Below are 72089 nucleotides of genomic sequence, written 5' to 3' on the forward strand. Positions count from 1 at the left end.
TCTCACTCTACCCAAACCCCACCTACTACACATGGTGCGCACCCAGGAGCAAATGGACCTCCAAGCCAGCCGTACGACCTCCTTCTTCCTCGCAGCAAGTAAGTTTTGGTTCGTTCCAGGAGACCTCCGCCAAAAGAGAGGTACCGTGTGACGAATGGGGTTTCGAGTGGGTTGACTTCGACGGCTTCCGGTGTGACGAATGGGGTTTCCTGTATGCAGAGCGTGTTGTTGAGCTCAAAGTACTTGAAAGTGGCGCAGGAGCTGCTCGATAAGGTTGTGAACGTCAGGAATGGGATGAAGACTGAGCTGCTAATAAAAGGGTAATGGGCAGTAGAGTAAAGCGTCAGCTAAGTTCTCGATGACAGAAACCAGAGACGGTTCAACAGGCGGTGAAATGAGTGGAAAACGTGCGGCTGAGTTGAGCACTGCTGAGAAGCAGGAGATTCAGATAAAAAAGGGGAAGCAGCAACCCGCTTTTTCTCCCCGGCTGATCATTCTCCCTAACCGCATCGGCAACATCAACACGAGCAGTGAGCTTCTTGACTCAAAGCTTAGCAACAGCGGCAGCACCGGCGGCTTCGAGGTCGAGTCCCGGAAGCTCCCTTCCTCCAAGTACAAAGGCTTGGTCCCACAGCCAAACGAACCCCAGGGCCCATAACGTTGTTGCACAATGCTTCCGTCGCCACAACGCCAACATCAACTTCGAGCCCTCATCCGCCGAACCCATCTCCCGGCTCTTCCCTGCCGCTGCCAACAACCTTGAGCTCGAAGATCTTCAGTGACCGTTGTCAAACGATTAACCGGTCGAGAAGCTCGACGCTTTACACTCTGCCTCAAACTCCAATTGCTTCTGCACTTCCGCCATAGCTCCTACCTTTGAATGTGATCAACAACACCAAAGTTTGTCAACTCACACCCAAAGACCTCCTCCGTCTTCTTGCCTCTGCTGCTGCCTTTGAATCACAAAGAACTTCAATCACCGCTGTCAAATGACTAACCAGTTGCGAATCTCAATGCGTTGCACTACCACCAAGCTTGACTCCAGCTCTACGTCCATCTTCATCCTTCCCTGCAAATTCCCCAACCCATCATCAAAATTTATACAAAAAAAACTATATTAAAAAATGGGATAGTGGAGCAAAGTGGTGGATCAGCACAACTGAAAGCAAAGAAAAAAAAATAATGAATGATGGTGCATCTGGCACCATGTGCAAGAAAAAAGAAGAAATATATATATATATATATATATATATATATTGAATGAAAGAAGCCTCGTTTATTGATTTCTCTAAAAATTTACATAAATGTACATTTTACATGAGACAAAAAAAAAAAAAAAAGAGCAAACAGGAGGGAGAGCCTTCACAAAGGTTGATCAGATGGCGCCTCAGTACTAGGCGGAGCTCCAGAAGGGGGAGGCACCAGAAATTGATTATTTGCAACCTCAACACTTGGTAGAGCTCTGGAAGACGAAGGCAGTAGATGCCCTTGGAGTAAAGCCACAAACGTCCGATGGTCACTCTGAATCTGACTTTCAGATTCCTGCAGCTGGTCGAGCTTTTTTTTCATGCTCGTTGAGTAACTATTGGCAAGCATGTGCAACTCCCTGTTTTCATGCTTAAGCCTTCTAATCTATTACTTAAGACTCACCACCTCAGCCATCAGTGACTCGACTTGACAAGTTCGAGTAAAAATGCGTTGGCCCATATTTGATACAAAGCCCATACACTGAACGCTGAAAGCCAGAGAGTCTTCAACAGCCAGCTCATCAGACCGCTTGGAAAGGATCCTATTGTCCTTAGGGGTGAGAAGATTTCTAACTACCACCGTAGTGGTTATGTAATTCTTGATCAAAGAGTCCCCAACTATAAGAGGACCGGTGGTGGATAAGAAAGACGGGCGCCATATGTTGTCCGGAGAAGACATATCAACATCTTCCCCAACATTCAAATCAAGACGACGGTCAGATGGGCAAGCCATTTGAAGGAATGATGAAGGAAGAAGAGGTCGTGTAAATCGAGTTCTTAGAAATACAAAAAGAGGGAAATTCCTAAAGACGGCAACTCTCTAAGTGTTTTTTTTTTAACACGATTCATGCCTTTATAAAAAAGAAGAGGCAATAGGGCATGTTCAGAAATCGAAGAGCCAATAGGGCCTGTTCAGAAATCGAAGAGGCAATATGGCCATTCAGAAATCAAAGAAGCACCACTCCCCAAATTTCAAAAGCCGGGCCGCTTGTTCAGAAATCGAAGAGGTAACAAGGCTACTTGTTCAGAGATCGAAAAGGCACCGCTCTCTAAATTTCAAAAGATCAACTTTTCAGGATTTGTCAGCACCTTCACATGCAACCTCAACTTTGCAAAAAGCATAGGCAAAGATTTCTGACAAAGTCAAAAACGCGTTAATCTTACTATTTCAACTACCCAATGGTTACCAACAAGAGTAAAGGAATAGTGCCATTACTGGCTGTTGAGAAATTCCTATATATGTCGACCTTCGTCATCCATAACAAGGCTGACCTAGCAAAATGCCCAACCATTCCTCACCTTCGAGAGTACACTTCTAGCAGAGCCTTTTGAAATACTCAGTTTTCTTCCTTTCCAGGAATACCTATGCAAACAAATGACACCAAAAGCAAAAGTATCTCATATCATCAGGGTAGAAAGCAAGAGTATCTCATATCATGCAATTTCCCTGTCCTTTTTTGTCCTTGTTCTTACTTGCAAAGACAAGGATAAAGAAAGCAATATGTCGGAACCTCCACTCAAACTCCCTCGAAACCTCCACTCAAACTCCCAGTCAGGAACCGACTGCTTGGAACCCTTCCCTGATTGTTTACCTAGCACTGCTCTCGAAGTACCCATTGTTTCAACATCTTATGCTTCTAGAGAAGATACCACATCTGCTCGAAGAACTGATAAGGCAAGGGAAAATGATACATTGAAACATGTGGAGACAAGCACAACAAAGCATGAGCCGATTCATCCGCTACTCTTCAAAATCAAAAGTATCTCATATCATCAGGGTTACAATGACTCTGGGTTTGGTGGACTCGTTTTGACCCTCAAACTCTTGGGTCGACTCGCTAGGCGTTGTGAGCTGCACGTGCCGATTCACCACCCTTGAATCAAATCCTTAAAGCTCAAGTCACCAACTAGAAGAAGAACCCACCACTCTTGAAGATCATACCATTGACCAAACTGCTCAGGTGTGAATTAGAAAGATTGAACAAAGAAACATGCCATCACCTTCAACTCATGCCTATTTTCCATATGTTCGAATCAACCTTCAAGATCAAGTCTCAACGGCCCTTGAAGAAACTTCCAGCCCAATTCAAGATCAAGCATCGACGACCCTTGAAGAAATCACAAGTACGATACAAAATCAAGTGTCCATCACCTTTGAATCAAATCCAGCTCCACATAAAAAAGGAATAAGTTCAAACAATTTGACGAAACCAGAAAGTCTTCCAACCCAGTTCAAGAATAAGCCTGTGGAAAGTCAACAATTGGAGGAAACCAGAAAGTCTTCCAACCCAGTTCAAGAAAGACCTCCAACCCAGTTCAAAAAAGTCATCCAACCCAGTTCAAGAAAAGCCTGTGGAAAGTCAACAATTGGAAGAAACCAGAAAGTCTTCCAACCTAGTTCAAGAATAAGTTTGTCGAAAGTTAACAATTGGAGGAATCCAGAAAATCCTCCAACCCAGTTCAAGATCAAAGCAGTGGAAAGTCAACAAGCGCAACAAAATACGTGCCGATTCATCCACTACCAAAGCCAAAGATCATCTACCACGTGAAGCTCCTTGTGGTCCAATTTCAACCTTCAAGATCAAGCCTCAACGACCCTTGAAGAAATTTCAAACAAAGTTTAAGAACAAGCCTCAATGGCCTTTGAAGAAACTTCCAGCCCAATTCAAGATCAAGCCTCAACGGCCCTTGAAGAAATCTCCAGCCCAATTCAAGATCAAGCCTCAACGCCTTGAAGAAATCTCCAGCCCAATTCAAGATCAAGTCTCGATGGCCCTTGGATCGACATCTACATTAAGAGACTTCAAAACGCATCTCTTACACGTGACAAGCACATGTATACGACGCGCCTTGAAGTGGGGGCATTTGTAGACATCGAAATTTCGGTGAAATAAATGTTGACCAATAGTTACAATTTCAACGCTCACGTGCCATATAAATTTTACACGTAATGTGTGACTAAACGAAAAATCAAAATAAATCGAAAAAGTCATCAAACAGAACACGTGTCAACACCTAGCAGAAATGATTTATTTCATCTGATTATTTAAATCCAAAAATCAAATTTTGGAATTCTATAAATAAGAAGCCAAGGCATTCATTTTGGGAAACCAATTCATAACCAATTCACCTGACACCAAAACCTTGAAGCTTTGAAACTCCAAAGCTCCCAAGCAAATCCTCGAAAGATCAAGAAAAGCTTTTTTCATTCTTCGTCAACTCAACCTTCAAGATCAAGCCTCAACGGCCCTTTGAAGGAACTTTCACCAATTCAGGATCAAGCCCCGATGGCCCTTAAAGAAAGTGTTCATCGTTCATCATCCGTTCATCCTAAGATCAAGCCCCAACGGCCCTTTGGATCAACAACATCAACAAATCCACACATCCAACCATTCTTCAAGATCAAGCCCAAAAGCCCTTGAAGATCTATCCAACTGTTCATCCAATATCAAGCCCCAAAGGCCTTTAAAGATTCGTTCATCAATAGTTCTTCAAGATCAAGCCCAAAAGCCCTTGAAGATCCGTTCATCCATTAACTTTCAAGATCAAGCCCAAAAGGCCTTTTGAAGAAACTTCCAACCGTTCATCCAAGATCAAGCCTCGACGGCCCTTGGATCAGCATTATAATCCACAAATCAACACCTTACGGAGATCGAATCAGATGATCAAATTTGAGAGAGATTGTAACCCCTAAATCATTAATACAAAATATTATTTTGTACACGTGTTCTTGTCTCGTTTGTTTCAGGAATTTCCGTGTTTACACTCTCGTTCTCAGTTGGACTCAGATGTGAGTCGATTCTAGCCATCTTTTCCGGCTAGTAGGGGTCAAGAATGATGTTTTCGATGTTTTCTTCGGGTTTCCATCCTGATTCATCTTCAAGGGCATTGTCGACCTTGACGCCATCTTTTTGACCTGCCTACTGTAAATGCTATTTGGCGGAGGTGGAGTCATCTTTCTACATTTCAGCTACTACTGTTGGGGTGAAAGAATTCTTATTCAAATTCTTGAGAACTTGTATAGTGCATCGCTTGGACATGGCTTGGTCGCCTTTGAATTCTCCGACTGCTTCTCCTGAGATGCGAAATTGGATTTTCTGGTACTCGATCGAGGTCACATCTCCAATCTTCACTAGCCATGGTCGGCCTAATATCCCATTATGGGGAGATGGGTTGCTGACGATCATGAAGGTCTGCGATGAGAATCGGTGGGCTGGTTACGTCGAGTGTGATAGTGTCAATGATAGTTGAGGTGAGTTCGTTGAATCCGGTTAAGACCTCTGCTTTACGTTGGATAGTGTTTTCCAGGCCCATCTTCTGGATAACTGATAGTTGTAGGAGGTTGACTGAGATGTCGTTGTCGACCATGACTCTGTCAACGATGGCGTGGGCCAGTTGTATAAAAATCACCAGGGCGTCGTCATGGGGAAAGTCTATTCCATCGGCGTCCTGCTCGGTAAAGCCGACGATTGGTCCAGGTACACATCTATGGCTTAAACCTGATTGATCGATCTCGATTGCTGGATCTTCCTCTTCTTGGATTTATTTATGGCCCCTAGATGCTCGGATTCGCCAAAGATTCCATTGATTCGAATTGTTTTGGTTGGGGGCTCGGCAACCACATCTTCTTCTCGCCTTAGCCGGGCAGCTAGTCTGTCGACATACTGGTCGCACTTTCCTTCGTTCATGAGCTGCTCAATGTACCTTTTCCATGTGGTGCAATCATTAGTTGTGTGCCCAGGACCTCTGTGGAATGCGCAATATTTGGTCTGGTCCATCTTGGAGCTGTCGCTCCTTAAAGGTGGCGGCAGCTTGAACCATGGCTAGTCCTTGAGGTCCTGAAGGATTTGGTTGATCGAGGTTGATAACCTAGTGTACGTCTTAGGCGCTATGCCTCCCTTTGATGGGGATCGGTCCCTGCATTTATTTCCTGGCTTGTTTTTGATGTTGAGCGGTTTATCGCTCGCCTTCTTCTGAGTTGATTCCACGGCTCTGTGTGGTTGCTCGGGCAGCTTTTGATAGCGCTTTTCCTCATCCCAGAAAGAGTGATTTTCTGCCAAAGCATTAGAGTTTGCCAGGGACAAGTTCTCGCCCATAAGTAATTCTCTTAAAAAATGGTGATCTGCTAGGAGACCCTTTCTGAAAGCTGAACATGCGATGTTATCATCGCATCCGACGATCTTTTCCTTCTCTGCCTTGAATCTCTTGACGTATGTGCAGAGCGACTCATTTGGGTCCTTCTTCATGTTAAAGAGGTGGTCAGACTTCTTTTTGATCAAGCGGTAGGACGAATATTCCTTAATGAAAACCAAGGAAAGTTCGCTGAAGTTCTGGATTAAACATGACGGCAGGGTGTGGAACCAATCTTGTGCCTCACCTTGGAGCATCATGGCGAAGATCTTGCACATGAGAACGTCATCGTTGGCGTAGAGTATCATGAAACTTCGGTAATGCATCAAGTGCCTATCAAGATCTGCATCTCCCTTGAATAAGGTGAAGTGTGGTGGGCTAAACTTCAATGATGGCTCCATTTGCTCGATCTCATCTGTAAATGGTAACCTGCTCAGGTTGGCCACGTCTCTACGGAGGGAATCGTATGTAGTGTCAATGTGATAGAATATGCGCAGCTGCTCTGCTACGAGTCTTTGTACTTCCTCCTGGATTTGTGCCTGGTAGGGTAGTGGAGCCTCCAGTTTCCCCCAGTGCTGACCTGTTGGTCCATGCTGCTATTTGGCTCGTCCTGCTTGTCTGTGCCACGGTTGTGATACACATGGTTCACCTTGTGCTGCTCGATGTCGCTCTGGGTAGGGGCTGCTAGTGGAGCTTGAACTGGTCTGCTTACGTGCTTTTCTCTGGGCGTTATGCAGCTACCTACTATGTTGCCTCGCAAGAGGATCTCCTTGTAGGCTTAGCCTCGTGTGGACGCTTCGCTTGGAACGTCCTGAGTGCTCATCTGAATGTGGACCCAACCTCGAATGCACACTGACTCGTGAACCAAGTCGGGAATTAACATTTATCTGTGCATCTAGGAGGGAGAATACGTTTCCCTGAAGGCCCAAACGAGAGTGCACACTACCTGAACGCATGGTTCATGGTGGGCTGAACTGCTCTTTGTCGGAACGTCGTTGGAATAAGTCACGTTCTCCCACCCTTGTCCTGCTTCGGGACACCTCATCTAAGATGTGATGCATCTCGATGCACTCGATGAGCTAGTTCACCAAGGTGGTCTGCTACGCGAGGTCGTTCGTCAAATTAGCGACCTGCTGGGGCAGGTAGTGCTCACCATTTGGATTGGAAGAGCTTGGATGATGGGCGTCTCCATGTGTGGTGGAGGTATAGTGGGCTACAGGTATAAAGCTTGAGCCCAAAGCAGGCATTCACCCAGAAAAGCGGGCGGTAAGTAACCCTAAATCAATCATGGGACCTGTGGTCGGAATCTGGATCACTGGAGGTGGCCTGGAATAGATTGGGTCGCTGGCCGAATCGTCGGAGTGGGTCGCGGGGTGCGTTGGACTGACGCTTGCTCGCCTTGGATCTGTATGGTCGTGGACCATCATGGTTGTTAGGCTGCCACATCTTGGCTTGTTGGCTGAATGGCTTGGGCTTGGGCCCGTTGAGCTGCCTGACTGGCAGTAGCTGGCGAATTCCGAGCTCGGCTTCGGGCTTACTGTGTAACAAGGCCTGCTGCTGCATTGGGCTAAGCCTCTTGCCTAGGGCTTGATGTGGCAGCTGCCAAGTTTTGGGCCTCATCCCCATGTTCTTGGAAGTGGACTTGGGCCTCCTGCCTAGGGTTTGGTAGGAGTGATGTTGTGGCTTGGTGGCCTTGTAGTGACTGCTGGGTCACAGTGGTGATAGTGATGGCGCGGCTCCGCTGCAGTGGGCTATGTCCTCGTCTCCACTCTCCGGTCCACATCCTTCCACGTATGGGGTTCCGTTCGTCGTAGTTTCTGAATTTCCTACCATTGTATCCTTTCTCCAGGGATTGATCAAGAAACTTTTCTAGAAAAAAATTAATTGATATGACGTGTGAGAAATTCAATGTAACATAAAATTTAAAAAACTAATGCGAGAGGCTTCTTCAAGTATTTTGAATCAGCTCTCAATGAAAGCACCAATTTGTTGATGCAAATTTCCGCCGTCTTCAGTCTTGACGAAAATGTACCTGCAAAACAATCAACACCTTTGATAAAAGACCTAAGGCTCACGACTGAGAAAGTAAAGTGTTTAAGGCTTTTTTAGGGTTGCAAAAGCTCTCCAAATTTGGTAGAATATGGGGTATTTATAGGGTTAGGGCCAGCCATATAGTGTTTAATGGAGAGATATTCTCTAAATATTCTCAAGATATTAAATAGGAAATAATATCTTGAGATAATGGTGTAATTATCCTAATTTAAATAAATTAGGATTACTTACTTGATTGGAGCTATTCTTCAAGTAGGAATGTATTAAAGATAGGATTTGGGTAATTAATCCCTATCTTTAATTCCTTGCCAATGGCAGGTGAGCTGTGGGCAGTTGTGTTCAGCTGCTGAGTCCTTCAGGGATGTGAGCTGTGCGTGGGACCATCTAAGAAGTCTGCCCATTTATTGAGGGTAATCTTGTCCTTCTGAAATAAAAGTCCACGTGTAACTTTTAGAATATTTGGGATTATTTTAGGCTCCACAAGAATGTTAACAGAAAGTTAGAAAATGTTAATTTTGAACTTGAATCTAAACGGTTTTCACCACGAGAGTTTAAATCATAATTTTTTCACCATAGAGCTATCTTTTGATTAATTTATCACAACAGTAACCCTTAATCCAATTTGGCCATACAATTGCCAATTAGTACTATGGTCTACCGGTATTCCTCTTCACTTATAAGTGAAAACCCTTAGGTTTGATTCTCGCCAAAGGTGAATTTGAACCACATTGTTGCTAACTCATTGTGAAACTTAGTCTATTCTTTATTTCTTTAATGTAAATAATATCGTTTGTTAAATAAATAAATAAAAGTTTGGCCCTACAATAACAAAAGCGTGTATGGTGAACAATATTGGAGTAATTGTTTGGGAACTATCATTATTATTTTGGGAATTGTTTACAGTATATGCACTTGACTATCGTCATGTATGGTCAAATATAACATTTCTATTTTTTGGTTGCATATATGGTTAGATAATAAATATATTAAGTAAATACGTGCCATACTCTTTATATCCATGTAGATTCGATGTTATAATATGGTGGTTCAGTTGGTGACTTCAAAGGTGCAACTTTCACGCTGGAAAAGGAGGGCAAAGCTGCACTATTGTGAAGTTGTTACATGTGAATGTAGTGGAAAATATATATATTTAATAGGGATATCATGATTATTTATTATAATATAAAGAGATGGCAGAATTGATATATAAACAAAATGACATATCGTATGTTGTAAATTATTATATAAAGAGATGACAGCATTGATATGTCCCACGTTTCTATTCGAAGGGAAAAAAAACAAGGACAGAGCAAAACAGGCCAAATATGGCAACAAAAATGATAACAAGCAAAAGCCCAGAGAGAAACGAGACAAACCACAACATATCATCCCAAACTGCCAACTATCTGATCTTCTAATTAATCTAACGATTAAAAACGATTTACGGATGACACTTTACAGTAACATATAACAATAAGGAAAAATTACACATAGATGATACTTTTAATTTTTTATTTTTTATTGAGACATCATTTTTCAAACGTTTTAAGGAGAGACAAAAATTAATAAATAACATCATTGTCATTTTTTCTCTGGAATGTAAATTACAAAAATACCCAAACGCCTTCAATTCTTTGCTGACAAGGGCCTACAATTCTCCGGAGGGTATTGATCGAGTTCACTTGTATCCCACCTTGCCCAACTTGAAGCTGTAATCGAAGTCGAAAAGCAAGCCGCGAGGGATTTGATTCGTGACAAGAAAAAGGAAAGAGCTTGTTAGCATTACAATTCTCTCTTTCTGATTCACTTTCAATTCGCAGACATGATCAGAACCTGGAGGCTGGAGCCGCCTTCCTCTACCTCTTTAATTCTTTCTAGGAACTTTAATGAAAACTTTTGGTATTGTCTATTTTAACAAAAAATTATATTTTTACACTAAAAATTAATTCTGTCATTATTTACTTTACCCTTTATTTTATCCTTATCATTAAAACTCAAAATTTACAAACCATTTTCATTAATTTTTCTTTCTTTTTTCTACTGCTTCCTTGTTCCTCAGTAATCTTTTGTATGCATGTATGTATGAATTTGCCTGTTTGTTTGTCGAATTGTTGAATTTGTTGCCAAATTCAAGAGCCCATTTATTGCTTTCAGTGGCACACAAAAAATAGGTGAAAGAGAATTTATGCCCTTAGGCTTACATTAAAAAATGCAGAGAATTAGAAATGGTGAAGATGCTTTGTTTTGGTTACGACCCAGAACAAAAAGATAGCTCCATTTTTTTGTGCACAAGACGCAAACAAGAAGAGAGTAAAAGAAAAGCCATGGACAGCCTCATTCGAAGAGAATAAGAAGAGCTCCTGCTCTCCACATTATGTAAGCAATCACTCCATCAACTCTAAGGACAGATTTTTTTTTTTTTTTTTTTTTTTCAGGTTGAATTGATTGAATTTTAAAATTTGATGTATAGGTTTTTCACATCTTCATTTTGTAATAGAGAAATCGTTATTTTTTATGCGGAAGGAATGATACATGCTTACACAAGTTGAAGTCAATTCCCTCTTTATAAATCACTTTAAGTGGTTAATGACACACCCCGATCAGGAATGTCCACCTAGACTCAAAATTGAGCTATGCTGGCCAACACCAGGAGGGTGACGAAGCCATAAAGTGTAGTGATGTGGAAATTGTGAATAAATTTAAACCTAAAAGTGCCTAAATATAAAAGTGCACATGTGAGTGGGAATGAACCAATTTCACATGTGATGTAATAAGTAAAGTACAGTAAAAGTAAAAGAGGAATTATACTGTCGATAGTATTCCCACAACAAAATTTAGCCAAAAATCCTCATCGACACGAAAGCTCTGCCACTAATACCTGGAGGGGCAAAAAATAAAGGTAAGTGGGCCTAAAAAAATAAAGCTTTGTAAAAACCTTTTCGAAAACATAATAACCATTCGCCGTAAAACAAGTATAGTTTCCAAAATAGGTATACTACGTATAATATGAAAATACTTACCATAGCCAATAGTATATGAAGAATGCAATACGTCACAAACTTTCGTAAATAACACATGATGTCTGTAATCACATATTCTTGCATAAACAAACATATCATATCGAGTGCTCATTGACATATGCTGACACGAGTTCATGCAGAGATATTCTGATATGAACCTGACTAGGTGTAATAATAACTTACGCCCTAGAACTACAATCACGTGAAGACTAGCGCTATGTGCATCACATACAAGTCCTAATTGCCTATATCAATCTAGGACAAAACTGGCACCTACAATGGATCCAAAGTGAGCGTACGGTGCGATGTGAACATACACGTGAAAGACTAGCCTTGGCCCGGGCGAGTACTAACACCAGTGCAACACACTATGAGCAGATAACGCAAATATGATCATGCAATGGTAAATCGATAATTCGATAATCCAATAACCCTAGTCAATGAAATACTATTCATAACTATAAATACTATTCAAGCATCTATATTAATACACATACATGTGCATCCCATAGGACGTAGTATGATTGCATGAATTTCGTCAATACGGTAATTTTATATACGTTACCCCAATCTAGGTGTAACATAGAAAATTCTTTATCAAATATATAAATGGAAACTAACAAAAAAAAAATATATATATATATATACACACACACACTATATAAAAGAAAAGACCCACTCACAAGTACTTGCGATGTCACATCCATTCAAGCTGGAAAAGCCGGAGTCTCCGATAGTAATCACACCTAAGCATAATATTGAGACCCATTAGTAAAACTCAACTTAAACGACTAAATTTGGGAAAACAGAGTGCGGATTCGTAATCAGAGCGTCGAAATACGCTAAGAGGGGTCCTAGACAATTTTCGTAAAAGGTTAACGAAAAGTCAACGGTCAATCCTAAAAAAGTCAACCAAGATGCCCCAGCGATCAACTACATTAAAACCTTGTAATTTCACTAAATGGATGTCAAAAACGAACTGGGGACGTTGAACTTAGCCCAGAAGGATTTCCGAGAAAATTTTGAAAAAGTCAACTAATGGTCAACAGTTAACTTTAAAGGAATATTCTATTCTCATATAGAATATTCTGTTAAAGTTACCCTCCAAATCTAAAATGGATCTGTGTCGTATCCGGGTTTGGGCCAGGTCGGATCTAGCCCACGAATCTGGTTGGCCTTTTCTCTTTTTTCCTCGGGTCGGGCTGACCCATTGGGCTCGCGGGTTGCACACACCAGACCCAGCTAAAAAGAAGGCCGGTTTCTGGGTTGGTTTGGCAGGGAAATTTCCTGAACTCCGATCTGCATTCAAAACTCAATTATTCTGAGAGATCTTTAGGTCAATTTGAAGCTAAGGGAAATAAGAACAAAGATTTACCAACACGAGACCTAGCCGTGGCTGGAAAAGTCTGAAATCCCACGAATCCATCGCTGGAGAACAAGAGGAAGGGTCCTCTAGGTATTTCTTGGACCAAAACATCACCAACTCGCACAAATGATCCAGAAACAACCCAAAACGATGATAATGACATGATTTGAGGATGCACGGTCCCTACCCTGTCGAAAAAGTCCACAGAGATCCGGAGGTCGTCGGGGGAGAAAGGTACAGTAGCCTCTGCCACTGTCAAGGTTCGTAAACTCGTCGTCGATTCTAGGTATAGAGTGAGGAAGATGGTGGTGTGGTATGACAAGGGTGATGGAGTTCGCCGAAACGATGTAGTGTGTGGGGGCCTCGGGTTGCCGAGAATGAGAGAGAGTCCAAACTTTTAGGGAAAGAGCTGAGAAAGATGAATAAAGAGAGAGAGTTGAGTAGTGAGGTGAAGTGGCAGCAAGAGAGTAGGTGAGTAAAGAGAGAGAGAAACCAAGGTTTTTGGAATGAGGGGAAAGAGTAGGGTGTGGGCCCCACGTGGCTCACAAAACAACACAAAATATCTCTAAACCTGAAATTACCAATTTACCCTCGGTATTCGGCTTTCCGTAATATTTTAACTGTAACTTTGAATTTGATTTTGTTTACGCCTACACATTCGTACCGTCGAGTACTTCGAGAATACAGTGAAATAATAGCTCGTATGCATCACAAAATGACGGTCAACTAAAGTCTACAATCTCGCCCCTAGGGATATTTTCGTCAATTCACTTCTTTTTTTAGAATTTATAAAATCGTAAAATTAAGGACAAATTGTCACAGTTAAAGAGCCTTAGAGTTGTGAGGGTTATGTTCTATTATCAACCTTAAAGCCTTAGGGGTATGATTGGTATTTTAAAATATTGTTTCTATGTTTTTGGGCTGGGCTTTAGTTGTTTTTATGTTTTTGTGTCTGATTGACGTGTTTAAAAATTAGTAGAGTTCCTCTAAATATAGTGAAAGTTTTTGTCTCTATATTTAAAGCTCCCATAACAATAATGTATATATTTGCAAGTTCAAATTTCAACTATCTTTTTTCTTTTTAATATTTAATAATTTAACCCACTAATGCTTTCATTTGTAAAGGAAATTAAAAAAAAATATTCTTGACTAAAAAACATGGTAAATTCTTAAACATTTGTTGTCACTCATATGAAGATTTGTAAAACCGCTTTGCAGCTGGTTTGGTTCTCCGTACCCCTTTCTTCTATCATTCTAATGGTGTTTTGCCTTCTTGCTTTGTTGGAATCAGAAGTTTTCCCTTGTTGGTCCTCGGGTGATGAATATGGTTGTTGGTGTTGGCTACTTATTTCTTTTACTGAGTATTTTACAGGCAAATTTGGTGAGGTACATGATGGTTGTAACAAAGACAACTTGCATCGACAAATGAAGCCTAATTGGACCATCATGTGCTTTGTTTGAGCTTCTTTGTATACTTGGCCTGCTAGTAGCTTTTCTTTAACTTTTATCTCATTTAACATTATCTTCAACTAAGCTTGTGTTTGAAAAAAAAAAAAAAAAAAAAAGTCACTCAGCTCGTGTACAAGTACTTAAGCTGATTCGAGGCAGTGAGAGTATCATCATCAATCAAACATCTTTGCCATGGTCATCCACTTCAAGTCAATAACCATCATCAATATAAAGTTTAAAAAAAAAAACCAAATCAAATTTTACCCGAAACGAAAGATTGAATCTTTCATTGATTTGATATGTATCAAATTCTGAGAACCTTTTTCAACCTACACCAAGTTGCAGTAGTGGGAATGGGTATGGAAAGAGGAAGAAGAGCACAAAGGCGTGCTTGATTTTTTTAATATTTTTCCCAATATATCTGCTACAAAAGAAAGAGAGCAATTGCTCTATTTAAAGGAATTGGACCCCAAGAGTGCTAGCTAGACAATCCACTACTAACTAACTCACTAAGGACAAAATAAGTAAAAACAACCATAACCCTTAACTTCTAAATGACTAAGATAGTCACCAATTAAAATATCGTATCATTATTCCCCCCTCTTATGGCAACCTTGTCCTCAAGGTTCAAACTGAAAATCTGGAAACCTTGACTTGAATTTATCATAATCCTCCCAGGTAGCATCCTTTGCATCTTGATCAACCCACTGCACAAGTAATTGAACACCTGCTGACTGTCCCTTCTTGTATAACCTTCGAGACAACACTGCTAAAGGATTCACATTGGCCAAGCCATCATCAATCATCTCTGGTAGCACAACAACAGGCTGAATTAGACTTCCCATGTGTTTCTTGTGGCAATTCACATGAAAGACCAAGTGTATTTTTGTACCTTCTGGAAGTTTCAACTTGTAAGCCACAAATCAAATCTTCTCCAACAATTCATATGGACCATAGAACCTAGGCTAAAGCTTATGATAAGAGTGAGAATTCAAAGCTTACAACTGATAGGGAACCAATATGAGATACACAAAGTTACCCACAAGGCACTCTCTTTCTGTTCTATGCTTGTTAGCTTGCTGCCTTATTCTATGTTGTGCCATCTCCAAGTTGGTCTTGAGCACTGCAAGAACTCTATCCCTCTCCCTGAGACATTGTTCCACATAATCAAGTTTTGCAGTCCCAACTTAATGAATAACTACCAATGGGGGAGGATAACTATATACCAGCTAGAAATAGGTGAATTTGGAAGATGTTTCGTATGAGGAATTATAATTCCACTCAGTCCATGGTAACCAATCAACTCATTTCTTAGGCTAAGTACTAACAAAACATCCTAAATAAGTTTTGAGGCACCTGTTAACCACCTCAGTTTGTCCATCACTCTGAGGATGGTAACCTGAGCTCATATAAAGCTTTGAACCTTGCAACTTGAAGAATTCCTTCCAGAAATGATTGAGAAAAATTGCATCCCTATCACTCACAATGGTTAAGGGCATTCCATGGAGTTTAAAGACATTCTTAACAAAAACTTGAGCTACTGTTGAAGCTGTGAAAGAGTGAGCTGATGCCATGAAATTAGCATATTTTGTCAACCTGTCTACTACCACAAAGATCACAAATTTGCCCTTACACAGACACAATCCTACAATAAAATTTATACTAACGTCATTCTAAACCTTTTGGCGAATGGGCAAAGGCTGGAGTAAACCCAGGAGACAATGTTTCATATTTATTATGTTGGCACTCTTGGCATTTAGCTACAAAGGTTTTTATATCCCTCTTTAAACATGGCCAATAAAACCCTTTTTTAATCCATTGGTAAGTTTTAAGCATCACATTGCACCCTGCAACAGTTGTAGCATGGTGTTCCTCCATAATTCTAGCCCTTCAAGGAGATGTAGGGCTCAAGACTATTCTAGAATTATATCTGAGAAGGTCGTTTTCCACTTGGTACTGAGAATTCTTCCCTCCATTATTGCTTGAATCAATGGTATTCAATTCGTGTATTTTGGCCTTTATCCAGTCATCTTGTTCAACACTCTTCCTCATATCATCGAGCCACCCAAAATAAACATATGTGATGGTTGAGCAACTCAAATTCTTAGGTGCTTCATCCAAGGACATGTCATTTGAATTAGTTATTTCCTGCAGCCTTGATAGAGCATCAACCACCAAATTCTTAGACGCCTTCCTAAGTTGGATCTCATAGTCATAACCAAGAAGTTTAGAGACCCATTTCTGCTAAAAATTGGTTATTTGCCCTTTGGTTCAAGAAATACTTTAAGCTGTTGTGATCTGTCTTAATGATAAAATGTTTTCCCTATAGGTAAGTTTGCTATTTCTTAATGGCATGCACTATGGCAATGAGTTCTCATTCATAAGCAAATATGGCTTGGTTTTTAAGGCCCAGAGCCTTGCTTGTGAGAGCTATAAGCCTCCCTTTCTAATGCGGGATTGCCCCAATACCCTTGTCATAGGCATCACACTCTAAAACAAATACAACAACAACAACAACAAAGCATTTTCCCACTAAGTGGGGTTGGCTATATGAATCCTAGAACGCCATTGCGCTCGGTCCTGTGTCATGTCCTCTGTTAGATCCAAGTACTCTAAGTCTTTTCTTAGAGTCTCTTCCAAAGTTTTCCTAGGTCTTCCTCTACCCCTTCGGCCCTGAACCTCTGTCCCGTAGTCGCATCTTCTAACCAGAGCATCAATAGGCCTTCTTTGCACATGTCCAAACCACCGTAACCGATTTTCTCTCAGCTTTCCTTCAATTTCAACTACTCCTACTTTACCTCGGATATCCTCATTCCTAATCTTATCCTTTCTCGTGTGCCCACACATCCAACGAAGCATCCTCATCTCCGCTACACTCATTTTATGTATGTGTTGATGCTTCACCGCCCAACATTCTGTGCCATACAGCATCGTCGGCCTTATTGCAGTCCTATAAAATTTTCCCTTGAGCTTCAATGGCATACGGCCATCACACAACACGTCGGATGCACTCTTCCACTTCATTCATCCATCTTGTATTCTATGGTTGAGATCTCCATCTAATTCTCCATTTTTTTTGCAAGATAGATCATAGGTAGCGAAAGCAGTCGCTCTTTGGTATTTTCTGATCTCCGATCCTCACCCCTAACTCATTTTGGCCTTCATTTGCACTGAACTTGCACTTCATATATTATGTCTTTGATCGGCTTAGGCGAAGACCTTTAAATTCCAACACTTCTCTCCAAAGGTTAAGCTTCACAGTTACCCTTTCCTGAATTTCATCTATCAACACTATATCGTCTGCGAAAAGCATACATCAAGGAATATCATCTTGAATATGTCCTGTTAACTCATCCATTACCAACGTAAAAAGGTAAGGACTTAAGGATGAGCCTTGATGTAATCCTACAGTTATGGGAAAGCTTTCAGTCTGTCCTTCATGAGTTCTTACGACTGTCTTTACTCCTTCATACATATCCTTTATAGCTTGGATATATGCTACTCGTACTCCTTTTTTCTCTAAAATCCTCCAAAGAATGTCTCTTGGGACCCTATCATACACTCTAACACAAATAGCAGAGAAAAATTGGTGAGTGCCAACACTTGAGGAGAAGACATTGTGTTCTTGAGAGTTTGAAAAGAGTAGCTTCATGTGTCCAATGAAAAATGTCATTCTTATTGAGTTGGTAAAGAGGCTGGCAAATTTTACCATACCCAGAAATAAACTTATTGTAATAACTAGTAAGTCCCAAGAAGCCTCTCAATTCTTTGACATTTGCAGGAACTGGCCAAACAATAATGGCTTGAATTTTGGAGTGGTCAGCCTCAACACCTTTTCTAGACACAACGTGGCCCAGGTATTCAATTATATGTTGACCAAAGGCACACTTTTACTTTTTAACAAAGAGTAGATGCTCTTGTAAAACGTTGAAGATGATGCTAAGATGATTTAAATGGTCTTGCCAAGACTTACTATAAACCAGTATGTCATCAAAAAATACCAATATGAATTTCCTCAAATATGGTTTGAAGATATCATTCATGAGGTTCTGAAAAGTGGTAGGGTCATTGGTAAGGCCAAAAGACATGACTAGAAACTCATAGTGTCCCTCATGAGTCCGAAAGGCTGTTTTATCAATATCAGAAGGATGCATGAGGATTTGATGATAGCCGGATCTCAAATCAAGCTTCGAAAAATAGTGTGCTCCACAAAGTTCATCTAATAAGTCATCAATGAGTGGGATGGGGTATTTGTCTCTGACAGTGATGGAGTTTAACTCTCTGTAATCCATGCAAAGTCTTCATGTTCCCTCTTTTTTCTTAACCAAAAGCACAAGACAAGAAAATGAACTATGGCTTGGTCAAATAAAACCTGCATCCAAAAGCTTCTACATAACTTTTTCAATCTCAGTTTTCTGAAGTGGGCAATAATGGTAGGGGGTAGATGTTTGTAGGTTTGGATCCAGGTATAAGTGGAATATGATGGTCATGCTGCTTGGTTGGAGGTAACTTAGAAGGCAACATAAAAACAACCTCAAAGTGTCCCAATAAGGACTGCAAGTCACGAGCTGGTCCTGAGATAACTCACATGCTTCATTTTTTATGCTCAATGGAGTACAAAAAAAAACCCAAATTCGAACTAAAAATCTCGTCGTCGACATCTTGTGAAGAAATCTTTTGTATAAGAGATGAAGCTCCCTTGCTGTGAGTGTGTTAATTTGTACTAGGAATACCCCTTGGAAAATTCAAGAGTCATGAGTTGAAAGTCTCATAGACAGGGTTAATGGAGGATAACCAGTGATCCCCTAAAACAAAATCGCAGCCCCTAAGGGAAGGGCATAGAGGCCAACATCGCATGCATAACCACCAAGTGTGAGTGGTGTACTAGGACAGCAACCTGAGTTTCGAACCTTCCCACCATTGTTATCATGACCTCAAAGGTTTGGTTGCTTGTGGCTGCCAACCCCATTTTTTAAGTAACCTAGAGTCCACAAAGTTGTGGGTGCTCCCCGAATCTAACAAGATTTTCACATTTTGTCTAGCCAAGACCCCATCTAACTTCATTGTGTGGATAGTTTGTCACGCAATGGTGCCATAGAAGGCACATTCACTAAGCTCCATGTGCAAGAGAGTATGTTGCTCATCATTAACAACTACTTCCCCAACTTCTTCAGGACTGAGTAAATCAAGCATGAGCAATTGCTTATTAGCACACTTATGGCCTCTACTCCACTTATCATCACAGACCAACAATCCCCTTGCTCCCTTTTTCGTTTAATTTCCTCTGGAGTAAGTCTCTTAATACGAAAATTAGGATTTCTAGGGGTCACTGTAGGAGTAGCAACTGCAGGAGTGGGTGATCTAAAAATGGGATTTGGTTTAGTGCATCCAGACTAAAGATTAGTAAATTTGGTATCAAGTTGTACGACAATAGCAATGGCATCATGAACATTAAGAGGACGCAACAACTTAACATCATATTTTAGCTCACGCTTAAGACCCCCTAAAAAGAACTCTTTAACAAGATCGGTCCCAAATCAGTAGTGCAATTAGCCATATGCCTAAATTCAGATATATAATCTTTTGGAGTACCTATTTGGCGCAGTTTTGAAGAGTGCCTCAACACTATCGATGGGATCAACGGTAATTGGAAGAGGAGCAGGATCAGCATCAGTGGATGAGGATCCAACCCCGCCCACCATGCACGTGAGTTCAAGTTAGAATTGTTCGAAGTAAATAGAAAACTTAGCATCCATGGAGTTGGACAAAGCAGCCACAAAGGCCTCCAACGTAGAGATCCGAGCATCCATAACAGTGAAGCGGGTATTTGGATGGTGGCAGGGCATACAAGGACGGAAATACTAGGATCGGAAAGGATGATACCAATTATATGTATCAAATTCCCAGAACCTTCTTCAACCTATACCAAGTTGCAATAATGGGAATGGATATGGAAAGAGGAAGAAGAGCACAAAGGCGCGCTTGATTTTTATAATATTTTTCCCAATATATTCGTTACAAAAGAAAGAGAGCTATTGCTCCATTTAAAGGAACTGGACCCCGAGAGTGCAAGCTGGACAATCCACTACTAACTCACTAAGGACAACATTAGTAAAAACAAGCATAACCCTTAATTTCTAAATGACTAAGATAGTCACCAATTAAAATATCCTATCATGATTTTGTTGGAAAATATTATTATTTAGGTTTAATGTTTGGTTTTCTGGGCTTAGCCCGTTAGTATTAGGGTTTCAGTTTCTTACCTTTTAGGGTTAGGGTTAGTTTATTATAAATAGCATGCTTGTTATTCATTAGAAAATAAGTCATTCACAATGTAGTCTCTAGGGTTTTTGTAGCCGTCTCGGCATTCTCGGTTGTTTAATAATATTTTTATTATTTTGTAATCTTGTTCGTTGCGCACTCTGATATTCAATGTCCTTTAATTTTGAATCTTAATAAGATATTGGTCCTCTTTTGGCGGAATCCGATGATCTAGAAAGGGGTCAGGATCCAAAGAGATATTTCAATGTGATCGTTACACGAAGTGGTACACCATATATCACTTTACAAATAATAGAATATATGTGTTAAAAAGTTAATAATTTAAAAAATAAAAATTTTGATCATTTCTATAAAAACACGTGGTGTACTACTCGTATTCCCCGTCATAATGAAAAATTTCTCCAGTACTCAGACAATTGGATCGAGCTTTCAAAGAAGCTGGCTTTTTATATGTGGTACTTTGAATGAAATTCTCTCAAATTGAGCTTTGCCATTTCTGTTTCCTAATTCTGTAATTTGGCAGAAAGGACATGGTATTCCTAAGACTTGCTGAAACTAGTCAAGAATCTGACACGAAAGGTTTTTGAACTTCCATATGAAGAAAAACTCAACATCAAAATGTCTGCTGATAGTGGATACAGGTGCATACACAAATTTGTAGAGCATGCACCTGGATAACCAACATATGAAGAAAAACTCAACATCAAAATGTCGGAGTATTTCTTTTACCGAGTATTTTTTAACTTTTCTAGGATACCAAAATTTTAAACTAAATTGTGTAAGCCAAATGATATGATTATTGATGATTGAATAATTAATGAAGTTTCGATTAACGTGTTTATTTCCTATTAGTAGCCAATCATTTGGTTTAAAAGTTTGGTCTCCCTAATATTACCCATAATTATATAGACATATATATATATATATATATGCATCTTTGTGAATGAGGATTAATTTTAAGGAAAATTAATGAAAAGAGCTTGAAAACTTTGAGTTTTAACGATAAAGACAAAATCAAAGGTAAAGTGAATAGTATCAGGATTGACTTTTTAATGCAAAAATGTGGTTTTTCGTTAAAGTGAACAGTATTTGGAGCTTTTCGTTAAAGATCCCTTAATTTTATGATATATGATTAGTGTATGTGTGATTTGTATTAAGAGAAGGCTTGATTCTCCATGGAGACGATATCAGAGAGAGGATATTACCAAAGGTGAACCTGACGTGCATGAAGCTTTTGATGTATTGACATGCATGAAGCTATTGATGTATGTCTTGATTTTATAAACGCTTTTAAGTTTTTCTGTTAAACATTGCAAAAGTAATTAGCTATTTAAAATCGTTTTTAGCCATTGTAAAAGTAATGCGAATAATATGCACTTGTGTACTTTTCTTTTTATCCTTAACTGATCACCACTTTGTTTCACATGTAATAGTGCTATAAAGAAGTGGAACCAGGGATGTATGGAGATCTTGAAAAACCAATGGAAGGACCTAACCAATGGTACGTACAAATTAAGGCCTTCCCTACTGAATATAAGCATTCGATCAAGTATATATTTTGTGTACTTATCTCGATTACAAAAAGGTTGTCAATCTAATATGAAAAGCAGAGCTGATATGACATCGAATATGAAATAGTTAGGTCACCTTTGTTGAGTTAGAGTAGCAGAGCTTTTGCACAAGTCTAGCTCAGCCTACTTTAAGATTAAGGACTACTGATCAAATTTAAGGAGAAAAGTTCTGCGTAGTGAGTGGCGGCATGGAACACCCCGTCGTCCCGATCACCATTGAACAAAATTCGTTTATGTTTGGATTTTGCAATGCTGCTCTTGACTCATTCAACAGTATACAAATAAGTTGATAATGTTTTGGACATTGAATTGTGACTATGTATCTATTGCTGGGTCTATATACTCCATGTTTATTCTCTTTCGAGCTTACTAAAGACTTCACGACTGATTCTTGCATAGTGTTACTGAAGTGGTTCATTTCGCCTTATGATCCTTTGTGCATGCCAGATAATCCCCCGAATTTAAGGTACTAATGGAGGAATATATCAGCCTCGATCTGCACAGGAATGTTTTCCATGGATAACAAACTTTTTCCATTTTTTCGACGCTTTATCTTTTCATATTCTCCTGGTTACAGGCTTTTGTTTCTCGGTTCCTTCCAATGCTTCAGCACTGAGTGGATCACCATATGAATTTGAAGGTGATAGAGCTGGAGATGCATTTTGGGTGATGCGTCTTATTGGTTACCCAGGTGCATGCTCTACAAATGGCTCAGACATTCCCATAAATGATGTCGGATGGTGATCTGTAATGCTGCTTAAGATGCTTGCACTTCCCTTTATATCTAATTTATATGTTACTGACGTCATTTCCTCTTGTTTTCCCTGTTGCTCTCGTTTTGTTCATTTCTGGCGGCCAAACAATTCCCGTGGAGCTGACACTGATGATGGCAAATCTTCTTCACCTTCAGCAAGTCGTGGGCTAGGAAAATCAATAAATCCCGGTCTTCTAAATTGTTGCATTACAGGGTTGTTGACATTGGTTAGTCAGGATGACGATATAACTGCCCTTCAGGTACTAGTTTTATATGCTGTTTGTATCCCGCCTCTCTAGTTTCCATAGAAGTTAAGTTGAATGACTTGTTGAAGGTGAGAAACCTGTCCGATGAGTGGATATCCGCTCCTCCAGTCCTCGGAACATTTGTCTGCAATATCGGAGGCATGCTAAAGGTAAAATTAATGTGTGTAATTAGGTGTTCCTAATATCTGTACCAACTCCTGGATTAAGTATCAAGTCACTACTCTCACTGGGATGAGTGCAGATTTACTCAAATGGTTTATACGAGTCTACTTTGCATCAAGTTATCAATTCCTCTCCAAAATACCGGGTCTGTGTAGCATATCTCTATGAGGAATGAGATTAGCCGGTACCTTTCGTCTTGTAATGCTTTCTCACTTCTTTCAGTTTCTGTTTTCTCTGTTAATCGTGTTTAGGTGCTAATCCCCTCTCTACATGCTTCATGTTGTTTAACAGACAAATTTTGACACAGCAGTGGAGCCTTGGACTTTTGCAGAGAGAAGCCAGGCGGAGCTAAGAAATTCGAAAGAGCTGTTTATGGCGAACATTTGGTTAAGAAAGTACTAACGAACTTCGTACATTAGTCGAAATCTTGTGTACAATACATCGAATGAAAATGGCGAACCCTAAAGATTGGGTATTTGTGAATCGAAGAGACTGAATTCGGACAAAAAATTCAAGACTCAAGAGGAATCAAATAAACATGAACAAGCCCTCATTCGGGTATCGAAACACGAAGCAAACTCAAAACATAAAGTCACTCAATGGGATGTTAATACAACTGATTTTTTTAGGGCGCGTAGACTGAGATACGCTAATCAATCAGCAATAACAAAAGAATGCAGTATAATAGGGAGGTGCACCTTATAATCTAACATTACAACATTGGTAACCTTATAATCTCAAAGAAAATAACGACGAAAATTCAACCAGTATCCCAAAGTTCAAGTAGACGACCCATTTGCAGAAACAGTTGCAGCAGTAGTTTCTTTTAGATGAAGTGGAATACCTGACCCCAGCTCTCTCAGCCGGTCTACTATACCGTAAAGAAATTCAAAAGTGAGTCTATTTTGTGCATTGAGATCTTCTCTTATGTGTGGATGAATTCGGAACCATTCCCCCAGCATCTTGTGCACATGAGCACGAATCATCCGCCAAGGCACAGGGTATTGTTCACAAAGCTTCAAATACTCCACCAAAAGATCTGCCTGGTCCAGTATCCCATCTTTCTTAGTTTCTTCATTCTCGGCTGCCCATTCAGCAGTTCGAAACCCAGCAAAGAGAGCTGGATTCTCAAGAAGAGACTCTGCGGAAAGCACCCCATCAGCACCAGTTGCTTCCAAACAGTCACGAACATCGTCCATGTGCCTGATGTTACCATTGGCAAGGACGGGGATTCTGAGAGCATTCTTGACGGCCCTGATGGCGTCCCAGTTGGCCCGGACTTTCTTCTGGTCTTTCTCATCTCTGGTCCGGCCGTGGACAGCTAAAAGTGAGCAACCCGCATCCTCAAGCATCCTAGCATACTTGATTGTATCCTCTAAATTTGGAAAGATTCGGACTTTGCACGACACAGGCACATTCAGGTTTTGAACCAAGTTCTCTACCAGAGATTTTATAAGAGGAAGGTTATCCATTAGAAAAGCTCCGTAATTCCCCCTCCTCGCAATACGCTGAGGACACCTGAACACGAATCCACACATTAACTAACAATCCGTGGATTCCAATCCCTAAATGTCATACTAACTCAAAAGGGTATTTGGGAACTCAAATTCACTTGGACAACAAGTAAACAAAAATTCACTTGGACAATTGAACATTTCGGAATTGTTAACACTAATTTCATTCATAAACAAAAGAATAATTATCTGGGATTAGATAAGCAATTACCCCAAATTAATGTCCACATAATCACAATGAGGCTCCACTTTCTTTGCAGCCTCCAACAAAACTTCAGGATCATTGGCACAAAATTGAACAAATAATGGACGGTCCTCCTGCAATACTCTCAAAATTTAATCCACCAAATAGTAAAAAATTACTACATTAATCACCAAATTAAAGTAAATTTACCTTGCAAGTGGTAAATTCTTGCTCCCGGTACTTCTCACTCTCGGTGAAAATGCGAGAGTGGAGCATCGGCGTGTAGGCGGCGTCGGCCCCGTACTTACGGCAGAGCATACGAAACGGGAGCTCCGAGTTGTCCACCATTGGCGCCACAATCAGTTTGGGCCGCCCCAGTTTCGACCAGTGAGCCCATGCCCGCTCGATGCGCGACTCGCCAGTCAAGCAGCGCAACGGCGTTGTAACGGCGAAGGTCTGCTGTTGTTGCTCTTCTTGTTGTTGGTGGTGGTCGGAGCAGAGGGAGTCGTCGAGGTCTTGCAGTGGGGCCGAATGGAGAGTTCGGGTTCGGATTTGGGATTCTGCGGCGGTGAGAAGAGAGGCCATGTGAGATTTAGGGGTTAGGGGATATAGGGTTTTGGGAGGGAGAAGGGGTAGATTGGGGATTTTGAATCTCATAGGCGGACTACGGGAATGGAGACGGAGAAGCAACCCATCGCCGCCTTTTGGATGGGAGGTTGCGGGACGGTTGGTTGCTTACTCAGTGGACGCGAGAAGTTGCGAACAGCTTCGCGTTAAGGTCTAAAGCAAGGGTTTTACGACATGGCGTTCTAGCGAGTTAAACCCATAATAGCCCATGGAAGTGACTAAATTGGGCCTTCAAAAGTTTTTTGTATTTTTTTTTTTAACAAATCTACACTAAAAATTCATCTAAACTATGGAGAGAGATATTCGAATCTGGGTTCTTGAGTGCTTATGCAAATGTTCTTAACCAACTAACCTATAAGTCACTTGTTTTTTATTTATTTATTTTCTTTGAATTAAAAGTTTTTTTGCTCAACAATATACATTCGGGGTGCTTTTTTATTATTTTTTTTATACAAAGATAATGGAGTGGTTCATGGTTTGTTTGTAGTAAGTCACATGGTAAGAATTTAAGACATTTCATTGACAGCTGGAGTAGACTGTAGTGCTAATAGCTATAACATTTATTAGTAGGTGTGTATCCATCTATGGACTCACTAAAATGAAAGGATTTTTTATTGACAAGAATATCCCTTTTTAAAAGAATAGTGTTAAAGTCATCAATTTATTCACCAAACGTGTTATTACCTTGCTTGGTAGTAATAAATAAGGTTAAAAGTAGACTCAAATATAAAATGATCGAACATTGTCACGTTATTTAGAGTATGTGGGAAGAAATTCAACACATTGTAAAATTTCAATTGTGCCAGTTAAGCCAATAAATAAAAAGATACGTAAAGTTCTTGTTACGTAAGTATATTGTGAGCCCAAAGATAAAAGGTGTGTAGGTTGTGAGTCCAAAGATAAAATGTGCGTAGGTAGACATAGGAGATCAATGAGAATTTAAGTGCTAAAGTTTCTTCGCTAAGTAAAAGAACAATTACCTCCCATGATTATGTTTGAAGGTGAAGTCCCTCTTATAGTGGTGAAGCGGAGCACGAGTTTAGCTCGTAGGTCATCTATTATGGTATGAATTGTTATCTCATTCATCAAGTCAATTAATTGTTTGAATAGAAGCAGTGATGAATGACGCAATTAAGGGGTGATTTGGGAGTGAGGTGCTTAAAAAAAAAACAGCCATGAAAAAAAACTGTGAGGGTTTTAGGTGTTTGGTAAACTGAAAAAAAGACTTATTTTGGAAGCTGTTGTGAGAATAAGCTGAAATCAAAAGAAAGAGCTGAAGCTGCTATTTGCAACTTTGGAAAACTAGTTTTTTTTCAAAACACACGGAGCTACAATGCTCCTTTAATGAAAAGACCCACTATCAGACTGCTTTTTTTTTTTTTCCAAAAGCACTTTTACAAAAAAATTTATCAAACACTCTGCTAATTTATTTCACAGTCGCTTATTCTCACAGCACAGCCGCTTATTCTCACAGTAGTTTTTTTTCAAAGCACAACAATACCAAACCAGCCCTAAGAGTCCTCTAGATCGCTAATGGTGTCGTGGGTTAGGCTTGTGGCTAAGCGATTTTATAGAGTGCATGCTCCATTAGTACACACTAATGGACTGCTTGGCATGAGGTTAAGAGCTCTTATTTCCATGGTTGGCATGTCTGATGCACGAGTTCAACTGAAGCGGCTTTCTGTGTTGGCCTGTCATACAAGGCTTCACCTACCCCACGTTGTGGTTGTCAGATTATGCATATCATTCACGCGTTGGCTCGAGAGGTAAAATCCTCAACTTTTCTCATGAGATGACGGAAACGGATTTTTCCAATTTCACTCTATCTAAATTACTTTCTGAAAACCTAAACCCGTAAGAGTAGCTCGAATAACTAAAAATCAAAAGAAAAAAAAAACGCTGATAAAAAATCGAACTGAAATTATTGGTTTGGTTTCAATTTTGGTGGTTAAATAACCGAAATGAGTGAAATATAATTTTATTTTGATTTTTTATGTTTGGAATTCATTTTCTAATGGAATTCTAAATCAATTATTAGCCTAAAGTCAATATAAGACTAGATAACCCAACTTCAGACACAAATATATTGAGAGTCTTATTACCTAAATTTTTTTTTTCTTCATTTTCTCTCCAATTTTTGGGCTATTATAAAAAGAACTTTGAAAAAAAAATCGAAACCAAACCAAACTAAACCAAAAAAATCAAGTCAAAATAATTGTGTTTCTCCTTTATAAATTGAAAAAACAAACATGTGGAGCCTACAAGACGTGGACTTTTTCTTTAGAAAAACAAGATTGCCCTTATTAAATAGATAGGATACACAAATTTTCCCACGCGTAGCTCAACAACCTTGGAAGTTCAGGCAATAGACACAATTGCTCAAAGCTCCCTGCTCATGGCTGGAAATGTTAAAAGTATTAAAGTTAAGATTAATTACTAAATCCTATATTTAATACAATCCCAATTGAAGATCAAATCCATCAAATAAGGAATCCTCTTCACAATCAATTAGGGATACTCCCACCATTATCCCAATATATTATCTCCTAAATAATATCTTGGGAATATTATTTTCTCGGGCATCGTATGGATGACATACCTTGACCAATAGGATGCTACCATGTGTAGGGCAAAACTCTAATACCATGGCCGGCCATCTCCTCCTATAAATACCTCCATTTCCTCAAAACTTCGGTAAGCTTTTTGCTACGCATACAAGCCCCAAACACTCACTTTTTTTAGAGAAACTAACTTAGGCATTGGAGATCCAGTGGCCAATCCCCCTCCCCCCCCCCCCCCCCCCAATCCCCTCTCCCCCTCAAACCTTGTAGGCGCAGGAGACTTTGGACTTTGATCAAAGGTGTTGATTGTTTTGTAGGTACAAATTCATCAAGACTGAAGATGACAGATTTTTGCTATCACTAATTGGTGCTTTCATCAAGAACTTAATTCAAACGCTCGAAGAATGCTCTCACATTCATGTTTCGAATTCTTCCGTTAAATACGTAAATATTCCAACATGTTTCTATTCTTAGAATCTTTTACATGTCCTTTGAATAGTCCTAGGGAAGAAAAATGATGACCGAAAATTCTAAAACAACGACAAACGGCGCTCCTTATTTACCGAGGTTCTCCCACACGACAGATCGCAGAGCAAGAATGATGGACATAAACTAAATTATTTAACCTTGTTGTATCTAGTATATTTCTTTTATTTGTATGTATCCCCTCAAAAGTGCTCCAATTCATTTCACAATCAGATGAATTTGTAATAAATCCATCATTTGCAAATTAGGTACACCATTTCCATAAGTATACCACCATAAAACTTAAAAATAAAAATAAAAAAAAAGCGCACACACACACAATTAATATTAAAAAAATAAAAAAATAAACCAAATTGCCAAGGACCTCCTAGGCGATCCCTTAGCTCCAGACTGATTTTTAAAGCACTGCTCCCCATATGCAAGCTTAGAAAGCCAGGTGCTCCAGCTTGCAACAAGGCGAGTTAGGCCCACCCCTGTGACCCAAATCCACACCTCCTTGGACCTAAGGCGATCCAGACCAACTCCAGATCAGTTCAGCTGAACCACCGGCCAACCAAAAAAAATATCGGCGACCATTTCTAGCCCCTTTTTGGTGTTCTACACCAATTTTCAGTGTTTTTGACATGTTTTTATGCAAACTTGACTTCTTTAGGCTCAAATTTCGTGCCTGATGTCCACTACACTTCCACCACTCACAGAGATGCACTTCAGACGAGCTGCTCAACTTTTAGTGGCGATCCATAAATATCCCAAAAAATTACAGACTTGATTAGCACCTTCGTTCAACAGTTTACCTTAATGAGTCAACTCCTCGTGCACATCAATAAGCAACGCACTCTTGACGAGGTGTCCTGAAGCAGGACATAACTGATGAGAATATTTTTTTCGACGAAAAATCGCTTAACTAGCTATAAACCAGGCGTTATGGCAGCGCACTCCCTTATAAGCCCCCACGAAAACATTTTCTCCCCGCCTTAGAGCACTGGAAAACCATCCATTCCCGAAAGGCTAACATGTGAGTGCACGTCCATGGTGGGGTCCACACTTTGATGAACACTCGAGGCCCGAATCCAACGCAGTGTTCACTCTCGACTTGGCTTGCATGGAGTTCCTTCCACCTTATACCGGAGCAGGCAACACAGAAACATAAAGAAACTCAAGAATTCTCGAGCTCAAGTTCAATTGGCAGTCAACGCCTGTCACAACCACGAGCAACCCTATAATATCCCGAAAATTTTAGGTGGTGATTAAGAGTGGATTACTTATGGCTATTGTTAGCAAAATAAATTTGCCTTATTTGAGGTTTGTATCAATTGGCCTTTGGTCCATTAAATGATCTTTTACTTTGAGACCAACATTTGGATAAAATAAAATTTTATATATATATATATATATATATATATATATATATATAACAGAACTTCCATTTCATCTAGTTTCCCAAGTAATAAAATTATTTTATAAAGGATTGTGCCAATGTTTGTCGGATTAGGTAAATGATTTGGTATCCTGAGAATTTAGTGGTGTATCCCTAAAAAAAAAAAAAAAAAAGGAATGCTTGCGTTGGTAAGTTAGGATAAAAGGGAATGGGGTTTCTAGAAAACTCTCTTCTTCCTACTCTCTTCTCCAGCCGAAGGAGATGAAGATGTTCATCTCCTTCAGCTTTAATTTGCCAAGAAGAAAATTTAAGGAAGAGGAATTTAGTTTTCTTTTCCTCTATTTGTGAAGATTAGGACAAGTGAGGATCCTTCCTTTGCCTCCATTAGAGGTATCTACTTCTTACCTTGGAAATCTATTTGATATTTGGTTTGATAACCCATGAATTAGTTTGGGTGGGAGTAGGAAACAGGAAAGTATCATATTTCATGTTATAGTTTTAGAGATGAGCACCAAGTGCTTGATTAAAGTCCCCAATTAACCTTGAATTAGGGTATGTTGTCTGGTATTTTGTATAAGCAGTGTGTGATGATTTTTCTTCCTTATAGATAAGGAAGAGAAGGACAAGATGACAATGGAACAAGTCGACGAACACCGTGGGAGTTGAACATCAACAAATTTTGTTGAGGTAGGGGAATTTTCAACCATAAAAATATTTAGATTTTCCATTCTTACTTGATAAATAATTGTTGGCATTTGAGCACTATTTCAACCTCACTTTAAATGTTTTCTGTTTTCGATTATGTGAAAGAAGTGAAGCAAATGTTTCTCTATGGTTTGATGTCTAATGATTTTAAATTTTCTTCCTACAACTTTGGGGGAGTTTAAAATAATTTTGAAAGGCTGTCAAGATTTCGTTCTTAACGTGCATGCCTTTTATGTTACTCATTATGAGATTTTGAAGTATGTTGAGATGAATGTTTGATTTTGAAAGTAGATGGAAAGTAGTATAATACATGTGCAGTTAAGAATGTTGAGGACTGCATGAATGGGCACAATGACCCGTTAAGTTGGTTGATTATGGGCACAATGACCCAATGTTCCCCGAGGAAAGCTCCATGTGTGGGCTACGAGAATGAGTTATCAAATTGATAAATACGTGTCATATATATATTGGCCAAGTATATTACGGTTCTTTCCAATCTGCTAGTCACTTGTTTGGGATACAAGAAAATCTTTGTGATTAGTTGTGCTATTGTTTCTTTAAATGATAATGGCTTTATTGTCCTTGTGACAAAAGAAGTGTTTTTGAACTGTGTGTTGTATCGTGTTGTTATCAAATATGTTAATGCTCTGAAACTTTGTTTTCCTACCATATGTTACTTCCAAGCATTTTTAGAGCATAATTCCGTTGTTGGATTACGTAGTAGTGGATAAAAATTGTTTCGAATCACTCTTATCATTTTTCGGCATGCACCAGAAATTTTAAATCACTACAAACTTACTGGAAAAAAAAAACCCTACTAGGCATTTTATGCTCACCCGTTTTTCTAAAAATGTGTTTTCAGGTGGGGTAGGGTTGACTAGCTGAATTTCGAGTTGTAGCTCTAGTGTGGACTAGTAGAAGGGAGTCCAGACGTATATCTTTTGGGTGAGCTGCCAAAGTATTTGTATGGTTAGTCTTAGTTTGTAAATGATCTTTTTGTTGCGTTGTAGACTAAGAAGGCGTAGGCCACAATGGGTTAGTGTCTCTACTTACCTAAGAAATGAAAACCATGTATATATAACCACTTGCCTTTTGGCTTGTATAAATTATGCTCAAGTACACTTTTACCAAATGACCTGAGCATGTGTTTTTTTTTTTTTTTTTTGTATGCAAGAAACCTTGAAGTTTTTTTGTGAACTCAGTATAATTTGTAAGGCTTAATGAATTGCCTTTGGAGAACCACTATGAACTTGACTATGTTTAAAATTGTGGGTGGTTATCTACTACCTAGGTTTCATTTTGCAAAATTTCAGATTTTTACCCTTTGGAACATAATCAGTTTTATTTCCAAAGTGACTTGGTGCTGCTGAAATTGTTTTTTTTAAGCAAAACAACAACATGTCTGTTTTAGATTTAAATTTTCCTATACTTCCTGAACTCGAAAATCCTTGAAATTTTAACACAACTTCGTTTTATGTGTCTACTTTGAATTTGGAAATTTTCGTACTTTTTGGTTAAACGAATGATTTTTTGTGAATTTTACGATACAGGTCGTTTCTGCAGTTTGTATTACCACAATAACACTATGTTTGGATAAAGAAATTTAAAATTACTAAGGAATTTTAAAATGACGGAAATTTAAATGATGGAATTTTATTCTATAGAATTTGTGAATTTTCTTGTTTGGGTAACTTAAAAAAACAATGGAATTGAATACGGAATTTGTTGTTTTTAAACTCTCAATCATAGAAATTGGAAAATAACACCTATTTACATGGAATTTAAACTTGGGAATTGGAAGTCCCAAATTCCAAGTTTTTTTCCATGCGGAAATTCTAAATTTCTATGTTTATGAACCCAAATAAGGGAATTGGTGCATGTCAAATTATAAATTCAGTCTTTAATTCAAATTTCAAATTTATTTCCCTCATCCAAACATAGTGTAAGTCTTTTAACTTTATTTATTAAAGTTACCCTTGTACGTTTTTTTTTTTTTTTGGGAAAACAGTTACCTTTGTAATTTGGTGTAATGTAATTGTTGAGTTTAAATCTTCATTGACTAAATCTTAAGCTAATATTTGTTTTACACCCTTAAACAACCACTTTGTTCTATTTATTTCTCTTAGTCTCACACCTCAAATTTTGGGGTGTGACAAACCTGCTCATTAGCCAGAGACGAACAACGTGTAACGTAGCTAGCCGAAAAAGCAGCACAAACCTGCAAACTACCACTAAAGACAACCAAGGTGCCATCGCCCAGAAAAATCAGATCTAAAAGGAAGTAGAAACGCTCAAACTCAATATCAATTGGCAATCTACGCCAATTTAACCACAAATAGCCAACTCGTCAGCCAAGAACAAACGACGTGTACCGCAGCCGTGATACGAATGAGCATGACACAAGAAGGGCAGCACAGATCCACAGGTCATCGCTGGGGGCAATCGAAGGCTTCCCAACAAAGGAAGATCCAGAAGGAAGTAGCGCACAGAGACCACCGACGAAACACCACATAACAATGCCTATCCTCGACTCACGCCAAGCCAATATTTCAAGCCCCAAAGCTCCAGAAAAAATTAAGTAGAAAAAAAGACGAACAACTCTTTGCAAAGGCAAGCAAAGAAGAAGGTTAGGGGAGTGGGAATAAATTTCCTTTGGTTTTCTCTCTTTCTTGTTGTGAAAAATTGGTCTCTAAATTTATTTAACCCTCTGCTTAAGGCAAGCTTAAATAGGTTTTGGTGGCAATTGGTTTCCTTTAAGTGGAAGAACTACAGCAGGTGTTGGGCCTTTTGTGGTGCCAAAAATAGTCCCAAAAATCCAGAAGGCGACACGTGAACTTTTTTCTCAAGTAAGACAAGATTGCCTTCATTAAATGGACATATCACACAAATATTCCCACACGCAGCTCAGCAGCCTCAGAAGTTCAAGCAGAGGAATACGACTGCTCGAAACTCCTCTGCTCGTGGCATGGAAAAGTCAAAGGTATTAAAGATAGGATTAAATACTAAATCCTATCTTTAATACAATCTCAATTGAAAATCAACTCCATCAAGTAAGGAATCCTCAATCAATCAAAGATACTTTCACCATTATCCCAAGATATTATCTCCTAATTAATATCTTGGGAATATTATTTCCTCGCGCATCCTATAGATGACATACCTTGACCAATAGGATGCTGCCATGTATAGGGCAAAACAATAATACCATGGTTAGCCACTTGCTCCTATAAATACATCCATCTCCTCCAAATTTTGGTAAGCTTTTTACTATGCATACAAGCTCTAAACACTTAGGGTTTGTTTGGATGTACTTCTAAAATGATTGAAAACACTTTTAGAGAAAATGTTTTTGGGTTCCAAAAGCACTTAAAGTGCTTTCTGCAAGAAACGCCAATTATGTGATTATTTCAGAAAGCATTTAAAGTGTTTTTCCATGATTTACTTGCATTTTTACTAAGGATTTGTTCTAAAAACAGTTTTACCAGAAACGCTTTCAATTATTTTAAAAGCAAATCCAAACAAGTTCTTACTCTTTTTAGATAAACCAACTTAGGCATCGGAGATCCATTGGCCAAACCACTTCTCAATCTCATAGGGGCATGATAAGACTTTGATCTTTGATCAAAGATAAATTCGTCAGGACTAAAGATGACGCATTTTTGCTACTACATAACCAAACTAAAATAAGCGGAACGCACTCCTAAATTTGAAGGTGTCGTAGTTTTCCCGCAATTAAGAATATTCTTTTTAATTCTTTTTATAAGATGGGTGGTCATATAAACGAGTCAAAGTGTAATCTTTGATTCTTCAAGAGGATAAATGCCCCTTGTCGGGTGCAAGACTTTTTTGTTGTTTTTCATTTCAAGCGATTTTAAGCTACACTACAAATAAGAAAGGTTTATACTTGAAAAGCAATGTGTTAAAGAAGAAATATATCCATCAAAGCGACCATTTATGAGTGCAAGACCTTATTTATAAATGGAACAAAAAGTCATTGTCTTTCTCTAAAAATTATCTTATTAGGAAAATTACGCTACATTATAATTCATTTCTGTATATATAACATGTTTTATTTTATTTTAGTTGTAAGAAAATCGATATTTGATATTGAAGAAATGAACTAGTGTAGAAGGTTTAGGCGAGCTAAACTACTTAGAAGACTAGGCCATCTAACTATTATTATAGTTTTACTCTCGTCCTGTACAAGATCATTCAAATGAATCAAGATTCTGTAATTTAATTATTAACTACTAGTGTAGTATATTTTTTTTTTCAGAGCAATTTAAAAAAAAAAAAAACCATTACAATCATGTGACAATATTACAATCACATTCAAGAATTTTGTCATAACGTCGACTGATTTGTGCTTGAAATTTATGGGATTGAGCTTGTGTATTTGAGCTAGCCACATGTAAATGATGAGGAATTGACAACGATGGAGCACCTTGGGGACCATAGATACTTAGAGGTTTTATTTTTTAGGCAATCCCAAATGCAAACAAAGAACAAACTAGTGCAAACCCACACCAATTGGGGCCCATACGTGGTCAAAATGATGAATTGCCCACCCACAAATGTTGACTTGAACATTACTTTTCCTACTCCTTCTACCTCCACCTTTGAGGCAAAGGCATTGCAAAAAATATATTAATAAATAACAATAATTGCCCACCCACAAACTTTGACTTGAGCTTTAATTTTCCCCAACTGATCCTCTCCGGATCTTTTGGTAAGAATCTCGAATTCTGTAAATTATGTAAATTATCTTCGTTTATTGTACATTGTATGATTAATTTTTATTAGGTATTATTTGTATTTAATTTTAAATAAAAATATTTAAAATAATTTCTAACCGCACGATGTACGATTAACGAATATGATTCACGAATCTCTACAATTCTCATAAAAAGGATTCGGAGGATCTGGATTCTAATTTTCCGACCCACATCAAAAGCTTCAACTCTATCACCATCTTTATCACTTAATACCACGGTCTAATAGTAGTCTTCTTTACTTGTAAGTGAAATATTTTAAGTTCAATTCTCACTAAAGACGAATTTGTATTATATTATCCCGTTGTAAGACTAATTTCGTCCACCTTCTCTTTCATATAAATTATATCGTTTATTCAAAAAATAAAAATAAAAACACAATCTTTGTCTTTGAAAGACTTTGCAACCCCTTTTGTAGACCAAGAATTTTCTCCTCAATTCCCTTCAAATTCATCCAACCATTTTCTCAGGAACCAAATGGAAAACACACTCTCTCTAAATAATCCCACCTCTACCAATACCCAATTAGCCTCGCTGGAAAATCAAAATACCCAATTAGCCGTTCCCAACCAGCCAACTGCCAACCCCACAAGTTGCCTTTGGTCAACCGTCACAAATACGACATGTTGGTCCACTTCTTTACATTTCTTTGACCCGATCCCTTTCATTTCTTTGAATTTTCTCCTTTCCCCACACTATTTCATTCAAAAGAAAAAGAAAAAACCTAAACTTGGGTGATGGGGGAAAAAGTAGGCATCATGATCCATCCAAGACAAGAACCAAAGTAAAAGCAATGAGATCATTTTTGCTCACCATCGTAAACTATAATGTATGCTTATCATACACCTAATAAATTAACACGTGTCATTTCACTTAACTCTAATTAAGTTTCACATTAAATGTTAGTTTTTCAATTTTGAAAAAAATTAATTAAGATTAAGTGAAATGATACGTGTCAATTGATTACGTGTAAGATGAACATACACTCTAATTTATGTAATTTATGGGTGATGAGCCAAAATGCTCCCAAAAGCAATCAATCCAAATACAAAAAACATCAACTTGGAATGAACAGTCCCCAACACCCACTCTCTTCTTTTTATAATCAATTACACTAATCACTCTATTACACTAATCACTATTAATGTAGGTTAGATCAGTTAGGCAGGACAACGTATTTTCCGAATCTACATCTATAATACCAAATCCACCATCCTTGTTTCTATTTTTGTTTTAAATAAGATTTAATTCACAGTGTTTGAAGAGAAAGGGAATCCCCATATTGTACAGGACAATGAACTAATTTGACTCAACTCATCATCTCCTTCGAGATGGAACTGAGTCCGACCGAGTCAGTCCGAGTTGAACTGTAAAACTACCATCACTGTACTAATTCCCCTCCCAAAGCAAAAAGAAGATAAAAAAAAATAAACCGAAACACAAAAGATTCAACTTTGATGATCTAAGAAGATTCTAGAATGAGATTGGAGGTCTCTGCAACTGAGAGAGAGTGATTGTGGTCGCCTTCGTAGGTAACCACTAGCATTGCCGGATCGTCCAGAGCTCTCTCTACGTGTTTTCGAGCCGGGCATCCTCTTACGCTGCTGCATTTGTAGTATCCCCTGATAATTTACACAAATCAGAACAAGAACTGAAGAACAGAGTATAAACTCCCAATAGTTCAGAGTTTGGGGAGGCAAAAAAATTCAACTGAAGTGATTTAGTTCGAACGATCGAAGCTTTGGATCGAAGTTCTACCTTGGATGTGGAGATCCCTTGATGGGTTTCTGTCCGTACTTTCTCCAGGAGTAATCGTCGGGTGGGATATCCGCCATCTTCAAGCTTATAGCTGGAACTCTTACAACCCTCTTCTGTCTCAGCTTTCTGTAACGAAACCCACAATCCAGAATTTCAATTTAGTCAACAGATTAAGAGAGGGATTAATTAAGTTAATCAGAAGCTAAACTTTGATTAAAAGATTGGAAAGAGAAAGGGACCCACCTCTTCTTGGAGCAATGGCAGCGGCCGGAGGATCCAGCACCGCACTTCCCAGAGCCCAAGTTCTCGGAGCTGCACTTCCGCTTCAGCGAGGTGGAGGAAAGCGGCGGCTTTCCGGCTGAGGAAACCTGGGATAAATTGGTAATTTGAAAAGCCGAAGACGACATTGGTTGCTTGCTATCGGAGTCGCCGGTCAACGACGACATAAACGACGTCGCAGCCGAATACGAGAAATTTATAGTGTTAGAGGAGTCCATAGTGCTCTCGAGCACCATACTGTGGTGATGGTGATGAGAAGGCGGGATCTGCTGGATCGGCGTCGCATGGTAAACTTTGGTGGACTCTAAAGGAGCTTGCTTGACGACGATGTCTTGGCTATGGCTCTGGTATTGGGGTTGGAAAGACGACCCGGAATTCACAGTCAAAGGGGCTCGCCGGAACCGCGCGTGGCCGGTCCGGGTCCGACCGAGAAGAGAAATGACCTTCTTGAACTTGGAAACGGCGACGTCGGCGACGGCTCTGCAATCCATGTCCATAGCCGTCGACGGATATTTCTCTTGGTGCTGGTTCTGCTGCGCCTGCGACAGCAACCGGATAAGCTTCTCGACGCTCTCGAGGCCGGAAGCCGCTTCCTGCACGGCGTTCTCTTCCAACTTGGCGGAGAAGCTGCTGCTGCTGCTGGTGTTTCTGTAACCCATGAAATCAACGGCCATATCTGACCCTCTTGAGCATAACAAGGAAAAGGAAAAGCAAGGAGAACAGAGAAAGCAGAGAGGGGAGAGGAAAAAGGAAAAGCGTAAAAGGTAGGGGGGAAGGGGTGTTGATAAAGAGGAGAAAAACGGTTACTCCACGTATCACAATACAATTACAGGAAGGGACAAATATAATTGTTTTTGAATATCCGATATGGCATGGTAGCGGATCTGCTATCCCTAAAATATATCAAAAATACTATTTTTATTATTTATTTAAACTATAATCTATATTATCTCCCTAATAAAAATAAGATCTATATACGTTAGCAGGACTTATATCTATTAAAGAGATGATACAAATGATGATACAATTAGGTGATAAATATAGCATTATATCTTCTTGTTAATTTTGCGACATTATTAAGTCCATTAAAACATAACTAAATACAAATTATAACAATCCCATCATTTTACTGGCTTTTCTACCCATTCCAGTCAACATATTTTCCTTCATTCGCCGTTACGGTTCCGAGCTGATTCTAGTGCAATTACAATGCTAGGGAGACTAAATTTACAAACAAATGATGTGTCATCAATAGGAATAAACACGTTTATCAATGTTTAAGTAATAAATCAATCATCAACTTCCATGTCTCTTAGTTTCTAAAACTTTCTCTACAAATTTAATGTCCCTAGCATTATCCTTTGACTATTATTGGCTCCTTTGCAAAATGATGATATCATTAGAAGGCTTAAGGTCTATTTGGTATTCTACTTGAATCTAACTTTTTAGATTCAAAAACACTTTTAAAGTTTTACAAATTGAATACTTGTTTGGTAGGCATGTTTTGAAAAACAGAACTCACATGTTTTGAAAAACAGAACTCAAAACTAACTTGAAAATTAGTCTACTTCTAAATAATACAAAAAGTGAGTTTTTAGAGTTTTTAAATTCCAAACCCACTACTTTTTACTCTTAATATGTACTCCCTTCCCAATTCCTCTCCTATTTCTCCTCGTTCTCTCTCATCTTTCTTTCTCTCACCTCCCCTCCTCCTACGAGTCTCTCTCATCTAGACCTAGCATTCGTGTAGTGTTTTTTATGTTCGTGACATTTTCGTGTCATACACGATATCTTAATGAATCGTGTCGTGTAACACCTATTAAAGTAAATAGGTAATATGACCCAACTCGAAATTGACCCATTAATAATATAAGGTAATATGACCCGACTCGAAATTAACCCATTAAAATTATCAGGTAATATGACCCGACCCTTTACCGGTTAAAGAAAATATATTTTAAATCAATAAATAATGAAAATGAAAAACATAATTTGACCCAAAAAAAAAATAGAAAACACAATACTAAAGTAGTATATGCATACCACATTGTCACACAAATATTTACTTCAAAACATAAATAAATAAATAAAAACATTTGCCTTTCAAGTATTACATACTCCAAAATAAGAGCCTAATGGAAAAACATTAGTACATTACTATAAAATACCAAATGCTCAAGGATATACAAAATGAAGGGAGTTGCATTCAAGGTTGAAGAACTTTGCACGTTTATATATGCTTTCACATTTTTTAGACTTGTACATTAATTGTCACAGCCCGTCCCAAATATATAATTTTCAACGATGTGGAATGATGGAATTACCCTTGGACGTTGAGAATTATTATGGATGTTGTGGTTTAGACTTAAGAGTGTGGACCAATTAGCTATATTCCTCTATTATTGGAACCAATTAGAACTAAGTGTTCTCTTAGTTATGATTGGTGGCTTTTGGACCACACATACCCACCCACCTTCTATCTCCTTCTCGTGCCCTCTCTCTCATCTCTCGGACTCTCTCTCTCTTCCCTCTTTCTTACAAACAAGCTTCGAACTCCCCCTTTCAGGCACGGATCGAAGCTTTAAAGGTAAGGTTTTTGCTCATTGTAACCTCCTGAGTATATTGGTGCCCTTGTTTGGACGTAAATGCTTCGAAAACTTGAGAAACCCTAACCCCGTGCATTGTTCATGCACACATAAAACCTTGTGTTTCAGGGAACTCTAAGGACTTAGGAAGCTTCAGGAGGTCCTCACGAGTCTCGAGGTACTTCATTGGAAGGATTTGGATGTCAGAGGACTGAGATTGACGTGTTTCTAGGTAAGCCCAGCTATCGACCTTTCTCGGGGAAAATCTAGTAGAATTTAAGCCTTGAAACTTGTATAACGTGATTCTGCATGTTATTAGCTTCATTTTGGTACCAATTTCATGAAAAATGGTGAAAAATCGAAGGAGAATAGTGATTTTAAAGTTTTACCTAGAAACCAGCGACTTACCAGAGAAGAAAAGGGAATATTCCGTCAGTTTTGACGGAATATGTTGACGCCGTCAATTAGTTTGGACGGTTACTGTTAGGCTTAATGGAATATTCCTAACAGCAGTTAGGGAATCCGTCAGGATTCCCTGTGCGTGGCCGCGCGTCTTGCCGTGCACTCGTCGGCGCATGGCGGCGCGTGAGGGGTCCAAAAATTTTTCTAAAAATTTGGGGATGATCCTAAGGTTGTGTAGGTCCCTGTAGTATATTCATATAGCCATTTTGAGCTATGTATGAGAAGTTATTAGCTAGTTTTGCCTATGTGCTTTAAAATAACGTTTTTATAGTTAATTCGCATATATGTGAGACTTTCCCGAGGACGAGCGTATCCAAGGGCGACTTGGGGGCTACGGCCCTTCGACATACCAGTGAGTGGGCTTTTGGTTTTCAGTACATATTATGTACTTGATATTTTTCCCAGAAATATGTGTTTAAATGATATTATGCCATAATGCCATGCATATAAGTTTATAATTCATACATGAATTGGTATGTGATGATTTATACATATAAATGTGGTGTTGTGGACGCTCAAGTAAATTCAGGTAAGTTGTGTTTGGTTATGTGAATCATCGATGATACGATATGTGATTGAATAATGTTGAGCTCATAACATTGCACTTAGGGTGATTGTGATTTAGCCAGATTATGGCACATACCTGTTTATTATGTCACCTCCCGTACCATATGCTCATATTGGATCCAATTTAGGTGCACAGTCTTGTCGTACAGACCTTATTTATGGTTCCGACTCGTAGGTGACTAGCGATTTATCGCCCAGCTATTATGTGAGAATGGTATTGAGCATGATTATATTACACCCATTATTGTCGTATAGACCTTTTTGTTTGGTTCCGACTCTTGTGCAGTATATTGCTGTATAGGTCATAGTAGTGACTTCAGCTAGAGTGATTTTTGAGCTATGAATTCAGCCGTACAGACTACCATAAGGGTTCCGGCTCACATGTTATATTTCTATGAAATTATTCTTACCTGAATTGCTTATTCTATTATATCTTGGCATGACATATATATGAAAATGATTATATGGATTGGATTGAATTGATATGATTTCATATATATTTATGTATATGCTTATATCTTGATTCTGGGAAAAATTATACATGTTTTACAGTGAGGGGTTAGTTATGTTGATAAATGAAATGATTTTGTAAAACATTTGTTTTTGCCCCACTCATGTTTTCTATTTTGCGCCCCTCTAGGTTTTAAGTAAGCTTGTTGTTGGTGGCTTGAAGACGTCGACAATTCTGACTTATCTAAATAATAGTAGGACATTCCTGGTACTGTGTAACTAGTACTTGTCCTACTGGACTGCACCTAGACTTTTGCTCTGATTAGAAGTGTTTACTGTTGTAACTAACTCTTATCACTTCTTCTTTAGTAGTGCACTCTTGTAATTTGGTTTTTAATTATTCGTATAATTCTTATCTTTATCGCTTCCGCACTGTGCACATGACTACGTCACTCTCACGTGATGGTCAGCATGCCTTGATCTCGGTCGGGGTGTGTCAGTTTGGTATCAGAGCCTAGGTTTAGCAGTCCTGTATAATTCTTGAATGTTCTAATCTTTGTGATGTCTTATGTCAGAACTATGCCGCCTCGTATATAGCCCCGTCAATCAGCTGAACCTAGTTTCCCCGATATTGCTTAATTAGGGGAAACTATAGTATCTGCCATTCGGTCTGCATTCCGTACTCCCCAGAGGACACCTCTTGAGATAGTATATAACCCGAAGTTGACTCACTTCATTGGAAATGAAGGTCATGATGGGGCAGAAAAATGGCTTAATCATATTGAGAAGACCTTTCTAGTGATGCAGAGTCAGGGGAATCTTCCTCCTGATATGTGGGTCGAGACGACTACTTGGTTTTTGGGAGAGCAGCTTGCATCCTGGTGGAGACAAGAGTCTTACCTGTTGACCCCAGCAGAGATTGCAGATTCGGGAGTATTTAAAGAACTGTTTCGAAAAAGGTTCATTCCTCCTGAGTATATTGATCGTAAGAAACAAGAGTTTACTCATTTGAAGCAAGGAAATATGTCAGCTAATGAGTATTACAAGATGTTTACTGATTTGTTGCGATATGATCCGGAGGTTGCTGCTAACCCGATTGAGATGCTTCGCCGTTTCAGATTGGGTGTTAAGGAGAAATGGTGTTCCATAGCGACATCTACTCACTATGCCACTTACCAGGAGTTTTCTGATATTCTACTGAGGATTGAGGACTCAGAGAACATGCCTAGTGAAAAGTGAGGATGAGGAAGGAAAGAATGGGAGCCAGAGACGAGATGATAAAAGAAAAGGGCAAGCATTTTAGGGACCCCGCAAGACTCAGAATTTCAAGAGAAGTAGTGGCAGTTCCAGCTCTTCTAGTGGAGGATTGAGTACTAATATGCAAAGGACAGGTGGTAGATTTACTGAAGGCCCTAGGTTCCAGAGGCAGAGAGATTTTAGTGGTCCAGGTTCCGGTGCCCCTTTATGCCACAAGTGTAATATTAGGCATTTTGGGGAGTGTAGGAGAGGCAGCAGCAGATGTTTTACTTATGGTCAGTCGGGTCATAGGGCTGCTCAATGCCCTCAGAGTTAGCAGAGACCCCATCAGCCTTCTTTTCCATCACCTGCACCGACCCAGCAAGCTTCAGGATCTGGTGGTTATACTCAGACTGGGCGAGGAGGTGCTTATCACTATCAAGGCGACGCCGCTCCTTACACCTCAGGACAACAGCAGTACTATCAGGATCCTCAGTATCAGAGTGGGTACCCTCAGTATTAGGGAGGATCTATGTCTTATCAGCCACATTCAGCCGGATGATCTCAGTGGTACCAAGGGGGACAACCCTAGCAGGGAGAGATTGCTGCTAGTAGTGCAGGATCTTCGAGGCAGTCTGGTTAACAGAGGCAGAGACGTGGTATTCATACCAACAGAGGTCACGGTGGACGACAGCAGAATCAGGAGCGTATCCACAACATGTCACTGCAAGATGTCCAGAATAATCCAGATTTAATCATGGGTACGTTAAATATTCTTGGTCATTTTGTTAGAGTATTGATTGATTGTGGTGCTACACATTTTGTTATTTCTCATACATTTGCTCAAGTGACACAACCTTATCCTACACCTCTAGGATATAATTTAGAGTTTTCTATGCCTATAAGGGATAGATGTTTTGTGGATCGGGTATATCCAGGATGTCCAGTGATAGTAGAAGATGTTATTATGCCGGCTAATCTTATGTCGTTGGATATTATGGATTTTGATGTGATTTTGGGCATTGATTGGTTGCACTATAATTGTGCCAAGATAGATTGTTATGGAAAGACAGTCACATTTCATTGTCCTGGATTACCTGAAGTTACATTTGTAGGAGAGCCTAGTGGGGTGAGGCATGGTATTATTTCAGCCATGAAAGCAAAGAGATTGTTGTCAAAAGGTTGTCAGGGAGATTTGGTCATGTGGTATTAAATGATGATGCTCCTAGTAGTATGGAGGATGTTCGTGTGGTTAGATATTTTCTGGATGTATTCCCTGAGGATTTGCTTGGATTGTCGCCAGATAGAGATGTGGAGTTTGTTATTGATCTGCTTCCAGGTACGAGTCCTATATCCTTGACTCCTTATATAATGGCTCATGCTGAATTAAGGGAATTGAAAGTTCAGTTGCAAGAGTTAATGGATAAAGGTTTTATTCAGCCTAGTACTTCCCCTTAGGGAGCTTCAGTTTTATTTGTGAGGAAGAAAAATGGAACTTTGAGGCTATGCATTGATTACAGGCAATTGAATCGAGTGACCATTAAAAACTGTTATCCATTGCCTCGTATAGATGATTTATTTGATCAACTCAAAGGTGCATGTGTATTTTCTAAGATCGATTTGAGGTCAGGTTACTACCAGTTGAAGATTAAAAATGAAGATGTCCCAAAAACCACATTCAGGACTCGATATGGTCATTATGAGTTTCTTGTGATGCCATTCGGGTTAACTAATGCACCAGCAGCTTTTATGGATTTGATGAATCGACTATTCCAGCCATATTTGGACATGTTTGTTATTGTCTTCATTAATGATATTCTGGTATACTCTAAGTCTAAGGCTGAACATACTAGACATCTAAAGTTGGTGTTGAGCAGTTTGAGGGAACACCAACTATATGCTAAGTTTAGGAAATGTGAATTTTTGGTTGAATCAAGTGGCATTTTTGGGACATGTCATTTCTGCTCAAGGCATTCAAGTGGATTCTCAGAAGGTGGTAGCTGTGGAGAATTGGGAGCAACCTCCAACCGTCACTGAGGTACGGAGTTTTCTTGGCCTAGCAGGCTATTATAGACTGTTCGTTAAAGATTTTTCAGTGATTGCTTTGCCATTGACGAGGTTGACTCGAAAGGATGTTAAGTTTGAGTGGGATAATAAATGTGAGCAAAGTTTCCAGCAGTTGAAGTATTATCTCACTCATGCACCTGTTCTAGCACTTCCAGATGATAGCGGTAATTATGAGGTTTATAGTGATGCTTCTCTGAATTGTTTGGGTTGTGTTCTCTGTTTACTCAGAGAGATCTTAATCTTTGACAGCGAAGGTGGATCAAATTACTTAGTGACTATGATTGCACAATTGAGTATCATCCTGGTCGTGCAAATGCTGTGGCGGATGCACTGAGATAGAAAACTCCAGCCAGACTTAATGCTATTTATGATTGTCATGTTCCTCTTCTAGTAGATTTGAGATCCACTAGAGTGGAGTTAGGAGTGGAAGATCGAGAAGAAGCCTTGCTTGCTAATTTTCAAGTGAGGCCAATTTTAATTGACCGTGTGCTGGAGGCTTAGATGAATGATGAAGAGACCCAGGAAATAATTCAAGCAAGGAATCAAGGCAAAAAGAAAGATCTCGGAATTTGAGAATCTGATGGTATACTTATGCATGAAACCATAATGTATGTGCCAGATAATGCAGAGTTAAAGAAAGAAATTTTAGATGAAGCATATATTTCAGCATATGCGATGCATCTAGGAGGCACTAAGATGTATCAAACCATTAGACCATTTTATTATTGGCCGAGTATGAAAAGAGACGGGCCAATCAGGTTGGGAAATGAAAGAAATGAAAGAAGGGGAAGGGCAACCAACCTAGGTCACTTCTCGGCCCATTACACTCTTGTGGCTCTACCCGGTCCCTGCGTTAATTTCAAACGTGAAATCGTCGATTTTTTCAATGAAATTCATCGAACCACCACCTAGAACCAACTCCACAACCCTCCTTCATGCATTTACACTCAAACTCGACGAGTTTTGGCTCTAGTTTTGTGAAGAATGATGTCGGTGGCGCCGAGGATCCTATGGCGGCGATCTGCCATTCCTGAAGCCAATTCCATTGATCACCACCACCAATACACTGCCCTCAACCTCCAAAACAAAGCCCAAGCATTGGTTAGGGCGTCGGATTTCGTTTTGGTATCGAATCGAGAACACTTATTTCTAGGGTTTTCGGCAGATCAAGGCATTTTTAGGCCATTTCCCAGCCGAATTGGACTTTGGCCTATGTATGAAAATTATTCCCCTTGACTTACTCTACAATTCTGTGAAAATTGGTAATTTTTGGAGTTTGTCTGAAATTCAGTTTCCGTTCGCCAAAAACCGCCACCTGCGGTGGCACGTGGCCAGTGGGCAGATGATGCATTTTTAAGTTAAATTAGATGTCCTGATTTCTGATTTGATATCCATTTGATGTGATTTGATTGTTTGAACCTAGTTTCATTATGGTCCGCCTCCTGATCATTATAACCATTGACGATCCGATTGTTGGATCGTTACCAAACTTTAATGCATTATAGCATGTAATATTTGAGGACATTAGAAACTGACGGATCGAGAATCCAACGTACGGATCTTGATGAATTGAATTTTTAAGTTTGTAAAACTAATTGTTGACCGCCACCTAATTCTGGCAATTGGCAAAGATCCAACCGTTTAATCGTTCTGAAATTTTAGGATATTGTTCTAGAAGATAAATGAGACTCTTGGGAAATTACGAATCAGAAATCCGTGGGTGGATATTCCGGATCAAATTACGTGGGTTTGTAGACCCATCGTTGATTGAGAGTTGACTTTTGGTCAACATGTTTCGAATCTTTCTTAAATACTAAAATTAGTACTACTAGAGACTAAGTGAAGTCTAGTGGGCCTACATTGGCCAGTGAGTGTCTATAATATATGTGATATGGTTATTACCTTGATTTCGTATTTAGTATCATTGTGGATATCACTTGATTTTATAAATGTGATTTATATTGAAATGTGATTTTGTATATTTAGCCATCGATCTATGTTTATTAAATGTGATTTGACTTGTGTAATAAAGATGTTTGTGAAATGTGATTTGAAGTGCTTGTTGAATTGTTTGATGAAATGTGAGGGCTAATGGTGGACTGTTAACCCATTGTCATGGGGTTTGTTGCTTCGAAGCTTGTTTCATATTTTGTTTCATGTTTCATTTCTCGTTTTGTTAAGCTATTCTAAATTGAGTACTTTGATTCATGTCTTGTTTCTTTGAGCCATTGATATGTTTCTTGGACTTTCGCTCGGTTCCATTAAGTGGTCTGGTTCCTTGCTCTATCTGGATTCCGTTAAGTGGCCCGGAATCTCTCGTGCTTTGCGATTTCGTTGAGTGATCCGGAATCGTATCCACTCGGATTTCTTTGAGAAGTCCAGAATCCCTTCTACTGTGCGATTCTGTTGAGTGGTCTGGAATCGTATCTTGGTTTGGATTTCGTTGAGTGGTCTAAAATCACATCCTTGACTTCGTTGATTCTTTGGATTCAGTCTAAATTGAGAAAGCTTCAGAGATGTAGGCTTCGACCGAACTGTGTCGCTTTAGCCCTGCATTTTGGTGTATTGTATAAGTTATTAATTGACGTGATTATGGAATAGTGTTGGAAAGCATATGTGTGTGTGAATGGCAAGATGACAACTCTTGTTTGGCTTATGGTTGATGTGTAGTGTTGTACTCTATGTTTTCTGCTAGGAAGTGTTTTACCAAAAGTTTAGAGTTTAACAAATGGTGAATTATGGATGACTTGATCCCGTCGGAGGATACGTAGGCAGTCTAACAAAAGGGTTAGATGCATCCATAAAGTATACAAAAATTACCACGTAATTCGAATCTTGAGTTGTGCTTTGTCCATATCCCAGAGGCGGGGTATGTTAGATTGGTGACATCACGTGTCGATCCTGGACGTACCTCGGGATCGGGGCATGACACAACAAGTCTTTGAGCTCTGTGGAAATTTCAGTGTTTTCTCCTTCATTTCTAGAAAACGACGATGTTTGGCTTCATGCTACCCTAAGAAATTTGAAGGTGGGGTTTGAGGGGAAATTTGAAAAAGGGTTAGGTTTGAGGGGAAATTTGACAGGTTGGGAGGTGGGAAAGAGAGAAGTGGAGAGGGGTAGTTCGGAAAATGAGGAAAGTTGAAAAATTAATGAAAATTTGAGTTTTGAAAGTTGAAAACTATGCGATTTTCATTTGGGTTTTTCTGATTCATTTGGGTTGTTCTTATTCATTTAGGTTTGTTCTGATTCAATGAAAAGTTGAGTCCCTAGTTGAAAGTTTTGAACGGTTTTCAACTTGGGTTCCATTGATTAATTGATGGTTCAGAGAATGTAAATTTGAGGGTTTGGAATCAAGTTTTTGAGAAAAGGTAAAATTTGCTTGCTAGATGTAGTTGGATTCTGCAGAAAATTTTGATGTTGGGTTCAATTTCTTTGTATCAGAAAATTTTGTAGCAAATTTTGTTGATGAAGGTTCTTTTTTTTTCTTTTTGTCCCTATATTGTTTTTTAATCTAACACTACATCAAATGTTTCACTAAATCAATCTAGCTTAGCCCTTGAAACTAATTCAATTTGAAATAGTTTGATGTAACAAACGCACTCTAATAATATTTATTTCTGCTTAGTACTAAAATAAGTGTCGCAAAATTAGTAAAAAGACAAGAAGAAAACATGTATTTTGGGGACACCAATTCGGTGATCGATTAGAATGCTTGATTATCTAGTGGCCCACTTGCACTTGCCGTCACGATGTAGGTGAGAATAAGATCCAACGACACCACACAAATTGCAAATTAACAGCACCTTTGCTTTTGTCAGTGTTGCCCGAATATTATTTCTTTTTTTTTTTAAAGGAGCCCGAATATTCACTCATCACAAATATATTTTTATATGTTTTTTGACAAAGTTATGAGATAATCACAACTATGAACTAAATGCATTATAAATGTTTCAAGAAATGTTAAAGAGATTCTTTTAAAAATGAAACTCTTTATAAAATTTTTGTCATCTTATTTTTTTGACATAATTTTCATATCAATATTATAAAATATTATGTAAAAAGTATAAAGTGATACAAAGTCCATAAAAAAATTTCCTTAACATTTCTTAAATGTTTATAAATATTGTTATTCATGTGAGTTAAACTTACACAAACGAATGTCGTGCTAAACTAAAAGTTGTTTGGTCAATCATGTTGTTTTCTTCTTTTTATGTATTAAATGATTACACTATTAGAGTTTTTTTTAAGAAAATTAATAAAAAAAGTTTGAAAACTTTGAGTATTAATAATAAAGACAAAATAAAAGGTAAAGTAAATAGTACCATAATTAATTTTTTTAATATAAAATTGTGATTTTTCTTTAAAATGAACAGTACTACGAATTTTTAGTTAAAATTTATTTTTTTATTTTTTTATTTTTTTTTATGCTGGATGTCGGATAAATTTTGACCTTTCCTTTGAGTTCAGTCTTATCAAAATTTAAATTTGGTCAAAGGTGGTGCCGGAGCCGTTGGATTGGAGATCGATGTGGATGATCGAGTGTGGGACCAATAGAAATTAGAAACATAAATAATTTAAGAAAGAGGGGGAAAGGGACAGAGTTTGTGCGCGGCAGCATGATACAGTTTTTTATTATTATTATTATTTTATTTTTTTTAAACGATATTATCTACGTTGAAGGAAAGAGAGTTCGCAAATAGAGTTGGTATGTGGCAGCATGATATAGTTGACTATGTCTCCCGGTAACTTTCAAGGAAAACGTCCACATTTTTCTTCAATTGTGTCATCTGAGAGTGGCTTGCTAACTTGGCGTTGGATAAATAAAGCGAATGAGAATCCTCTCTGGATCCTCTTTGTTAGGATCTCGGGGATCCTCCAATAACATTCGTTCATCGTATATCTTACGGTTAAAAATTATTGTAAATTTTTTTATTTAAAATTAAATATAAACAGTATCTGATGAAAACTGAGCGCACAATATACGATGAACGTATGTAATTCAAGGATTCTCAAGATCCTCACAAAGAGGATCCTCATTCAAATGAAGCCAAAAGTTCAACTCTAATTTATCATTTTTTTAACAAATAATATTATCTACACTAAAAGAATAAAAAAAATGTGTTAAACCTCACAATGTGTTTAGTCATAAATTCAGCTCTATTTTTATTATTAAACTGGCTAAATTTTGCAGCCGTTTCTTAGGTTCAATGATAGTTTTCTTCATTATTAATAAAATAATCTCGCATTTTATTAATAATTTAATACTAATTTATTATTAGTCACTCAAGGTGTAGTTTAGTTCAAATCTCTAATTTTTAAAGGAGTGTAGCGTACTAAAATTTATATGGATTTTTGTTGAGCTTTTAAAGTGATAAACTTTGCCGAATTTAGTTATTTTTACCGACTATTATATATTTTGTTAACTTTCATTAGTTGCACAAGCCTTTATCCAAAGGAATTCTTTCTTTTTTTTGGATAAAAATGAGGACTAGTTGTAGGGCCCCTTCACATTGAACTTCAACGATTATAACCGTCTATTTCTCGAGTTGTATTTTATAAAGGGAAAATTTATTTAAACTAATGTAACATCTTTCTACATCCAACTTAAATTTTAAATGTACATTATCCTTTTTACCATATTGCATAATTACCATCAAGTACAAAATGAAACTAATAATAAAATTAAAATTTATCAATAAACCTACACACTATAATTAAAACTTATCATTACTCATTGTTTATCCTGTGTTCATTCTTGCTAAAACCCTAATAGCTTTTATGAAGAAAAACAATATTTTTTTTTTGTCGATAGATGGTGATTTTGAAGTTTTGAATTCTTCAACTAAAGTATGACTCAATTTATCAAAATTTTTGTTTGTCTGATTTCAATTTTTCTTAGACTGTAGAAAGATGAGTATTTGGGTTTCAAATTTATTCGTCAACGTTCTACAACAGTTGTAATGAAAGTATTGATATATAAGACCCTTTCTATGGAAAGTAGAAGTATTAGTAATTTGTTTGGCTTTGGCATATCAGAAAGCGAAAGTTGTTTTCGTGCTAGCATGTCCTCCTATACGAAACCCTTCACTTCAACTTCACATTACAAATTTGTTGCAGTTTTGATTGACATTTGTTTTCCTTCTAAGAAATTGCTTGGGGTAGTGCATGTTAGTGAGTGCAGGTTAGATGAATTTCTTTCATCAAATAAAATTAAATAATTGCAGCAAAAAACAGACACACAAAAACCGAAACACAAATAAATAAAAAACAACAGCCATGGAAAATGCTATAATGTTGTACGCAGCTCCAGTAGAAATTTGAAACTTTATCAAAAAATCAAATAAGATGCAGCAAAAAAATGCAGAGAAAATTTTGAAAAACAAAAAGCTCTGTTTCTAAAGAGCTCAAGGTGGGAGGGGAGACAAATGACTCAAAAGATTTTTGATTTTCGAGTTTCTTTGAGATTTTATTTTATAATGGGTGTAAAGATAAATATACTTTTTAACTGGGTTTGTTAGGGTACTTTAGGTAATAAATTTGGGTTAAAAGAGATATTAATTTTTTAATTAAAAATAATATGGATGTAGAGAGTAAGTTGGGTATAGAAAGAGGTTAGATAGGTTCAAATAAAATTTCCCTTTTATAAATCATCTTTACAAAATAGTAGTCAAATCGTATATATTTGAGGAATCTAATTGAGTTAAAAATTTTGACGAACATTATGTTCTAAGAAACATTCCAATTTCATCATGACAATCAAATGAGCAAATGGTTTCGGATTGAATTAATTTTTGCACGTATAATCTATGAATGAAAACTTAAAAAATAGAAGGGGTCCTTGAAGTTCAATGTATAACGGACCCCACAACTAGTCCCCATTTTTACAACACAATGGGGATCCCTTTGAATAAAGGTTTTGTTTAATCTTATACATCAGTGGAAAACTAATAAGTTTTTTTTTATATATTTTTTTTGTACTTTTACTATTATGAATGAGAGAGGGAAAAATTCAAAACTATTACAATAATTTAGAGGAGGGGGCAATTTCGAACTCGGGACATATGGGTAGAACCCAACACCCTATCCACTAAGATATTGAACCACATGCAAAATAAAGGAGTTAAATGATAGTCTTTTGCATAATTCTAGAGAGTTTAATACTAGAATTTTTTAGAATTCTATGGATTGTCATGGACTTTTTAATTACCAATTTATTAATAAACATTATTATTTTTAAGTTTTCAATAGGGTGATCATGACCATGATAAGGTAGTTTTGTGAGCAAGATGGTGGTAGTAAAGTTAGTACCCTTGCGGCGGCGATAGTAGTAGGGTGGTGATTGTGGTGGCGGGGTGGTGTTGGGGTGTTGGAGGAGTAGAGATGGGGGCAGTGGCAGTGGCGGATGCATTATGAGCTTTGGTGGGTCTAGGGAATCGGGTGGTCTCGGGACCACCCATAAACCCGGATAAATTGTTGTGAGGACCTTTAAGGACCACCCAAGTTTGGGCATGTGGTGGAGGAAAAGAGGGCAATGGCGACCATTGGTTGCACGTTCTGTATGATTAATGAAAGAGAAGAAGGCTATTTTGTTTTTTAAAACACTTTGCCAAAACGATGTTGTTTTGAGCTAAGCCATTTAAAACAAAATAATTAAAAGCAAGTGTTCTTTTTAAGCCACTTGAGAGAGACATTTTTTATTAAAAAAAATTAAAGAGAGTTTATTCTCTTTACTCCTACCCAAGATCTCCACCTAATCGCATTTTGCATTCACTTTCTCCAATTGGGTAAATTCCCAATTCCAATTTTTTTCCCACTAGCCCCACCCAATCGATTCCCAGGCCACTACTAGCTCCTCCATGCCTCTACCTATCTCCTCTCCACGACCACCACCTAGTTCACTCAGTCTCCACCACCACTTAATCCCCTACTTTCTGAATTTAAGTAAGTTTTTTTATTTTAGTCTAAATTAATCATATAGAATGTTAAAATTCATATGTGTTGAATGAAAAGTTTAAATTCCTAATACATTATTGCTATTGTTAATTTGTTATGATTTAAATTCATAATTGATATTGTGGACAAATTTAGTCTTTGCAGCCTGCAATGTTGTTTGTAATAAGATTATGAGTGAAAAGTTCGTAGTTTATCGTTTAATTTTTCACTATTATTTTCGTCTATTTTTTTGGGAGCTTTTATATTGGGACTTGATACTATAATCCTAGATCCTCCATTGGATGGTGGTGATGGGGTGGCAACATGGTGGCGGAAGTGGTGATAATGAAATCCACCAAAATCTTAGCAGTAGAGTATATTAAGAATTGAGAAAAATGAAATCCACCAAAATCTCAGCAGGAGAGATTAGATTTGCTATGGCAAAAAAACTTACTATAAAAGCACTCAAGTCCATCAAAATTTGAGGGTTTTTTTTTAATTTTTTTAACAAACAATATTATCTACATTAAGAGAGTGGGGATGGACTAAACTTTACAATGAGCTAGCAATAATGTCGTTCAAATTCTCTTTTGGCAAGAAACGTACCAAAGACCCTTCAATTACAAGTGAAGAGGAATACCACTAGACTGTAGTATTAAATTGCTTGAGGAGTTTTTAAAGAATGATTGAATGCCACAAGATTTTCATAGACTTATAGAAGTTATAAAAAATTTATATCCAATACAGAGTGACTTCTATTGACTCTTTGGAAGTCTATATATATATTTTTTTGAATAAAAGACAATATCATTAACAAAGGAAAATTACAAAATATCATGGATAAGGAGATCCTGAATAACACTAAGAGGCTCCTTAACAGACAATACAAACTTTGCCAAACAATGAGCAATACTATTATTATTCCTAGAAACGAAAATAAACTTAGAAGCAATAAAAGCCTCTGCAATATGTAGGACATCTCCCTCTAACAAATCCATAGTCGATGCACGGTCAACACAAGTGAGAATGATGGAAATTGCTTGGGAGGAGTCACTTCGAATTAGAACCTTCTGAAAGCCAAGTTGATGGGTGAGCTCCACACCACGCTTAATGGCTAACATTTCTGCTTGGAGAGCAGACATCACCGTAGGGAGGAAATATGTCGTTGCAGCCAGAAAATGTCCCTGCCCGTCTCGTAGAACCACTTCCGCCCCACCCACCTTATTCTGCAAATTAGTCGCACTATCCACATTCAACCATACCTAATCCTCCGCCACCCCCTCACCATCACCCGTAAGCCCATCCCGAGGACAGCATTACTGAGCAACAGTTACAAGCTCTGCTGTGACCCGAAATTTCTGCAACAAAGACACCGCACTCTGAGCCACCATAGCTGGAGACCCATGCTTCCCCTTCCAAATCTTATCATTCTTATCCTGCCATAAATGCCACACCACCATGCACATAAAATCAAAGTCCAATGGTGATTTTGAAGTAACAACATGAACCATTCTTTAACCGATCCACAGGGAACAGAATCAACTAGAAAACTACATAGGGTTGCAAACCATGTAGCTCTAGCAAATGAACAATCCTTAAGAACATGCACCACTGTTTCTGGCTTTTCACTACATAAAACACACAACGAATCTGAACCAACCCCTCTCTTTGACAAATTCTCTTTTGTCGGGAGAATGTCTTGTCTGCCATATCATATTCCGCACCTTCGGCGGGACTCCAGCCTGCCATATTGCCTTCCGTAATGGAGTAAATGGATTACCACCAAGAGTTGAAGAAGAAGCACTCAAAGAAGGTGGTTGAACATAATCCCAAGCAACCCTATAAGCACTTTTAACCGTGAACTGACCCCTATCAATGTAGTGCCATACCAACTTTTCTGGAGGTAGACAATGGCTAATTGGTAGAGCACAAATATGCTCCCTATCCTCCTCTTCAAAATATGCACTCAATGCAGTTTCACACCACATTCTCCTTTCCTCATCAATCAATTCCTGCACCAACATATTCTCCCTTGAAGGAGGCAACTATCTGGACCTCTTCTCCAAGACAATTCTAGCTTTGAGTATGCTAGACCAATAATACGACGAAGAAGAGGGGAATGAAGCATCCCAAAACGACGAATGAGGGTGATATTTTGCTTTAAACAACCTTGTCGTCAAAGACTCAGGATCCTGGAGAATATGCCATTTCTGTTTAGCCAACACTGGCAGATTAAAGGCATAAAGGTTCATGAACCTCATACCCATTTCGGTTTAGCCAAACACAACTTATCCCACGATTTCAATGAATTTTGCTTGAGTCAGGATCATTACCCCACCAAAACCGAGCCATGAGCTGATGTAGATCATCACAAAAAGTCTTCGGAAGCAAAAAACAATTCATGGCATATGAAGGCAATGCCTAAGCCACCACCTTCACAAGCAACTCCCGTCCTGCTCCGCTTAAACACTTTCCTTTCCACCCACATAGCCTCTTATGAACTCTCTCCTTAATATAAGCAAAAGTTTGTCATTTGTTCTTACCCACAAACGTAGGCAGGCCCAAATATCTATCATGCCGCTCTACCAATTGAACACCCAAAAAATGTGCCAACCCTTGTTGCTTACGGTCTCTCACGTTAGCACTGAAAACAATGCTACTTTTACCCAAATTTATTTCTTGACCTGATGCTTGGGAGAACACATCCAGATTATGTTGAACCTCTACACACTCTTCCAACTTCGCCTTTCCAAACAAGAAACTATCATCGGCAAACAACAAATGATGAACACTAAGAACACCATCACAAATCCTTATCCCACTAATCACTCCCTTCTCTTCTTTATGCGCAATAAGTGCTGACAAACCTTCAATGCAAAGAAGAAACAAAAATATAAGATAGAGGGTCACCCTGACAAAGACCGCGAGATGGCACAACAAACCCACATTCCTCTCCATTAACCAAAAAGTAGTATGAAACCGATTTCACACACATCATCACGACAGCCACCTATCTACTATCAAATCCCAACCTCAACATCATAGCTTCCAAAAAATTCCACTCCACCCTATCATATGCCTTGCTCATATCCAATTTGAGTGCAAATGATCCCTCCCGTCCCCACCTCTTATTGTGAAGGAAATGACCTATTTCCGCTGCCACCAAAGTGTTATCAGAAATCAACATCCCTAGAACAAAGGCACTCTGATGTGGAGAAATTATGACATTCAAAAATTTCTTCAATCGGTTCGCAATCACCTTTGCACCAATCTTGTAGATTACATTACATAGACCAATCAGGCACAATTGTGACATTTCATGTGGCTGATTTACCTTAGGAATTAATACAACATGAGTGAAACAAGCCTCCCGTAGTAACCGTCCAGAGGTGAGAAAAGAGCAAATAGCATTCACCACGTCATGCTTAACAACATGCCAAAACTTTTGAAAAAACAAAGGTGACATACCATTCAGACCTGGGGCTTTGGACGGATGCATTTGGAAAAATGCAACACGAACCTCCTTCTCCGAGTAAGGCTTCAACAACTACGCATTCATTTCAGGGGTAACCCGTTGAGAGCAAGCTGCCATCACCTCTTGTACCACATTGTCAAGAACACCACGGGAGTGAAAAATATTTTGAAAATACCCTACAACCGTGCTTTGAATTCCAGCCCTAGAATCCTGCCACACTCATTCCGCATCCCTTAGCCCCTTAATAGTATTTTTCCGTTTACGATTAGACGCCCGCAAATGGAAAAACTTTGTATTCCTATCCCCTTCCTGTAACCATTGTACACGCGAACGTTGACTCCAATACGTCTCTTCCCGCCCAAGAAGTGAATCAAGCTGACCCAATAGCTCCGCCCTTGCCGCATATAACTCAACCGAAGGTGGATGCTCAAACAACACACCCAACTTATCTCACACTTTAGCAATCGCTGCCTTCATAAAGCCAAACACCTCTCATTGCCATGCTAACAAGGCACATCGTGTGAAACAAATCTTCTCACACACTTGGAAAAGTGGAACCCCCGACATTGATTTATTCCATGCTGAATTGATGATCCCTTCGCAGCTCTCCTCCCTAAGCCACATCTCCTCAAACTGATGATCCCTTCACAATCTATATTAAATATACTTTGATGTGAGAGTCAAGTAAAGTCTATCAAACTCCATCTACATTACGTTCCCATAGTGTAAATGAATGATCCTACGAGAGTTAACATTTATTGAAGGAAATTTTTTTTTTGGGTTGATTTTAAAGTCCGACTATAAGGTTACGTCTTATTTAATGGTACAAATATATACAATATCTAACAATTACAAAAATGTATTTTTTTTTTATGCAAATGTAATTCTTAATTTTTCGAACCACTTAGTGTGTTACGTAATTTGAAAGAAAAATTGTTGGTTTTGATGCTTCCAAAGAAGACGAAGGAGATGGTTTGGTAACTTGGTTCATGACTTCATGTGCATTGGACTGCGTACCCTTGATCAATTGTTGCCATTTGTACAGGCTTGCAGGCTACTACAAAACTCCAAAACCATCACAAAAGAAATGGTCCATGCAAATTAAATAAATGATTTATTTTTCAAAATTTAAACTCATAAATATATAGGAAAACTAATGAAAAGAGTTTGAAAATTTTGAATTTTAACGATAAACATAAAATAAAGGGTAAAATGAATAATATCAGGATTGACTTTTTAGTTTAAAAATATGATTTTTCGTTAAAATGAACAATACGGGAAGCTTTTCGTTAAAATTCCCTAAATATATAAGTAGATGTGAGCAATAATATTGGATTGTATGTGGTTATATTATAATGGATAGAGAGTTGCTTACCACCCATAGGTCTCGCTTTTGAAATACTCTCATTTAAATTATTGTAATAATTTTGAATCTTCCTCTCTCCCTTAATAATAATAAATAAAGCAGTAGTATTGGACATAAAAGATTCACTACTTCTAAAACTCGAGGTTGAATCATCTTTTTCGTAATTTAAATTAGTTTAAAAAAGATAATCGTTTGTATGTATATAAAAAAAAAAACATTTGAACGGTCTTTGTAACATTATTATGATTCAAATTTTCGTTTTGAGAAAATAAAAAACTCAGAAACCTTAAGGGAAAAGATACCCGTTGATATTTAATTTATGCATAATTTTTTTTTTTCAAACGATAGATTTTGTTAGATTAGATGTTAGATTAGCTACCGACAGAATTTAATCTCACACCGTCATGTAATGACTCAACATATTTCTGCCACTGTGGTAAATGATCATTGGCTAATTTATGCATAATATTAAAAAGTAGGTTTAGGTGGAAAAATTATGATTGATTTCCCCTCCTATCACCATCCCCTTTCCTTCCCTCCACACACACTTTGTTTTTTGTCTTATTGTTTCTACAAAAAATATATATAAAAAATATCAACATGATTTAACCGTAACTGTTCAAGTAAAAAGAAAAGAAATATAAGAGAAATTAAGAGTAAAGAGAATCCTCCTCCTTAACTAAGACACCAATGTAACGTATACAAATGGTTTAGGGAGGCTGCCGACGTGATGAGATGAGCACCCTATGCGACAAGCTTTGTTGATAAAACGTAAAAAACGTGCACCAATTTCAGGAACCAACAGTCATATTTTGACAAATTATATTTGGGAAAATAGCTATAATCATATTTTGACATTTAGTTTGCATAAGTCTTATTTTTCAGTAATGACGATCTATTAATTATATAATTACAACGACATAATGATGACATAACAACAATACAATGAAGATATAATGACAACATAATAAATAAATACTGATCATTTTTGCAATGAAATGTCAAAATATGTTTATAGCTAGTTGTCCATCATATTTTTATGATCAGACTGTTTTTGTAAACATGTGTCAAGTATTGATACATCATCTTGAGAGGTCTTCCGTCTCTGAAATATAATGAGCTTCACTTAATTTTTATAGTACTGTTGGAGGTTTTATTTTATTTTATTTTATTTTTTGCAGTACAAGTGATCTTTCACAATAATGAATGGGAGGATTTGAATCTACAACGGAACGAGTTGAAGAAGAAAGCTCTAACCATCATAGCGATCTATTACTTTCAATATTATCGGAATTAGTGTCAGACTTATTGATTTGGTTCTGCACTTAAGAAAATTGGGAATAAAATTAGCAAATGGTGAGAAATATGTTGCTTCTAAGCCGATTGACCAGAAAGAAATTGTTGCTTCTAGTTGTAGGCTAATGCTTGCCTATATTGTTGTTTTTATCAGCGTAATGAATCAAAGACCTAGCAATAGTATCAGTAATTTAATTAACGCAGTGATTCCACCGTAACGATTATGGAACCAAAACAAAACGAATAAAAACAAAATAAAATAAAATGTGTTAACTACTATTTGGACACATGCAATGGGCACGTGTAGGACTGATTGTCCATTATGTTCATGAACCGACCACGCTGCTACACAAGTCAAGGCCGGAAAGCTGGAGAAAATTGACTCTTTGCTCCAAGAAACGTGTCGGAGACTTGGAGGTTTTTTATTTTTTTTATTTTATTTACATTGATATTTTTATATTAAGGGATTGAAGACTTGAAGGTAAGTTCAGTGCTCAAATTTTGACTTCATACCCAAACGTCACTAATTTACAGGGCGGTATAACGGGTTTTTAAAGTTCAATTCTTGATAAAAATTAAAATTTAGTGTTCAAATTTCATATTGAGTTTAGTCCTTTAATGTGTATTTTATTTTAAACTTATATTAAATTTTTGCTTTAATGTTTAATGAGTATTTTACTGAATAACTCTTGGTTGAATTTAAAATTTATTATTTACATATTTTAATTCATTAATTTGGCTTAACTTTCTCAAATGATTTTCTTATAAATTACCTAAATGAGAAGAAATTGTGACACATTATAATAAATGAAAACTAATGAAAAATATTTCAAAATTTTGAATTTTAACAAAAAAAAAAAAAAAAAAAAAAAAAAAAAAAAAAAAAAAACTAAACTCAACCAATTCTTAACTAATGATAAAAACAAAAGAAAGAAAAAACATAAAAAACTTAACTAAAGCGTGTGCAAAGAATACGCCAACCAATTCTTCACAATTTTAAAATGTTTACCTAATAAAGGATCATGAAAATATTTTTTGGGTAAATTACATAGTAACCCCTCAAGTTTGGGGTCTATTACAATATCATACAACATCTTTAAAACATTTCACTTTCATACATCACGTACTATTTTATTTCAAAATAATACATCTGTTAGATTTTCCATCCATTGATCCGTTAAGTGCTGACGTGGTTGCCACATTTGTGCCACGTGGCTGCCAAATGTGTGCCACGTGGAAAAAATAATAATTTTTTATTACCCTATTGAACAAAAAAAAAAAAAAACAAAAAAAATTGAAAACCCATAATTTCATCCCGTGCCTCCCTCCCTCCCTCCCTGCACCTTTCATCTCTCCCTCTCCATGCCACTTTCTCCCTCCCTGCACCCTTCATCCCTTCCTCGCCATGGACCAAACATTGCAAATCCCTACAATTCCACGTGCCATGGCTTGATACAAAACTTAGCAAATCCAAATCCAAAAACCCATTTAAAAAAAAAATTGAAAACCAAAAACCCAGAAACCCATTCCCCCGAACCTCCTCCCACTCTCATCACTCTCTCTCTCAAACCCCAAACCCCCCAGATCCAAAACCCACACAACTTCGTCGGGTCACCACCACCAATGCCTTCCTCCTCAGCGGTTTGACCCTCCTCCCACTCTCATCACTCTCTCTCTCTCGAACCCCAAACTCCCCAGATCCAAAATCCACACAACTCCGCTGGGCCACCACCGCCGGTGCCTTCCTCCTCAGCGGTTCGAACGGCTTGATTGGTTGAACCGGATGCTGGAACGGCGACTTAGGACCTTAAAGATTGGAACTTGTGGGGGCAGGGGTGTTGGTGGCGGGTGGATGGAGGAGGCTGTGAGGAGGGTGAAGGAGGAAGGATAGATGAAGTGGAAGGTGAGCAGTTCGGTGGTGTTGGGATTGGGAGTGGGGATGAAGATGGTGAAGGGAATAATTTTTGGGAGGTGGAATTTGTGGGATTGGGTTGCAGGGAAAAGGGGAGGCTCGGGTTGGGGGGTTGCAGGGATGGGGTTTTGGGTTTTCAAGGTTTTTTTTTTTTTTTTTTCAATTGGGTAATAAAAATTATTTTTTTTGCCATGTGGCATTAATTTGGCAGCGACGTGGCACAAATGTGGCAGCCACGTCAGCTTTTAACGGATCAATGGATGAAAAATCTAACGGATGTATTATTTTGAAATAAAATAATATTTTAGGTATGAAAGTGAAATGTTTTAAAGATGTTGTATGAGGTTGTAATAAACCTCAAACCTGAGGGGTTACTATGTAATTTACCCATATTTTTTTCATGACTAGATATCGAAATAAGCACCCTAGTGTGGATATAGTTAATATGAAGCAGTTGCAAAATTTAAATCTTCATCCCACATAAGTGCAGAAATTGTTAAAGCAATTAGCCGATGAGAGGTGTGGAGCAAAAAATAATCAAGAAAATTATGAAGGCGACATGTGGATTTTAGGGGTGAAAAGGACAAAATTACCCCTAGGGCACATCATGACTCTCACGCGCATGCAACGGACAATAACGACACAATCGAGGTCAAATGTGATCAAAATGACATTCTTTTAAACCATCTCATCACTCCTCATCAAATTCTCACCCACAAGGTAACTTCCAATTATTCTTTTCAAATTGGGATTAATTAGCAAAATTAATTGATTAATTGCCCAAATTAATTGCAAGATATTATTTCACATAATATCCTGCAATCAATCCCACAAATCAACCAAATGCGGCGGGTCCCAATTCTCCTAATAGGGCCGGCCACACCCCTATATATAGCCACTCATTTTCTCCAAAACCTAAGTTCAATTCTCTTCTAAAATTCTCTAAATTTCTCTAAACACTTTTCCCTTAAATTCCAACTTTGCCATCGGAGATTCTTCGGCCAAAGCCCCCCATTCATCATGGGCGCATGAGCCTCTTGACTTTAATCTTAGGTGTTAATTGTTTTGCAAGTGCATTTTCATCCAAGAAGAAGAAGGCGGAAATTTGCATTCACAAATTGGTGCTTTCATTGAGAGTCTTGATTTACACACTCGTAGAAAACTCTCGCATTTAAGGTTTCTAATTTTTTGTTCATTCGTAGATTTTTCGTACTTTCTTATTTCTAAATATTTTTATACAAAAATTCTTTGAATAAACATAAAAGAAAAGTACAATGACAAGAGATTCGGAAACAATGACAAACGGAAATTCCAACGTTCAAGAATTTGGACTGCGGTGATCCACAAGGCTCAACGCAAAGATGATTGGAGTGGCACCACCGCAGTAACCACCATGATGGCCACCACAGCAGCAACCACCGTGGCCACCTTTGGAAAGCCCACAACTCACGAGGAACAGTAAGCCTAGGCACCAAGGGTAGCCTAAGCCGCTGCTCCAGTAGCGCAAATCCGAGCTCCACACACAGCCCAAGGCCTGCAGGCTCAAGCCACACCAACCCAGCGCCCCACGCCATTCCAAGCTTCACGGGCCCAAGCCTAAGACCTCCCAAGCCAAGCCCAGGCCCAACATGTGCTGCATGCAATCCAGCCTACTCCCGTGGTGTCCCAAGCAGCCCAAACCGATATAAGAACAATTCAATTATCCCGGCTTCAGATTTCTGGGCTGACGATTGAATCGGGGGCATTTTCACCATATTTCTCCACAGATTTGATATTTCCCAATGCAAATCTTGAGCCCGAAGTCTACCATACTGCCACTACTCAATGAGACGCATTCCGTCCAAGCTCTTCCAACCCAAATAGAGAACAACACTTATAAAGTTGACTTGCACAGCAGACAACCTTGGTGAGTTAGCTCTTGTAGCGCACGAGATGCAATGGGCCCCAGACAAGGTGTCCCGAAGTAGGATAAGGGCAGATGAAGAACCTTTTCAGCAGCATCTCAGCAAGCAGCCACTCGACCAGCCACGAATCAAGCGTTTCGGCAATGTACATCTGACTGGGCCCCCGAGATAGTGTATACTCCCGTTTTAGCGCGCAGAGAAGCGTGCACTCTTCGTTAGGCCCACAGACGAGCTTACACTCATGGTTGGGACCACACTTCGATAATTAACATGAGCAACCTTCCAGGCGAAGTGTTCATTCGCGGTTAGGCCCGTAAGAAGCATCATCCACCTCACATCGAAGTAGGCAGCACGACGGACGAAGAGAAGCAGTCGCTCAATGCGGCTCAAGTTTAACTGGCAGCCTAAGAGGAATTCACTTGCCTGTTAGGGATATCTACATGCGCCGCAGCCGCGGTGTAGACCAGCCGAACACATATAAAAGCAGCCTAGACCAGCAAGACCAGATGCAGCCTAGAGCTTCGTTACCTTAGCAAAAGCAGATTCAGGAAGAAGTAGAGAGGCTCTTTACCGAGCAATTGCTATATTTCCAACGCAACGAGGTCACCGATGAGGCAACGAAACATGACCAACATGAGCATGTCACATTTCACGGACTAGATCGAGCTGATAGAGCCTCTACGCAAGTTCAACATGCCGTATTTCACATCTTTTAAAGAAGATGGAGATCCGGAGAGACACTTGAAGCAATACCGAAGCATGATGATCCTTTATCGGAACAACGATACTCTTATGTGCAAGATATTCACCACCACTCTACAAGGTGAGGCGCATGATTAGTTTCACACCCTACCACCACGATTCATCCGAAGTTTTGATGAGTTTTCTTTGGTTTTCACCAAAGAATACTTATTCTATCACTCGATCAAGAAAAAGTCTGACCATTTGTTCAATATGAAAAAGAACCCAAAAGAGTCGTTCTGCGACTATGTGAAGAGGTTTAAAGCAGAGAAGGCGAAGAAAGTTGGATGCGACGACTTGATAGCAAGTGCAGCCTTCCAAAAAGGACTCATAGCAAACCACCCGCTGTTTGGAGAATTGATCATGAAAGAAGATCTAACTCTGGCAAACTCTTTCGCTATAGTAGAGAAGCATGCACTTTAGGATGAAGCCCGTCAAGCAGACAAGGCACCCAAGCAGCTTCGGAAAGAATCGACAGTGACTCAAAAGAAGGAAGACAAAAAATAGTACAATAATAAAAGCAAGCATGGGGTCAAGCGAAGGGACATATCTTCGATTAAAGAAGGCCCGACACCTAAGAACTATTCTAAGTTCTTGATCCCGATCCTTCAAATCCTTCACGACATCAAAAGCAAACCATGGTTCAAGCTGTTGAAACAATCAAAAGGAGATACTTCCAAGTTAGACCACACCAAGTACTATGCATTCCACCGAGGTCTCGGTCACATAACTGACAGCTGAAGAATTACCTAGAGAAGCTCATGAAAGAAGGCAAGGTCGACAGATACTTGCAAAAGTTAGATGTACATCCTAGAAGGAACACAGATGCCGATGAATAGTCGTCCAACAAGACGATTCAGATTAATGGTATCTTTGCCAAATCTGAGCACTTGAGGGCCACCAACAATTCTAAGAAGAGGAAACTCCAGCAGGCTCTACTAGTCTCACAAGTCCAGGCAGTCGACACCCAACCTGGACCCATCGTTGGTTTCAGCAAGCAAGACACTGAAGGTGTCGATTTCCTGCATGATGAGGCACTAATGGTATCTGTCCATCTGGCCCATGCTATTGTAGATAGAATGATGGTTGATAACGGAAATGCAGTCAATCTACTTCAACTCTCAGTAATTCAAAAGATGGGCCTGAAAAGCACAATCATACGCCGAGCGGAGGTATTCACCGGATTTAACAAAAACACATCGACTGCCATCGATCACATTACACTTGACGTGAAAACACCGCCAGCCGTCTCAAAGCAGACGTTCACGATAATAAGCGACACGTCTCCCTATAATGGGATTCTAAGGCGACCTTGGCTGATAAAGCTGGACGCCGTTACTTCTGTCAAGTGTCAAAAATTCTGATTCCTCATCCCGAGATGAGGAGTTGGAGAAATCAGGTCTAACTAGGCCATATCTTGACGATGCACTGTGTAAGTATTGAAGGACTCAAAGAAGAAGGCATTTACCCTCGTAGAGGCTATCGAGGTCCAAATGGACGATGAAGCTGCCAAATAACAATTACAGCAGATGGATCAAGAATGTGGCATCCAAATTAATACGCCAGCAGACGAGATGGGATGAAAACCCAAGAAGGACGCTGAACACATCTTTCTTAATCCCTAGCAGTCGAAAAAGACTGCTAGAATTGGCACACGTCTGAGCCTAAAGGAAAATGAAGAACTCATGGCTTTCCTTAGGGAAAATCGTGACATCTTTGTGTGGTTACCTTCCGACATGCCTGACATCGACCCCAAGATAGCTTGCTACAAGCTGCATGTCTACCCCGGTGCCAAATTGGTGATAAAAAAAAGAAGACATTTCACACCCAAGCGAGTAATGATTATCGAAGCAGAAATTAACAAGCTATTGGAGGCCAAATTTACATAAGAAGTAACACACTTATCATGGCATGCCAACGTCGTGCTAGTGAAGAAGAAAGAGAAGGGCAAGATGAGGGTTTGCGGAGACTACACAGACCTCAACAAAGAATGCTCAAATGACCTTTATCCATTCCCCAAATTGATCTATTAGTAGATTCAACTTCAGGGAACTAGGTGCTTAGTTTCTTGGATGCATACTTCGGCTACAACCAAATAGCCATGTATGAGACCGACAAGGAAAAATCACGTTCGTGATCGAGCGAGGCACCTACTGCTACAAGGTCATGCCCTTTGGCCTCAAGAACATAGGAGCCACTTACAAAGATTGGTAAACATGATGTTCAAGAAGAAAATTAAAGTAACCATGGAGGTCTACGTCAACGACATCATGGTAAAAGGCAAGCAGCGGTCAGACCACATTGGCAATTTGGCGGAAACTTTCAACATCCTTAGAAAGTACAAGATGAAGCTTAATCCCGCCAAATGAGTATTTTCAGGCAGATTCTTAAGGTACCTAGTAACCCAACGAGGAATCGAAACACATCCCAAGCAAATTCGATGGATCCTAAAGATAAAATCTCCAACTACCTTGAAAAAGATCCAAAGCTTGACCAGACGAGCAGCCGTCATCAACCGTTTTCTTTCACGGTCTACCGATCGATGCAAGCCTTTTTTCAAAGCCATCAAGAGGGCACAACGAGACAAATGGGATAATGAGTACGAAAGAGCTTTCCAAGACCTGAAGAAGTATCTCACATCACATCCCTTACTATTCAAGCCAGAAGCAGCTGAGGATTTATACATTTACTTGGCAGTCTTGGAAGTAGCTGTAAGCTCTGCCTTCATACGAAAAGAGCTGTAAGATCCCACATCGCCTAAGAGAGTGATCCTTATATGTATATTCCCATTCCTACCTAGCACGAGGCCTTTTGGGAGCTCACTGGTTTCGAGTTCCATAGGAACTCTGAAGTTAAGCGAGAAAGAGGCCAGAGCACTCCCAAGATGGGTGACCCACCAGGAAGTTGCTCATGAGTTCCCAAAAACAAAACCGTGAGGGAATGTTAAGCCCAAAGCGGACAATATCGTGCTACGGTAGTGGAACGGGCCCAAGATGTGGTGAACCTAGGCCGGGATGTGACAGAATGGTATCAGAGCCTAACCCTGGCCGTAGTGTGCCGACGAGGTCATCGGGCCCCTTAAGGGGGGTGGATTGTAAGATCCCACATCGCCCAGATGAGTGATCCTTATATATATATTCCCATTCCTACCTAGCACGATGCCTTTTGGGTGCTCACTGGTTTCGAGTTTCGTAGGAACTCTGAAGTTAAGCGAGAAGGAGGCCAGAGCACTCCCAGGATGGGTGACCCACTAGGAAGTTGCTCGTGAGTTTCCAAAAACAAAACCGTGAGGGAATGGTAAGCCTAAAACGGACAATATCGTGCTACGATGGTGGAATAGGCCCGAGATGTGGTGGACCCAGGCTGGGATGTGACAAGAGCTGAGGGCCTAACTACCAGTTTCTACACTTCTAAAGCACTTCTCGATGAGGAAACTAGATACCCGAAGATCGAGAAATTAATTTGGCGCTAGTTGTTTCGGCTCGGAAGCTCAGACCATATTTTCAAGCTCACACAGTCATCATCATGACTCAATATCTTCTACGATCAATCTTACATAGTCCAAACACTTCTTAACGAATGATGAAATGGACGTTGGAACTTGGCTAATACAGTTTAGTTTTTCGACTTCGCACTGTAATAAAGGCCCAAGCCTAGGCAAACTTTATAGCAAAATTCACGCCTAGCCTAAGCGACGCAACAGAGTAGCCTAACGACACCCTAAAGGCAGCCAAGCACACCTTTGCCGCACCTGCTCCACCCGATGGAGACTTCTGGCATTTGCATATCGACAGCGTATCCAACTATAAAAGATCAGGAGCAGGCATGGTCCTTGTCACCCCAAACGGGTCGATGCCCGAGTAGGCGATCACTTTAGGCTTCAAAGCATCCAACAATGAAGCAAAGTACGGCGCCCTACTAGTGGGCCTCCGAATTGTAAAAGACTTGGCGGTGAAAAAGCTCACAATTCATTTTGATTCTCAACCATCAACTCAAACGCTTTATTCCGGTGGAATACCTAAACAAGCCAACCATAGAGGCGGAACCAGCAGTTGAGGTGTCACAGGTTAGTACAACTCCAAACTGGCAAAGTTCCATTATAGACTACCTGGTTAATGGCACACTCCACATGGAAAGGTTGGAGTCTAGAAAACTCCAAATGAAGGCAGCACGCTACTACATATGGAACGGCATTCTCGTCCGAAGATCCTACACTAATCCACATCTCCACTGCCTAGCACTTCCCGACGACCTAAAGGTTGTAAGTTCAATCTACGATGGTGTCTATGGAAATCACTTCGGAGACTGATCTTTAGCGCAAAAGGCTCTTAACGCAAACTACTACTGGCCTACCATGCACCAAGATGCTAAGAAATTAGTACAAAAATGTGACAACTACCAATGTTATAAACCGATACCAGCACTGCCTGTCAGCGAACTACACCGCAGACAAGTTCTTGGCCATTAATGTAGTAGGCAATTGACTTGGTAGGGATAATGCCACCAGTTACTGGGGCCAAAAGCATGATGATCATGGCAACCGATTACTTCACCATATGGATAAAAGCAGAGCCCATGACAACCATGACTTAGATGGACATGGAGCATTTCATATAAAGGAACATTATTTGTCGATTTGACATCCCTTAATCCATCGTCACGGACAACGGCTCGCAATTCGTAGGCAAAGATTTAGCGAAATTCTTCCAGAAATAATGCATCAAGAAGCACATGTCCACGCCATGGTATCCTCAAGGCAATAGGCAGGCCGAAGCATCCAACAAGATGATTCTTGATTGCCTTAAGAAATCTCTCTCCGACAATAAAGGAAAATGGCCAAACGAACTCCCTGGGTGTCTTTGGGCGTATCACACCACCAAACGACGAGCAACCGGTGAGACTCATTTCTCTTTGGCATTTGGTTCAAAAGCAATCATTCATCTTATTGTCATCTTGCCAAGTATCAAGACTCTTTTGCCAACCATTAAGCAAAATGGAAATGAGATGGCCACAAATCTAGATCTGGCAGATGAGAAGTGCGAGACAGTAATCACCCGCATCGTAACCTACCAACAGTAGCTCTTCTCTAGCTACAACAAAAGGGCCAAGATCCGACAGTTCAAGCACAAAGATCTAGTCCTAAGAAAAGCCTTCATCACTACCCGAAGAGAAGGCTCCAAAAAAATAAATCCCATCTAGGAAGGCCCGTACAAGATCAGCAGATTAGGCGGCAAAGGTAACTACACCCTCGCCACCATGAACGACAAAGAAATCGAAAAGCAGTACAATATGAGGAAGTACCATGTGTGACCTCCTACTACTTCAAAGCCTGAAAACTCAAACAACTCAATGGGCACCACCTCGCGAGCCGATGATTATCTAGTTGTTATGCAGTTTATACTTTACAGCTAAGTTTTTGTTCGTTTCAATAAGAAATTCAGAAGTAATTTACAACTTGGCTCGATTGCATGCTTACAACAATTGATCACTCATGCACTTCAAAATCGCATCCTTCTTAGGGACGCATCGTAGGAATTGCACCACTTGAAGGACCAACCATGCTCTCCAGTGCGAAAGGGTAAACCAATTGCCTGACACCCACATGGGTTCGCTCTCTAAGGCAAGAGGATAAACTTTACACTTCGAATATCCAGAAGTGGATGAGTCAGGTTGCCCTAGTATAACTAGGTGCATGATGGATTGCGCCGAGATTCCTAGAAGTAGCCACAATGGTATTTATCAAGGCTTAGCTAACAGAAGGATTTTGGGTCTCTTAGCCTAATCCGCGGGGAATCGGGCCCAAAGACGGAGAGGGCACATTACGCAATACGCTCTATGGACAGCTGCCCTGAAACCCTAAAGTTGCTACCAAGTACACTAAGGTAGCCTACGGTTTCTAGAAGACTGCCTACGACTTGCCCTTTGAGCAGTAAGCCACTCTAAACTTAAACAACCACACATTTCTTTGAATGGTTAAACAAGTTAACGCGCATATACAAAGCTTCATCCATTGTCGACATGCTACGCAGTTGATAAGCTTCATTTCTGCCAAGGTGCGGAATAATCTACACTAAATCCTAAAGTGTTGTGATACTTGTTACGCAACCCACAGAATTGGTTACATAAAGTATGTTATGATGCAGGCCACACAACTCAAAGGATTGAAGAAAGTCAAGGTTAACAGCCAAGTGGTCACGCAAATTCGTCTACTTTTGTAAGTAAGACATCCGGCTGCCGACCCTGTAGCTAACAACTTTACAAAAGTTCTACACCAACACCTACGATTGCATAGGCTACATGGGCCTATCCGCTTATAGAAAAGTGGCACGCCCGCCGTTGGTCTAAAAAGTCTAAGGTTAGGTGAAAACAACAATTGAATTTTCTAGCAAAATTGATAAACAACTGGCAAAGGCCAAATAAATTCAAAAAAAAACAAAAAGCAACAAGGAAAACAAAGAAAATCCTAAAGACTACCTAGACGACTACTCTTCAGTAGCTTGGGCACTCTACGACTACTCGGTAGCTACACCTTCAGCAACTGCGACACCATCCCGCATTATACTCCCGGCTGCTCCAGCCTGGGCTCCAACCTATCCAACTACTTCACCAATAGAAGCCTCAAAGGTGAAGGCGAGCAAGTATTTCAGAGAAATAGATACGGTCTCAAAGTCTTTCCTAGCAAACTCAAAGTCAGACGGCCTACCAAAGAGATGATCTACATAACCTAACTTGTAGAAATTGGCTTGACTCTGAGCAAGCGAAGCCTCAAGCCCAACCTTCTCACCCTTCAGTTGTTCATTCTCCTCGAGTAGACCAACACAGACGCGCTGCAGCTCCTCCACTTCTTTCTTCAGACTTTCATTGATCTTCATAGCACATTGGAGTTCCAACACTTGGGTTTTAAACCTATCAATGACCTTTTTGAAGTGGATCACTTGATTATAAGCAGCAATCAACTCTTCATCCTTCGTGCAAACGACAGAGCGAAGCTTAGAGACGGCACGCTCAAGATCTTGAATCTGAGGTATGTAACATCTGATCTCCTTCTTTGCACTTTCATACTTAACTTCGATCTCGTCAAGCCTAGTCTTCAAATCCATGATCTCTTGGCAAGCGGTCTTAAGTCGTAGAGAAGTGGGGGCAGAAATATTAGACCCCTTTAAAGCAGCAAGCTCATATTCTAACCTTTTGATCTTCTTGGCCGAGGAATAGGCTTCGACTGCCATAGTTTTTGCCACCCCCATAGCAGCCTTGGTATCCTCTTGGTCAAGGAGCATAGACTCGGCTACCAGGATCGTCGTTTTCTACATCATAACAAGCAGAGTAGTCCTTCTATTCTCGGTCGTATGCTTTGCAAAGGAACTTAGGCAGATAACCCCTTTAACTCCATCAACAAACTTGGCACATGAATTCATGTCTTCAAGCAGACTTGGTTTCAAAAGCGCACAAATCTCAGCAGCCTCCCCAGAAGCAAGCTTGGTGGATTGCTCACAACTGCCTACATGAGCAGTCTCCTTTTTCTCAGCAAGGGAATAAGTTTCAGTAGTGAGGGGAATGAGTTTTAGCGCCACTTTAGCAACAGAATCCACCTTATCGCTCTTCATAGTAGCAAGTCTCTCCAAAGGTGAACCAGACTTAGCCCCTTACGGACGTTTTGGCATAAATTTCAGCATTTGGGGCACGGTAGAACTTCTATGCTGAGCAATCCTATCAGCAATCGAATTAGCCACCTTTAGAACAGCAGACATCACTGGCACAGATCTAGTAACCTTATATTTCTCGCCATTCAATCATAAGCCTGGGGGTAGCCAACGAACCCTCGTGAGTAGCGGAAGAAGTCTTTGGCTTTTTCTCAGTCCGCATCTCTTGAGCAGGCGGGGAAGATCTTTTCTTTCCACCTTTATTCACAGTATGCTCTACTACAGTGATCAGATGAGCCAATGCCTCAGCCTTGATTCTCTTTATCTCTTCTCTTGGGGGCATCTCACCTTTCTCCCGACGAAGAGGACTAAGCAGCCAATGCCATACACGGTACTCAAAAGGAATACCTAGTGCGATATGCACCTTCTTTATATCTAGAGAAGTCTTAGGAGTCTAGCCGAATTCCAAATATAGAAAAGCAGAGGAAGACTAAATCAAAGAGCAATTTAGCAAAAGTACAAAGCAGCCGAGGGACTAAGCAGTCTACTTACTGGATCTGAAAACCGTCGGAACACATAACGCGGGGGAAGAATCAGACTCTCATTCTCCACTTTTCTCTAAAGTTTCCTAAGCCCAATCATGGTCTCCCTTGCTCGAATGGTCAAAAAGCCTATGGCGAAATCGTAGCTACCCAACTCCTTCAATATGGCCAATGTAAAAAAAGTACCAAAATTCGTTGATGGTCAAATCCAAGTCAAAGAATTGGCTTGGATTAAGGAACCTCACCATCACATGAACCGTATTCGGAGAACATTAAGCGGGGGCACATTTCATGGAGCAGAACACTTCTTGGAAGAAACGCGACATTGGGAATGAAAATCCCAACACGAAG

The 72089-nt window shown here is 39.2% G+C and overlaps 2 protein-coding genes, 1 long non-coding RNA gene and 1 pseudogene across 3 annotated transcripts; 2 read left to right on the forward strand and 2 right to left on the reverse strand.

Moving 5' to 3' along the window:
• Positions 1–20696: 20696 nt before the first annotated feature.
• Positions 20697–23718, forward strand: LOC126602858 (probable 2-oxoglutarate-dependent dioxygenase At3g50210; annotated as a pseudogene).
• Positions 23719–23796: 78 nt separating this feature from the next.
• Positions 23797–25800, reverse strand: LOC126605536 (uncharacterized). Its single transcript, XM_050272953.1, has 3 exons — positions 25208–25800; positions 25025–25131; positions 23797–24817 (listed from the first exon to the last, which is right to left on the reverse strand). Exons 1-3 carry the CDS (start codon positions 25652–25654, stop codon positions 24079–24081), a joined length of 1293 nt encoding a protein of 430 aa, XP_050128910.1. The 5' UTR covers positions 25655–25800; the 3' UTR covers positions 23797–24078.
• Positions 25801–30304: 4504 nt separating this feature from the next.
• Positions 30305–31940, forward strand: LOC126605387 (uncharacterized). Its single transcript, XR_007616936.1, has 3 exons — positions 30305–30439; positions 30657–30736; positions 31617–31940. It is a non-coding gene; the product is annotated as an uncharacterized LOC126605387 (long non-coding RNA).
• A 4782-nt stretch (positions 31941–36722) lies between these two features.
• On the reverse strand, positions 36723–38379 carry LOC126605777 (probable WRKY transcription factor 7). The gene is made up of 3 exons (XM_050273211.1): positions 37528–38379; positions 37285–37410; positions 36723–37148 (listed from the first exon to the last, which is right to left on the reverse strand). The coding sequence occupies exons 1-3, from the start codon at positions 38235–38237 to the stop codon at positions 36989–36991; spliced, it is 996 nt and encodes a 331-aa protein (XP_050129168.1). The 5' UTR covers positions 38238–38379; the 3' UTR covers positions 36723–36988.
• Between the last annotated feature and the right edge of the window lie 33710 nt (positions 38380–72089).

The sequence above is a fragment of the Malus sylvestris genome, chromosome 15, assembly GCF_916048215.2.
Source record: "Malus sylvestris chromosome 15, drMalSylv7.2, whole genome shotgun sequence".
In the NCBI taxonomy this organism is placed as follows: domain Eukaryota; kingdom Viridiplantae; phylum Streptophyta; class Magnoliopsida; order Rosales; family Rosaceae; genus Malus; species Malus sylvestris.

Bases quoted from the DNA above. Each gene is read 5' to 3' on its own strand.
- LOC126605536 (XM_050272953.1), bottom strand. From the start codon at position 25,654: ATGAGATTCAAAATCCCCAATCTACCCCTTCTCCCTCCCAAAACCCTA. The intron at 25,132-25,207 runs GTAAATTTACTT...AGAGTATTGCAG, and splicing joins AAGAATTTACCACTTGCAAG to GAGGACCGTCCATTATTTGT. The intron at 24,818-25,024 runs GTAATTGCTTAT...ATTCGTGTTCAG, and splicing joins TATGTGGACATTAATTTGGG to GTGTCCTCAGCGTATTGCGA.
- LOC126605777 (XM_050273211.1), bottom strand. From the start codon at position 38,237: ATGGCCGTTGATTTCATGGGTTACAGAAACACCAGCAGCAGCAGCAGC. The intron at 37,411-37,527 runs GTGGGTCCCTTT...GTTTCGTTACAG, and splicing joins TGCCATTGCTCCAAGAAGAG to AAAGCTGAGACAGAAGAGGG. The intron at 37,149-37,284 runs GTAGAACTTCGA...GTAAATTATCAG, and splicing joins AAGGGATCTCCACATCCAAG to GGGATACTACAAATGCAGCA.